General features: G+C 39.9%; 1 protein-coding gene and 2 long non-coding RNA genes across 6 annotated transcripts; 2 read left to right on the top strand and 1 right to left on the bottom strand.

Annotated features, from left to right (window-relative positions):
- Positions 1 to 19,370: 19,370 nt before the first annotated feature.
- On the bottom strand, positions 19,371 to 56,472 carry PRRC1 (proline rich coiled-coil 1). Of its 4 annotated transcripts, none has more exons than XM_049649114.1 (9): positions 56,321 to 56,471; positions 51,216 to 51,338; positions 50,188 to 50,571; positions 47,920 to 48,080; positions 45,124 to 45,226; positions 40,918 to 41,081; positions 34,762 to 34,865; positions 28,655 to 28,757; positions 19,371 to 22,472 (listed from the first exon to the last, which is right to left on the bottom strand). In XM_049649114.1, exons 2-9 carry the CDS (start codon positions 51,316 to 51,318, stop codon positions 22,263 to 22,265), a joined length of 1,332 nt encoding a protein of 443 aa, XP_049505071.1. In that variant the 5' UTR covers positions 51,319 to 51,338; positions 56,321 to 56,471; the 3' UTR covers positions 19,371 to 22,262. The 4 variants fall into 4 exon arrangements, with proteins under 4 accessions (XP_049505071.1, XP_049505072.1, XP_049505073.1 ...); XM_049649115.1 differs by lacking the exon at positions 56,321 to 56,471 and adding an exon at positions 56,114 to 56,314; XM_049649116.1 differs by lacking the exon at positions 56,321 to 56,471 and adding an exon at positions 55,681 to 56,073.
- Positions 25,329 to 41,133, top strand: LOC125935453 (uncharacterized). Its single transcript, XR_007461681.1, has 3 exons — positions 25,329 to 25,606; positions 26,629 to 26,711; positions 40,929 to 41,133. It is a non-coding gene; the product is annotated as an uncharacterized LOC125935453 (long non-coding RNA).
- LOC125935454 (uncharacterized) lies at positions 34,797 to 35,615 on the top strand. Its single transcript, XR_007461682.1, has 2 exons — positions 34,797 to 34,884; positions 35,316 to 35,615. It is a non-coding gene; the product is annotated as an uncharacterized LOC125935454 (long non-coding RNA).
- Positions 56,473 to 72,089: the final 15,617 nt, after the last annotated feature.

Below are 72,089 nucleotides of genomic sequence, written 5' to 3'. Positions count from 1 at the left end.
CCTTTATTATGTTGAGGTATATTCCCTCTGAACCCACTTTGTGGGAGCATTTGGTGGCTCAGTCAGCTAAGCAGCCAACTCTTAATTTCAGCTCAGGTCATGATCTCACATTCAGTCACTCTGTGTCTTTTGATTGGATCATTTAGTCCATTTACACTTAAAGTAATTATTGATCTGTACTTATGGCCATTCTGTTACTTGTTCTCTGGTTGTTTCTGTAGTTTGTCTCTGTTGTTTGCTTCTCCACTTGCTTTCTTCCCTTGTGGTTTTTGATGGCTTTCATTGGTGTTAAACATGGCTTTCTTTCTCTTAATTTTTTGGGTATATATTACAGGTATTTGATTTGTAGTTACTATTGGGTTTATTTATAGCATCATTGTGTATAACAATCTATCTTAATTTGAGGGTCACAGAAAGTTCAAACACATTCTAAAAGCACTACATTTTTATTCCCTCTGTGAATATGGTACATGATACCATATTTTCCTTTTTTTAATTTTGCTTATCCTTTGGCTAATTTTTGTAGAAATAATCTATTCTACTACTTTTGTATTTTAACCTCCATACTGGGTTTACAAGTGATCTACTATTTTACAAAACACTTGCTTTTACCGGTAAATTTTTTTGCTCTTCCAATTTTCTCCTAGTTGTAGCCTTTGCATTGAAAGAATTCCCTTTAACATTTTTTGTAAGGCTGGTTATTGTGGGTAAACTCTTGATCTCCTTTCTTTGATCAAGGAAATTCTTTATTTCTCATTCTATTCTGAATGATAAACTTGCTAGGCAGAGTATTCTGGGTTGTAGGTTATTTCCTTTCATGATGTATTTTTTTGAATAGATCATACTATTCCCTTCTGGATTGCAAAAAGTCTCTGCTGACAAATCAGCCCTAGCTTTATGGGGCTTGTTGTTTGTATATATATAACTATTTTCTCTTGCTGATTTTAAAGTTCTGTGATTTTTGCCATCTTAATTATTGTGTGTATTCATGTGTACCTCCTTGTATTCATCTTGCTAGGGGTTCTCTGTGATTTCTAGCCTGGGATGTCTGTTTACTTAACCAGATTAGAGAAGTTTTCACCTATTAATTTTTCAGATAAATTTTCCGTCCCCTCCCCTTCCTCCCTTCTCCCTCTGGAATCCCTGTATGCCAATATTATTATACTTGATGATGTTTCTGAGTTCCTTTAACCTATTTTCATTTTTTATTCTTTTTTTTTCTTTTTGCTATTCAGCTTGGTTGCTTTCCATTACCCTCTCTTCTAGATTGCTAATCTCTTCTTCTGAATTCTCTAATATGTTGATAACTTCTAGTATATTTTCAATTTTAGGAGCTGAATTCTTCAGCTCTGATGCAGGTTTTTGCTTTGTGGTAAACTTAAATCTTGTATAAAACAACTTCTATTAGCCTATTTTAAATTGATAATAACTTAAGTTTGAATGCATTCTAATGCTCTGCATTCTTATTCTTTCCCTGCTTCCATGTTTTATGTTTCTGATGTCACAATTAATATTGTTTTATCTTGTGTATCCATTAACTTAGTGTAGTTATAGTTACTTTTACTAAATTTATTTTCTAAGCTTATACTAACTTTATAAGTCATTAGCATACAACCTTTACGCCACTAGATTATTTTAAATTTTAATATAAATATTTATCTTTACCAATGAGATTTATAATAGGTTTTCCTGTTACTAATTATCATTCTTTTATTTCACCTTAAAGAAGTTCCTTTAACATTTCTTGTAAAGCTGGACTAGTGGTGATAAACCTTTTAAGCCTTACCTTATCTGTAAAATTCTTTCTCTTTCCTTAAATGCTGAAGGACAACTTTGCCAGGTAGAGTATTTTTGGTCACCTGTTTTTTGTTTTGTTTTGTTTTTAATTTCATTTCAGCCCTTTGAATATATTCCATTTCATTATGGCCTGCAAATCTGCTTAAAAATCTGCAGATAGTCTATGTGAATTCATTGTATGTAACAAGTTGTTTTCTCTTGCTGGTTTTAAGATTATTTCCTGGTCTTTAACTTTCAACACTTGAATTATAATGTGTCTTGCTGTGGGGTCTCCTGGGGCTCCTCTTGTTTGGGACTTGCTGGACTTCCTGGCTTTGAATATCTGTGCCTTTCGAGGTTAGGGAAATTTTCAGCCATGATTTTCTTCAATTAAGTTTTCTTCCTTTTCTCTGTGTCTTTTCCTTCTGAGTTCTCTGTAATGTGAATGGTGGTCTTCTTATGATATCCCCTAAGTCTGTTAAGCCATGTTTACTCTTTTGATTCCTTTTACTTTATGCTGCTGTGATTGAGTTCCACTGCCTTAGCCTGAGTTCATTGATCCTTTCTTCTTCATTTAGACTTCTGTGAACCTCTCGGTGTTTTTCAGTTGGCTTATTATATTCTTTATCTTTTGGACTTGTATTTTGATACTTTATTATCTTCTCTTTTAGTTGAAATTCCTACTCTTTTCATCCATTCTTCTCCTTAGTTAAGTGGGAATATTTATGACCATCATTTTGAACTCTTCATCAGGTAAGTCACGTAACTTCATGTCACTAAGGTCTTTCTCTGAAGTTTTGTCTGGTCCTTTCATTTAGAACACATTCCTCTGTTTCTTCATTTTTCTTGATTATCTGTCTTGGCTTCTTTAAATTGTTTAAAGCAGCCACCTCTCCCATTCTTGAAGGAATGGTGTTAACATTCAACCTTGTCCTAGTTCTTGGTTGTCTACCAAAGCTTTGCAATTTCCAAGCAACTAATTTCTTTCTAGTGGCTTTAGTAGTTGAGGGTGTAAGACCTGTCACTGTTCCAAAGAGGCAGATCTCAGCACCTAAATGTAGGCTGAGTAGAAGCCAGACCCTTAGGCAGCAGTTTTTATTTATTTATTTATTTATTTATTTATTTATTTATTTATTGTTTATTTTTAAAAGAGGGAGAGGGAGTACAAGCAGGGGAGGGACAGAGAGAGAGAGAGGGAGACAGATGATCCAAAGCAGGCTCTGTGCTGACAGCAGAGAGCTTGACGTTGGGCTTGAACCCGCTAGCCGTAAGATCATGACCTGAACTGAAGTTGGACAGTCAACCATCTGAGCCACCTAGAAGCCTCCAGCAGTTTTTAAAGTATGCAAAAATACTTCCTTCAGGAGAAGACTGGGAGGTTGATGTTTCTGCTTGTGTCCTCTGTGGTGAGCCCTTGAATGACCCACAATTAAGAACTGCTTATTGGGGCACTTGGGTGGCTCAGTCGTTAAGTGTCTGACTTTGGCTCAGGTCATGATCTCACGGTTCATAAGTTTGAGCTCTGCCCCTGGCTCTGGACTGACAGTTCAGAGCCTAGAGCTTGGTTCGGATTCCGTGTCTCCCTCTCTTCTCTGCCCCTCCTCGTCTCACCCTCACTCTCGCTCTGTGTGTCTCTCTCTCTCTCTCTCTCTCTCTCTCTCAAAAATAAACATTAAAAAAAAAAAAAAGGACTGCTTCTTGGTTTACTACCATCCCATTGAACCTGTCAGCACAAACCCTGCTGGCCACTAGAACCAGACTATCAAGGGATGTCCTGTGGGCCACAGACATAATGGCCTAATTGCCAGACATGTACACAAGGTCTTTTTTTGGAGACTTGAACAGCCCAGGGTGCGGCAAAAGAAGAGCATGAAGTCAGCACCTTCTGGCCTCTTTAGTCTCTGGAAATGACTATTGTCAGCCTCCTGATGTACGTTTAAGTACAAACCTGCCCCTCAGGCTGTAGCCATGAGAATAAGCTCAGGGGACTCTTTTACAGACAGACTGTGGGGACAGGTGTCATTCTGCTGTCTCTGTGCTTGCCCTGCAAGGGAGGTAGGTTGTTAAAAACTGTCCATTTGTAACAGTCCCATGGGGCCTGCTGGTGCAGATCCCTCTGGCCACCAGAGCCAGGCAATTAACAAGTGTTTACCTTGGCGGCAGCCACAGAGATCGGGGCACCAGATGACTGGTTTCCCCGCCAGGAGATTCCAGTGACCCAGAGCGAAGCAGAGGAGAGTCACAGAGATGGTGCTCACAGACCTTTGTCTGCAGACAGTGTCTTAGTAGGTTCCTAGTTGGGAGCCAGACCAGAAGCCTGCTTCTCATGCCAAAGCACCAAGGCAGGCACACAGGTCTCGTTCATACAAAGACTGGAGATGTACAGCCTGATGATTCAGTACTTATCCAGATGTTACTGGATGTTACCTGCAGATATTTTTCTGCATGTAGCCATAGTTTCAGTGCATATGTAGGAGGAGGTGAGTTTAGGAATCTCCTTCGTCACCATATTCAACCAGAACCTCATTTTTTTTTTTTCTCACTCTGGTAAGAGTTGTCTTGTTGTCCTATTGGGAATATAGCACGTTTTTTTGTTTGTTTAGTTGGTTTGGTTTTGTTTTTAATTGTGTGATATTCTGGTTGAGGTTGTCATCAAATCTCTTACTACTCTGGTTTCCAAGAGGGATGAGTTCTGAATAATCAGACCCTAACACCATCCGTTCACGTAACTTCTATTTCTTACACGCAATTATACGGAAAGCAAAGGTTTTTGGGAATACATTTATCCAATCACAATAGAAGTGTCTGTGTGGTGAAAACCATCCTTGAAAAATCAGCCCTGAAGGACTGATAGAGGAGAGCAACGTGGACGTGTCATGTTATGCCCAGCGTAGCACATGCCGCAGTGCTGGGTGGATGACTGGTTGGCTAGCACTTAGGGTTTCCATTACATGAAACATTCCCATTTTCCAACATCACAGCCATCATCATGGTGGGCAGATGTTCAGAGTAAATGGACTTAAAGGAGTTGACTATAATTATCACTTGATGTATTTCCCAAGATGGTCTTGTGCCTGTGGTATCAGCACTTGTGTATTACTCATAAAAAATGTGAGGCTCGAAGAGATGAAAAATTTGCTTGAAATTACCCAGGTCCTGAGGGCTGAGCCCGTGTTTCAAATCCAGAGTTTCTAACTTGGAGCTCTCCAATTCTGCAATGGTGGAGTTCAGTCTGCAGCTTTCAGTAGTCTGGTCGTTTCAAGTTGAACACTTCTGATGGACAGTCATCTTTAAATCAATTTAAACTCCTTCTTTCATCATTAAGTGACTGACGGTCCTTTCAAAGCCAGACTTGCATTTGATATTTTAAAAAAGTTTTCGTACTGAAAAGAAAAAGCACAACATACGCATTAAATAATCATCCTGCATGGTACAGAAAAAAAAAAAAAACAACAATTGGCCTATGGGGTCATACACACTTGAGCTCCTTTAGTCACAAGATATTTACTCATTTTTGTATTAAATTTATTAATATTTATAATTGTGTCAAGCCCTGAAGTATAATGGTAGATAGGACCTCCGTGGTGCTGGTGTTCCATGGGCTATCCTTCGAGTGGAATAACCTTTTTAAAAAATGTGTGAAATGATACTAACACTCACTTTGCAGGGATGCACTAAGAATTTGGAACTAGGCATTAAAAGTGGGCCGTATGTGGGGCGCCTTTGTGGCTCAGTCACTTGTGTCCAACTCTGGATTTCACCTCAGGTCATGATCTCACAGTCCGCGACTTGGAGCCCTGCGTCAGGCTAAACTGCTAACGTGGAGCCTGCTTGGGATTCCCTCTCTCCCTCTCTCCCTCTCTCCCTCTCTCCCTCTCTCCCTCTCTCCCTCTCTCCCTCTCTCCCTCTCTCCCTGCCCTTCCCCTGTTGGAGCTCTTTCTGTCTCTCTCAAAATAAAGAACCGTGAAAAATTTTTTTTTAAAAAAAAGAGGCCCCACTCATAGAAACCATCTGGCTATTAGTACCTATTATTGAATTGATAGGGAATAATGCTAATTACAAAGCCTTCTAAGAGGCAAGTAGATTTTAGGATGATGGGCAGGCACCGTGTTGTGGTCAGGAAGTTAAATCTGTACTCTGACGAGTGGCTGCTTCTGAGCAAAAGCCACCACCACAAACCGCGATAATCTAGGTATCTCCTACCCCTCTGACATGTGATAACCTCACTGATGTGCAGGGTGTGTGGAGATGTAATTTGAATACTCCGATAGACTCCTCTCTAGTTCTACTTGTTCTGATATATTTCAAATGAACTTGCTTGGAATTGAATGGTTTTCTGCAAAGGACTTTGGATTTGAAAATTCTATTAAACGATACATCTTTGCATTTCCCTGACTATATACTTAGAGACACAACAGCTTTTATTTAAATGACAAGGTGAGTTTTACTTTTAGCAACAGCAACCGAGATTTTTAGGTAAAACCCTCCCAGAAAGAGCAAATGAAAAGCCAGACAACATATCGTATAAAACAAACAAACAAACAAAAAAACATTCAGTTGAAATAAGGAAGCTGCGAAAGAAGTGAAAATTTGTGGAACCAATGTCCAGGAGTGAAGGGAGAACAAATTTTCCATGTATGTAGAAAGAGGCATAAGCCTGGCACCAATTTAATCACTGGGAATATTGTGAAATATGAAAGCAGTGGCTGAGGTAAGAAATGGAACACAGCTTTTGTCAGATTCACAGGACTAGGGAGAGAGAAATGGAGTGTGAGACCTGCCACGGGTTTCAGGTACATTCCAGGAGTAAGACTGAACCAAAAATAGAGCATTCTACTCCTCAGAAGGATTAAAAGAACCTTAAATTATTTTAATGTCTTATTGGGTTAAGTTGATATGCTGCTAACCTGGTTCCTTGGCATAAAGCAAAACTAGATCCTCTCTGAAGGAAAATACAGAGTCTCAAATTACCATGGCAGTTCTCATACACAATGTTTAGCCCTCAATCAAAAATGAGCAGCTGTTACAAGAAGACAGGTTTTTACCAGAAACTAAGAGAAAAGAATCAGTAATAGAAACTGACCCACAGGAGGTTCAGAAGATAACGCTACCAGGTGGGATCTTTAAAATAACCAAGATTAATATTTTGAAGGAACTAAAAGAAAAAATGGAGAATTTTATCCAAAAATGGAAATTATCAAAAATACAAAAATAGAAATTGTAGTGCTGAAGAAGAGAGTATCAAGAACTCAGTAGATGAGTTTAGTAGCAGAGTAGGCACAAGAGAGGAAGGAATTAGTAAACTGAATGCTAATTGGAAGAAAATGACCAGACTGAAGTTGAGAGTGAAAAGGACAGAATAGAGAACAGAGATCAGGGACACAGTGAAAATAGCTGTTGTATGTGTAGCTATAGTCCCAGAATAGAGGTCTATAGAATTTGGAAGCATCGGATTCTCAGCACATCATGGTACATCTGCTGAAATCCAAAGGCAAAGAGAAAATCTTGAAGGCAGTTCGAGTAAAAGCATGTATCACCTGTCTTCAAAGAAGCAACAGTAAGACTGACAACTGGCTTACAAATAGAAACAATTGAAGCCAGAGGATATAAGTATGTTGTCCTTAAAAGTGTTGAAGGAAAAACATATGTGAAACTGGAATTCTATAACCAGGGAAAGCATCCTTCAAAAATTATGAAAAAAATTATGGAATAAATTTTTTAAAAAAGAATTTCCCCAGAAGATGCACAATAAAGGACCTGTAGAAAGCAGTTTCTTCAGGTTAAAAAAGAAAATAATACCAGAAGAAAGTTCAGAAACACAAAAAGGAATAAAGAGCAATAAAAAGAGTAAATCATAGGTAAATATAAATGAATGTTGATTTTATAAACAAAACCAATAATGTATACTGAGATTTAACATTTGTAAAGGGGTGCCTGGGTGGCTTATTTGGTTAAGGCATCTCACGTTGGCTGAAGTCCTGATCTCACAGTTCATGGGTTCAGGCCCCAAACTTTGTGCCGACAGCTTGAAGCCTGGAGCCTTCTTCAGATTCTGTGTCTCCCTCTTTCTCTGCCCCTCCCCTGCTTGTATTTTGTCTCTCTCTCAAAAAGAAACATTAAAAAAATCAATAAAATACATAGAATTTCTCTTTTTAAGGAAAGAGAAGCATATATGGTAGAAGGACTTTAATCCAGTTAAAGTGCTGTAAGGTCAGTAAATCTAACATGGTCTTTTACACAAATGGTATCAGCAAAACTGTGTATTTCTATTGAGGGGAAAAACTTGTAAACTTTATGTCATGCCCTTTATACACATATAAAATGATTCCAGAAGGTCTGTCAATCTCAAATACAAAAGCAACAACAGTGAAGAATGTATAAGTCAATGTACAATGTCTTCAAGAACTTGGGGTAAAGATTTTCCTTTCTTTCTTTTTTTTTTTAATAGGTCACAAATGGCACTAACCATAAAGGAAGAGAGAAATAGCCCTCTCTGTTATAATCTAAACTTTTGTTCAGTGACGCATACCACATAGGGGGTGGAAAGACAAGTGTGTGGTATCCGTAACATGTATTACTCAGAGTATATAAAGAGTTTCTAAAAATCATTTGAGAAATAGAAAAAACTTAATGGGAAAATAGGAGACTTAGTACTTCATAAAGGAAGATAACAAAATGGCAAATATATGAAAAGTGGCTCAAATTCATTTTTTTTAAATTTTTTCTAATGTTTATTTATTCTTGAGACAGAGACAGAGCATGAACAGGCGAGGGGCAGAGAGAGGGAGACGCAGAATCTGAAACAGGCTCCAGGCTCTGAGCTGTCAGCACAGAGCCCGACGTGGGGCTCAAACCCACGAACTGTGAGATCATGACCTGAGCCGAAGTCGGACTCTCAACTGACTGAGCCACCCAGGCGCCCCTCAAATTCATTTTTTAAAATTGACTTAAGTAGGCTTCATATCCCATGTGGGGATTGAACTCATGACTGTGAGATTGAGAGTCACACGTTCTACCCAATGAGTCAGCTAAGTGCCCCTTAAGTTTATTTTTTTAACTTATTAATATTTATTTTCACTTATTTTTTAGAAAGTGTGAACAGGGCAGGGGCAGAGAGAGAGGGAGAGTGAGAGTGAGAGTCCCAAGTAGCGTCCACGTCCAGTGTGGAATTCAACGTGGGGACTCGATCTCACGACCCGGAGATGGTGACCTGAACAGAAATCAAGAACGGGTAACTTAGCTGACTGAGCCACCCAGGTGCCCCTCAGATTCAGAAAAAAGTAAATGGAAACCCTAATAAAAGGAAACATTTTAATGAATTGTAGCAAGAGTTGGCAAAGATATGGAATTATTAACTGTAGGAAAGCAGAAGAAATACGTACTAATGGTGGGAGCGCAAAGTGGTTTGATCACTCAGACCACATTGTGACAATACCTACTGGAGTTAAGCATATGCATATATTATGACCCAAAACTTCCACTCTATGTGTATATTTCTAGCAGCATTGCTCTACATGTGCATCACCATAACTGTACCAGATGTCTGTCCACAGCTGCATTACCCATTATAGTTAAAAAAAAGAAAACAACCCCAAAAACCCAACACTGGAAACAGACCCACCTGTCCAGTAACAGAAGAAAAAAATGCATAACTTACAGTATATTCAGACAACAGAGCACTACACAGAAAGGCAAATGGACAAATAATGCTGTACCAACATCACAAATGATTGACACAGACACGGTGTTGAAGAAGAGACACCACAGAAGTATTTAAAGTCCAACGACAGGCAAAAGCCTTATTTGTGTTGGAGCGCGAGATAGGGGTTGGTCACCTTTGGGGAGGAGGTAGAGGACTGATTTCAAGGAGGTCTACGGGGTGATTTGAGGGGCTCACTTATTTGTTGATCATAGCGGTGGTCGTGTGAGTGTGTCCACCTTATGGTAATTCATCAATTCATTTGTTATTTCTGTGCTTTTCCCTCTGTATATGTCGACATGGTGTGGCAAAATAGATACTCTGCTTTTTTGTCTTAAAGTGAAGAAATTCTTAATTTTCTTTTTTTTTTTTTTAATTTTACTTAACATTTACTTGTTTTTGAGAGACAGAGCATGAGTGAGGGAGGGACAGAGAGAGACACACACACAATCCGAAGCAGGTTTCAGGCTCTGAGCTGTCAGCCCAGAGCCTGACACGGGGCTCGAACCCACAAACTGTGAGATCATGACCCGAGCCAAAGTCGGGCACTCAACTGACCGAGCCACCCAGGCACCCCTTAATTTTCTTCTTTTTAAAGGCTGCAGAAGTGATTTCCACTTTGTACAGTTGAGAAAAAAATTTTGCACCAGTTAAGTACACAAATCCTATAGATTTTTTTTCAGAAAAACCTGAGGAAATTAGTATTGTAGCACTTAACATTGGTGAGGATGTCAGATCAAGTATTTAGAGTTCTGTTAATTTATAGGGAGGTGTGTTCACTTAGATTCTGTATTGCTTTCATAAAACCTTTCTCCAATAGTAGTTGATTTTTGAAGCATCCTTCTAATATTTGTGCTTGTGCCTTGTGGACTTTCTGTTTTGATGTGTATCCTTTATGTACATTTGCATTTCTTCATAGTTGTAATTTTTCCTATCTGACCCATCTGTTCATTATTTGAATATTAAATATAACTTGCCAGATTTGTTGCACTATTGGCTCATAATGATACACTGGTTACTCCAATTAATAGTTGACTGTCAGAGGCTGCCTTTTTCAGATAAATATTGCCATAGTAACAGAAACTATTTTTGTAGAAAAATCAAGTACGTAAACACGTGAATGGTATTATTAGAGAATAACTGATATACAATGTAGTATTAGTTTCTGGTGTATCGTTTCTGGTGATTCAGTATTTATATACATTAAAAAGTCACCACAATAAGTCTAATTCATCCATGTTGTTACAAATGGCAAGATTTCTTTCTTTTTTAAGTCTGAGAAATATTGTGTATTTATGTGTGTGTGTATATGTATGTATATGTATATATGTATGTGTGTGTGTATATGTGTGTGTGTGTGTATATATATATATAATATATATAAATCACATCTTTATTAGTTGATGTGGACATTAGGTCGCTTATGTATCTTTGCTATCATAAATAATGCTGTCATGAACAAAGGAGTGCATGTCTTTTTAAATTAGTGTTTTCATTTTCTTCAGGTAAATAGCTAGAAGTGGAATTGATGTGTTGTATAATATTTGTATTTTTTTAATGTTTTTTTTTTAATTTTGAGAGAGAAAGTGTGAGTGGGGAGGAGTAGAGATAGAATGAGAGAGAGAGAGAGAGAGAGAGAGAGAGAGAGAATATCCCAAGCAGACTCCGTGCTGTCAGTGCAGAGCCCGATTAAGGGGCTCAAACCCACAAACTGTGAGATCATGACCTGAGCTGAAATTGAGGGTTGGACCGACTGAGCCACCCAGGCACCCTAGTATTTGTATTTTTAATATGTTTAAAAATCTCCATGTTTTCCCGAGGGGCTGCACCCATTTACATTACCACCAATAATAGAGCATGAGGGTTCCCTTTTCTTCACATCCTCAGCAACACTTATTTCTTGTCTTTTTGATCATAGTCATTCTGACTGGTGTAAGATGATAACGTACTGGGGTTTTGATTTGCATTTCCTTGACGGTGAGTGATGTTGAGTATCTTTTCATGATAGGTATGTATCCTTTGGGAAAATATCTGTTCAGGCCTTTGCCCATTTTGTAATTGTTCTTTTGCTATGGAGTTGTAGGAGTTCTTTATATACTTGGATGTTAAACCCTTACCAGTTTCATCATTTGTGGTTATCTTCTCCCTTTTGTTGTGTGGCCTTCTTGTTTTGTTGATGGTTTCCTCTGCTGTGCAGAAAGCTTTTTAATTTGATGTCCCATTTGTTTGTTTTTGCTTTTGATGTCCTCACTTAAGGAAATAGGCCTCTCAAAATATTGCAAAGACCAGTGTCAAAGAGCTTACTGCCTATGTTGTTTTTTTTTTTCTGTGAGTTTTACAGTTTCATTTCTTATATTTAAGTCCTTCATCCATTCTGAGTTTATTTTTGCATATGAGGTAAGAAAGTAGTACTCTATTATTCTTTGCATATAAGCTGTCCAGTTTTCCCAGCACCATTTTTTGATGAGATGGTCTCTACCTCTTTGGAGATTTTTGCCTCCTTGCTGTAGATAAATTGACTGTATAAGTGTGGTTTTATTTCTGGCCTGTCTATTCTGTTCGATTGATCTGTGTATCTATTTTTGTGCCACTACCATACTGTTTTGAACTGTAACTTCGTAGTATAGTTTGAAATCCAGGAACAGGATACCCCCTATCGTGTTTTTCTTTCTGAAGACTGCTTTGGCCCTTTGGAGTCATTTGTGGTTCTATATAAATTTTAGAATTGTTTATTATAGTTCTGTTTTTGAAAATGCCACGGATATTGTGACAGGGATTGTATTGAATCTGTAGATTGTTTTGGGTGGTTTGGACATTTAAACAATATTCTTCCAATCTGTGAGTATGATAGATCTTTCACTTTGTTTTGTGTCATCCTCAGTGTCTCTCATCAATGTGTTATAGTTTCAGAGTACAAATCTTTAAGCTTCCTCCTACGTTTTTTTTTTTTTTCTTTTTGATGCAGTTATAAATGGAATTGTTTTCTTAATAACTTGTTGATCGTTGACACAGAGTTCACGTGTATAGAAATGCAACATATTTCTACATGTTCATTTGGTACCTTGAAACTTTACTGGACTCATTTCTGCCAGTAGTTTTTGGATGGTGGCTTGAGGGTTTTCTATGTATAGTATGTCATCTGTAAATGGTGATGGTTTTGCTTCTTCCTTTTTAACTTGGAAGCCTTGGTTTCTTATCTGGTTGCTGTGACTAGAACTTTCAATAATACACTGAACAAAAGTGGCAAGAGTAGGTATTCCTAATTCTGGTCTTAAAAGGAAAGTTGTCAGCTTTTTATCATTGAGATGATGTTAGCTATAGGCTTATCGCATATGGCCTTCAGTAAGTGATTGTATGTTCCCTCCTTACCCATGATATTGAGAGGTTTTATCAAAAGTGGATGTTACATTTTGTAAAATCCTTTTTCTGTATTTATGGGGATGATCATAAAATGTTTATGCTTCATTTTGTTAATGTGGTGTATCATGTTGATTTATAGATACTGAACCATCCTTGCATGCCTGGAATAAATCCAACTTATACATGGTGTATGATCCTTTTAATGTGTTATTGAATTTGGTTTGCTGATGTTTTGCTGAGGATTTTTGTATCTATAGTCATAAGGGATACTGGCCGATAATTTCTTTTGTAGTGTGTTTGTCTGATTTGGGTATCAGAGTAATGCTAGCCTTGTACAATAAGCTTGGGAGCATTACTTTCTCTTGTTTTTAGATAGAGATGGGATCTTGTAGTTTCTGGGTTGGTGAGACTCAAAAGAATCCAAAATTTTTTTTCTTGGATTTTAACAAAATGTTTTGAAGAACACACAGTTGTTGAGTTATAATTATATGTATGGAATGGCAAAATTGCCATTTAATCTAAAGAGGTCGGCAGATTTTAAAAAATTCTTCTCTTTTCCCCCAAACCTATTAGGATTATGTTTTATTGTTTTGGAAGAGTATTGTTCTTAGTTTTTTTCAAATGCCACTTTTACCCCCTTACCCCAGCACTTCCTCATAAATGTTTTTATTTTATAGCTGCAATTTATACAAAAATTAATAGACTTAATTTTCACCTCTAACTTATTCTTCATATTCTCTCCCATATTGTTTTCTATTGTATCCTCTTAATTCTTAATCTTGGATTCTACTTTACACATGTGGGCATATATGAAAAAGCCAACACAAAATTTAGTATCACCTTTCTGAATTACAATCAGTAATGGCAAGTGCCTTTCATTCCTTATATTTTCTAAGCCTAGAAAATTTTCCAAGTAGGTTTGTTTCTACAAGAATTACCAAATGAAATGTCTGAAGAAGTTACATTGTTTATTTGAGATCTTTGTTTCTTAGTGTAGGCATTATTGCTATGAATTCCCTCTTAGAACTGCTTTGGCTGCATTCTGTAAGCTTTTGCATGTTGTGTTTCCATTTTCATTGTCTGAAGATAATTTTTATTTTCCCCTTTAATTTCCCCTTTCTGCTGTTTCCTTCTTTATTCTCTGTCTGGATGATCTGTCCAGTGTTGAAACGTTGGTAGAAAAGCCCCAATTATTGTATTACTGTTGATTTGTCTTTAAGCTATTCATTTTTCCTTCATTTATTTAGGGGTTCTGATATCAAGTGCATAAATATTTACATGTGTTACATCTTCTCAGTGGATTGATCCATTTCTCATTATATAATGTCCTTTGTCTCTTATTATTGTAGTCATTCTTAAAGTCTATTTTGTCTGATAAAAGTAGAGCTTCCCTGCCTTTTTATTTGCTTGTTTTTGGTTACCATTTGCTTGGAATATCTTTTCTCATCCCTTTATTCTCAGTCTGTGTCCTTTTTAAGGCTATAGTGAGTCTCTTGTAGACAGCATATCATTGGATCTTGTTGGTTCCCGCCCCCCCCCCCCACACACACACACACAGAGCCATTCTTTGTGTTTTGGAGAACTTAACCCATTTAGGTTTAAAGTAATTATTGATAGGTAAGGACTTACTATCGCCATTTTGTCATTTGTTTTCTGGGTGTTTTGCAGATCCGTTGTTTACTGTTTCATATCCTCTCATTTTGTGTTTTGATATCTTTTGGTACAGATATCCTTTGAACTGTAATGTTGTTTGTGTAATTCTTTAGGTTTTTCCTTTATTTTTTTTTAATTAAAAAAAATTTTTTTTTAACGTTTATTTATTTTTGAGACAGAAAGAGACAGGGCATGAACGGGGGAGGGGCAGAGAGAGAGGGAGACACAGAATCGGAAGCAGGCTCCAGACTCTAAGCCATCAGCCCAGAGACCGACGCGGGGCTCGAATTCACAGACCGTGAGATCGTGACCTGAGCTGAAGTCGGACGCCCAACTGACTGAGCCACCCAGGCACCCCTAGGTTTTTCCTTTAAAGGTACCATAAAAAAATATATATATATATATATATATATATATATATATATATATATATATATATAATAATAAAAAAATAAAGGTACCATGAGGCTCACATAAAATATCTGATAATTGTAACACCCTATCTTAAACTGAAAACTTAACTTGAATAGCATTCTTAAACTTCATGCTTTCCCCACCCCCATTTTTGTTTACTGATATTATAGTTTGCATATCTTTAAATATTTGGTTTTTAGTAACAGGATAGTACAGATATGGTTATTTTTACTATGTTTTAAAACTTGAAGTATAAGTGCATTATCTACCACCCTTCCATGTTACAGAATCTAACTTTGATTATGTATTTACCATTACCTGTGAGTTTTATGCTATCTTCTTACATTTTTCTGATGTTAATTGGATTCTTTTTATTTCCAAAGAACTCCCATTAACACTTCTGGTAGGGCAGGTGTAGTGGTGATGAACTCCCTCAGCTTTTATTGATTGGTAAAGTTTTCACCTCTCTATTGCTGACGACCAGCAGCTTGGCCAAGTGTGGAATTCTTGGTTGAGTTTTTTCTTGCAATATTTTGAATATATCATCCCATTCTCTCCTGGCCTGGAACATTTCTGCTGAGAGATCAATAGTGTTTTGGGAGCTCCCTTGCATGTAACTCTGCTCTTTTTTCTTGCTAGCTTCAAAATTACTTACCTTTGACTTTTCACAGTTTAATGATAATGTGTCTCTTTGCAGCCCCTTTCAAACTCAAGCTATTTTGGGTTCTTGGGGTCAGGTTTTGGGAAGTTTTCAGCCATTTTTTATTTAAATCTAATTTGTCACGTACTGTTTTTCTTCTCCTTCTGGAATTCCCAAGGAGTGAATATTGTTTCTTCTGATGGTGTCCTGTTGGTAGTAGGCTTCTTTCATTCGTTTTTTGTTTTTTTTTTTATTTTTCCCCCTCTGCATAATTTCACCTGTTCTTTTAAGTCACTAATGACTTCTTCTGCATGATCAAATCTGTTTTTGAAGCTCTTTATTGAGTTCTTCACTTCAGTCATTATACTTTTCAGCTCTAGGAATTCTACTTGGGTTTTTGTTGTTGATTGCTCTTTATTAGTGGAACTTTTCAGTTTGTGCATGCATTGTTTTCAAATTTCATTGAGGTATCTGTGTATTCTTCAGTTCACTAAACATTTTTTAAAAGGATTATTCTGAATTTTAGTCTGATATTTGAGCGCTCTCCATTTCTTTAGGGTCAGTTACTGGAGTTTTATGTTTTCTTTGGTGCTTCTTGCTCTCTTTTTAATGATCCTGAATTCTTGATGTTGGTATTTGCACATTTAAATAAGCAGTTCCTCTTCTCTACTTTACAGATTCGATTAGGCATAAACAGCTTTTCCCCAGGAAGCTCAAAATGGTAGGAAGTATCTGCTAGGCGCATCCTTGGGCTGGTGAGGTTTGCTTTCAGGGTCTATTGTGGGTTGAGGCCACTGCCCAAGCTCTGGTCTGGGTTGGGAGGTGGGGTGTGGCTTTGCGAATGGTTGGACTGAACTCCTGGTTTGATTCCTTGCCCAAGTGAAGTGGTAGGATTCTCTGGTCAGGCATACTAGATGGTTGGGACTGGATACTAAGCAGCATAGGGAATTAGCTTCCGTGCCCTGGCAGGGCAGCAGGGCAGAACCCAGGACATGCATGGTTCATTGATTGGGCACCTGAATCACACAAGAGTATACAATGTATTTCCTGGCCAAACAAGGCCACTGGTTTTATTCTTTATAAATGGGTAAAATCGTGAGCTGTTGGATGGACTACATGTGCTCTGGCTAACTTCTCTGGGAAGGCAGGCTGAGGCTTTATTCAGCATTGAGTGAGGCTATGAATTAGTTTCTCTGTCAGAGCACATTGGGAGAACCAGCTCCAAGGTGGGTGGTAAGGCTCTTTATTTATAGTCTTGTCTTAAACCATTCTCTGCCTCAATTTCCCTACCTGACCAGGGTTACTAGCCTTGCTCCGCAGACTGTCAGCTCTGCCTTCCACATTCTCTGCTCAAGAATTGATAGGCTACTTAGCTTTGCAGGTGGTTGAGCCAGGCTTTCTGGCTTGGTGGTGGTGGTGGGAGTTTTTACTTAATGGTGAGTGGGGTAGGAATTAGCTCCTCTGACTGGGTCACCTGGCACTGACTTCATTTTGTGGATGATCAGCTCTGCCTACCATACTCCTTGCACGTGCACTGCCAGGTTAGGCAGCTTCCAGGGGTTTCTGCTAGCCTTTCTGGGTCAGATGGGGCTAATAAGAGTTACACTCCGCAGAGGGCTGGGCTCTGATTCAGTTCCCCTGCCTGGGTGGGTGCAGACCAGGATCCAGGGCTGGTGAGGCCGTTGATTATAGGACTGGAAGCAGGCTGACCTGCTCCCTGCTGAGTTCCCTCATCAGACTGTGCCACATCCTTGGTGCTGCAGATGAGCAAAACCACTTGTTGGGACCACTGCTTGGGGGCTGCAGGGAGGAAATGGGTTGGCCGAGGTGCCAGTGCTGGTTGTTGGAAGCCCCTGCTTACTTTCCCGTCATCATCAAATTCACTGTGCTCAAGTCCTGCAGATTCGCCCACAGTACCTAGGATTCAAGACTAGAGTAGGAGCTCCCAAGAAGTAACCCATAATGTTGGGGGAGCTGGATGTACAGCCTGGGTTCTGTGCCCCACGGAGGGACCAGAGGCTCAGGGAAGCTTTCTCGGTGTGGTGCTGTGCCGGCCTGGTGGTGCGGCAACAGAGTCCCATACGTCGCTGCTCCTCCTGCCCTTCTCACGCGGTCGGTCCTAGTCTCTATGGCGGAGGGGTACATCAACCTCGCTACCTTGTTCTGATCCTCTCAGTGGTATCTGTTCCATGAATAGTTGTTAATTGCTGTTCTGAGAGGAACGGGGAAGTCAGGAACGACCTATGCTGCTATCTTGGTGACCTCACCCTCTAAAATAACTTAGGACATTAAGAATGAGTCAGGAATGGTATCACAGCAGTGGTTCTCAAAGTGTGGCCCTTGGAGCAGGAGGACTCAAAATATTAAAATACATTTTGAAAGGTATGTGGTCAGTACCTTGCCTGAAGACTAGACAGTAAGAACATTTCTGGCTCTAATCCTAAAAATGATACTCAAATGTGAGCCTAGTTTCTGGATTGTTACGTTTGGGAGAATATTCAATTATCACAGATACATTCTCATACCCGTTGGGAAGCCCCAAGTAGCACTTGAAACTAAAAGGAAAAAATATGGAGTATAAAGAGTGTTTCTTTTTTTTTTTTTTTTTTTTAATTTTTTTTTTAACGTTTATTTATTTTTGAGACAGAGAGAGACAGGGCATGAACAGGGGAGGGGTAGAGAGAGAGGGAGACACAGAATCTGAAACAGGCTCCAGGCTCTGAGCCGTCAGCACAGAGCCCGACGCGGGGCTCGAACTCACGGACCGTGAGATCATGACCTGAGCCGAAGTCGGACGCTTAACCGACCGAGCCACCCAGGCGCCCCTAAAGAGTGTTTCTTAAACATAATATTGTAAAACTAAAAGTACACCAGGGCAGAGTCTCAAGGTATGAAGTTGCATTCGACAAACATTTACAACATTAGCTGTGTGCCCACTTAGTGAAGCAAATACACAGGATGCTTTGGAAGAGAAGGGTTTGGTAACACCCTCCATGTGACTCCCTTCTCTGTAACTCACTTGCTGGGATGATACTGATGGAACAGCTGATTCTCTTTCACTTCCATCACCTATAAAAATACGTTTCTACTGCACTACCTAACCAGCAGTATGCATTTATCACGTAACTGTCAGTTCCTGGTTTTCTCTCAGCTTGAAATTACTTCACGTGAGTTCACATTAAGGAGAATTTCAAAGATATCCTTCATGTGTAAGTTTTTACACCTTGATATTGGCCTTTGGTCAATTTTGTTTCTCTTGCCCAAACTTCTCCTCCAGTTAATTCTGAAACAGATTATAAATTTAACAGGACCTTTCCTAGGTTCCCAATGGGTGTTTTTCTAGTCTACTGCAAACAATATTGTTTTCCCTTGGCAAACAAACAAAACACCCACATGAACATTTCGTTGTCTTTTGTAAAGTACACCCTTGCCTACCAAATCAAAACTCTCTGCCCTGAGATCACAGGCTCAGAATAGCATATAACAAGGGTGTTTTGTTGTGTTGTGTTTTTAAAGAAAGTGTTTGTGGAGGTTAAGGGTAAATTAACCCCCTAGTCAAGAGATCTCAGGAATGCAGGCCATTAACTTCTTGCCCATCGACTCTATCTCCAGAATATCCTCTCCCCTTAATATTCTGAGTTCTCTGAACTTGAAATCAGCATTTCTAGTACATCTGAATGCTACCACTGAACTGGGAAGATGTGTTTTAAGTTGCTACCATGTAAGAATTCTTGACAGCCAGTAGCTAGTTTAGATGAAGGAATGTAGGTCCTCCTAATACAACGTTAATATGACTTAGCATTTAAAAAAAATCACTGTACACCTTAGGGCAATAAACTGAGGTATTATTTATTTATGACATATTTACATACTTACAAAATTGTTTTTATCCAATATGTCATCCTGCATAGGATCTGAAGAATGAACATCATATTCTGGGAGTAAAAAATCCAAGTTTTTAAATAATTTATACATAACCCAACATCTCTTGGGTCACAAAATACCAATTTGGCTTCAGAGAACACATATACCGGTTTCGGGTTTTTTGTAGTTGAGGAACAAAGTAAATTCAACGACATATTAAAGTAATTTATCTGACCCTGAGTATATCACGAATTTGCATAATTTTTGAATACATGCATATAATACTTTCCTTAAACTTAGAATTGCACTACCATTTGGCTGTATATTCAGTCATCTCGATTTTCTACCTCATTAATCCTTGAGATAAAAAGGAACAGAGAATGGAGAAGTAGTAAAGAGACCAGGAGGGGAAAACTACAAAGACTACCTGAAGCTTTCCAACTACACGAGTCCGTGGCAAAGCTCTGGGACCGGGGTTACGTGACAAGCTTATTAAGAGGAGGGTCTTGAACTGAACCATCTGAGAACCTTCTGTCAACTGAGGTTACATGACTCTTCCTGCATTTTTCCTGTTGTCTTGGACACTACTGAATTAAAAGTGTACAAGCTGAGAGAATTCAGTTAAGTAATTACTTGAGCACTTCAGAAGAAAAACGTATCGTGGCCGGAAGTAAAGAGCCATGTTAAAGTCTGGTTTTCCTGAGAAGCTTGAGGGACAAAAAAGCAAAGAGCCCCTGGGCTGACGGATGACCTGAGTTATCTTATGTCAGCACAAGGAAACCCTGCCTGCCTGCCGCTGCCAGGGCGTGAACAAGATCACGCGTTACTCTTCTCGCTCCGAGTACAACAAAGAAAGCTAACAATGAAAAAATAAGCCTGAGGTTGGGAATACAGCATGTGTGCAGGCAGTCACGCTCAGATGCCTTTCAATGGCCGAGAAAGGAATCCAGAGGCCAGAACCAGATCACATGTGCCCTTCCCGGATCCAGAGAACGGAAGGCTCAGCAAATTGGCAGGAGCAGGGAGATCACTTGGCTTCCTTCACCCAAGTGGCAGAAGAAATGAATAACTGGAGAACTGTGGGAAAACTGTCATCTGAGGGAGGTCCGTTGTTGTGTCCTTAAAAACATAAAATATTTGCGACTTGCTAAAATAAAACAGACATTCCTTAGGATCTATAAAATTCGCTATAACAGGAGGGAAAGCGGCAGAAATATGGTAGGGGCACCCTTCATCCCTAACAGTGTTTTCTCCTCAGGCCAATGCCGCAATAAAATACCGTTAGCTAAGAGTACCTTTTTAAAAATAAAGGAGAAAAGTACATGGTAGAGAAAAGCTCTTTTTTATTAACAAGATGGAGGAAACATAGATAGACTGTTCCACAAATAGCAATAAAAGAGGAGAGAAAAGTATTCGATCCCTATTACGCCACAGCAGCTGGTTACAAGTCTTTTCTCTCTCTCATTACTTTTAATGACAAACAAGTCTGAATTTCACCAAACCACAGTTGTGACATTAATGCTTCTCATCCTCAGGTAAAAAATAGCACAGATCAATTAAGTACTCAACAATACAAAGAAACTGGTACATGTAATGACAGTGCAGGGTAAGAGCTTTGATACCCTTTATAAGATTGTGCTAATTCTGGTCCATCTAAAGACTTGTATAGACGAGTAAATAAAAATTAAATTACATTTAGGTAAGAAACTGTCTTCAAAAAAGTTATATGAACTTGCATATATAGAGTCCAAAAGTATAAGACAAAACTATTTAAATTTTGATTTGTAGAAATTCAAAAACGGTAAAATATATTATTTGGGGGAAAAAGAAGCTTTCACTAAATACAAACACAATGAAGTAGATAAACCAGAATGAGTATTAAATAGTTTCACTGAAAATTTCCATAAAGAGTAAAGGCAGAATGGCACCAGGTTAGAAAAGCAGTGTTTAAGGCAAACTAAATATTAAGTAACCTTAATTAAAATGAGAGGCGTACAATCCCATAAATAACAAAGCAATTCCTCTGAACAATTTCTCTACAACGGCTGAGAAAACACGAGTGGAAAGAGAAATAATGGCCAACATCAGAGTTTACTTGGAAATACTGAACAGTATTATATGAAAATAACCCAAATGTTTCTGATGTAAAATACACTTGAATCATGTGCCGCTTAGTTGTCCCACAGCCACAGCAAAGAACACCCATCACGCCAATGTTTGAGAGTATAAATCTGTGAAATGCCAAAACTTCGAAAAAAATCTTTTTTTCCTTTTTTAGACTATGTATCTGTGTACATGATAACACCAACAAAACTATCAATTTCATTATTTTGGCCCATGTAAAAAATATGCACAGAAATGCAAACCATCTCCCTGCAAGGTGTCTGAGGGTCAACTATGAGCACATGGCTCAGTGTCTGACCGATCACCTGCACACACAAGAAGCATCAAAAACTAAGAAGGAAGAGATTAATCTTGAAATAGAAGAAACAATGACACGTTCTTTAATGAGTTAGGTCTTCTTAACGAAAAAAATCAAGTACATATCCTTAAGTTAAATGTAGTAGGCACATGAATTTGCACCTTATAAATTTGGTATATCAAAGTATCTTATAAAAATATTTATAGATTTTCTTTTTTAAGAACTGTGGTACACGAAATGACGCGATCAAAGAAAGGATCTGTTTCTTTTCATCTACTGGAATGACCCCGTGCCTTTCTAAAAAAGAACAACCGCAGCGCACAAACTATCAAGACAGCTGCGTTCACTGAAGCTGTCCACTTAGGGGAGGTACAAGGTCTAAATACCACCAGGCCCCAAGCGAAGGAGTCTCCGTGCCCGGGGCGAGCGTTCCCTCACACGGTCCTGGGGGGCAGGCGCTGTCTATACATGCCGGCAAGGGCTTTGGCCGCACTGTAGATCATCTGTCGCCGAGACATGCCAGTGAACGTCCTGTGCCAGTCAGTCCGGGTGACATTTACTAAGCTCTTTTCCAGAACTTCACCCACCGTCACCAAAAGGCCTGACCACCTCAGATGGTAGTCTTGGGGAGTGAGACTTTGAGCCTATGGAAAAAGGAAATTTGTCAGATTTATAATACATTTTAAAAATGATTGGACCTAGCTCTGACATTCCAAAGTCTCTGAGATTACTTTTACTACAGATGAGGACAAACCCGGAGAAGCTATGGGAGCAGCTACAGGAAGTGACCAGGCTACAGAAGAACCTAGAACAATGCTGCACACACCTCCTGTGTTGACTGTCCACAGTAAGCTCATTCTCTTGCTCACATGTCATGCCAGCCTTAATCGAACGACTCCAACAGAGCTCAGTGTCCAAGGGTTGAGGTCTCAGTGCCGGTCAGTGTGTTGTTCCAGGTTAACAAGCTGAGTGGTGAGAGAGCGCACCTTCCCGTCCTTTTCCACAGTCCCTCGCTCATCAGTGTGCTCTTCGGAACCTTTCCACCATGTCAAATTTTCATTTACACGTTTCACTTATAAAGTGTCTAGTCTGGGGCATGTCTGAGGTTCTAACATTTTATCGGCAGGTCTGATTTTTGCTTTGTCAGTACACACATACCCTTCTCATCCCGATTTGCTAACAAGTTATCCCTGTGGTTATTTGTAGCAAATACGTGTCAGTTCTGTGGAAATACTTTTTTCTTCTTCAATAGGTTTTGAACTGTGTGAGTTGATGAGCTATTGCTTGAACCATCAGGCCGTTTCTGGCATAAACCTATCGTGGCTAGGCTAGAATATGGGTGATACCGGGACTTACAATAAAAAATATACTTACACGTGACCACTGAACAATGCAGGGGTCAGGGACAGTGACCACCTGGTATAGTTGAAAAACCCACATATAACTTGTGATTCCCCAAAAACTTCACTACTAAATAGCCTACTGTTGAGCAGAAGCCTTTGTAATAACAGCCAATTAAGACCCACTTTGTACCTTATGTATATACCATATGCTTACAATAAGGTAAGCTACAGAAAAAAATGTTAAGAAAATCATAGAGAAAATAAGTACTGTACTGTAGAAAGTCTGCGTGTAAGTGGACCTGTGCAGTTCAAACCCATGGTGTTCACGGGTCAACTGTGCTTGGTCATCCCATCCCCTCCCAACTCAGGGGAGGGAGGGAGGCTGCAAGGTGACCATGTAACCACGGGCCAGATGTACCAATCATGCCTATCGAATGAACTCCATAAAAACCCAGAAGGATGGGGCTGGGAGAGCTTCCAGACTGGCGAACATGTGGAGATCAAGGGAGAGGGGCGGGCTGGGAGAGGGCATGGAAGCGCTGCACCCTCTCCCAGTACCTTGTCCTCTGCCTCTCATCCATCTGGCTGTTTCTGACTTGTATCCTTTCGTAACAGGCAAGCCATCTAGTGAGTCACCAGGCTTCCTGAGAAGGAAGGTGTTATGAGAACCAACGTGCGGCAGTGGGGCCAGAAGCAGAGGTGATAACCTGGACTTGGCCCTGGTGTGTGAGGTTGGGGAGGGGCTGTCTTGTAGGACCGAGTCCTTACCCTATAGGATCTGACACTATCTCCAGGAAGATGGTGTCGGAATGGAGCTGCAATGTATGATACCAGCTGGTATCCTAGAATTGCTGGGTGGTGTGGAAAAACCCCTCCCACACACTAGAAATGGGTAGGAGACCTAGATAGTAGGTGTCAGAAGGGGTAGCTGGCTTGCACAGCCGTGGCTCATGGAAACACATAGCTTGCCAAGAACAAAGATGAAAAATGAGGGAGGAAGACCGTCTGGTTGCGGGGCGGCCACCACTTGCATGGAACAGCATCTGGGATGTACTCGGTTACTAAAAGGTCAAGTTACCAGTGAAAATTAGAGATGGGTCCAACTCCTGGGAAGCTGATTTCTTGGAAACCCAAAGAAATGCAAACTATTAACAAAAAGGCACAATAGTCCCTTGGTGGTTGTTGTCTACCACAGCTACACTCTAAAAGAAAATGGTGAGTCCAGCCTTGATGCTGGGCCCAACTTGACTTGTCTGACTTCGCTTATGCCACTAGCCTCAAGGCCACCCTCTCCAAGGTACAAGTTATGCACGGACAACACAAAGAACCTCTCAGAACTCTGGTCACTAAGAAGGTGGTCAACGGAGAGGGAAGACCTATCCCTTGTCCCTCTTGCTGGAAACACAAAGACCTGTGTACACAAGCAGAGACAATGGCCAAGAGTGGAGAAGAGAGGTTTCAAGTCCCTCGAGCTGCACTACCAGGCCTACTGGTGAAGCCGTGATGAGAGCTACAATTAGAAAGTGAAAATGGAAGGGTTGATTGGGTTATGGAAGCTGAATCGTTTCAGCAGGTTTTATGTGAAGGTGTCTCCTTGACTTGGATTTTACGTGCAAATGGTGATCATGTCTGTTTGGGGAATAGGTGCCCTGCCTATTATTGTAAAACCATATCCTGTCGATGAGCTCCAAATAGAGTCTAGCGTTAGGGGGATGAAAGTACAGATCGAAGTACCAATGTGTAAGGAAACTGTTAGGTTTGAACAGGCTTTATGTGAAGTGTTTTTTTTTTTTTTTTAATCTGATTGCATTTTGGGCATGGACACTGTAATCACTGTGGAAAGCTTCCCCAGCCTAGTGAAGGGCTGTCAATTCACCCTTCAAGTATCATTTATTGGCCATGCTATACAGTAACCAGTAGGACTGGCTGAGCCCACACTGTGTGAGGCAGAAGCTGTGAGCTGGCAGTGACAAACTCTCTATGCCACAGTCCGATGTGGAGCTTAGACTGAGGCTTATGGCAGAAATCTGAGTGCCATCCAGCGACATTTCCTGGGACTCCGGAGTAGCATGTTTCCATCTGAGGGGCATTTACTACCTTGCTACCAGACTATTAGTTAAAGCTACCCCGTTCACTGAAGGACATAAAATGATTTTGAAATGTAAAATACGCATAACGTCTAGGATGATATCGCAGAATCTCTTAATAGGACGGCAGTGCCCAGGAAAAGTTCCTAATATGGAAATGGTTTACATACAGGATCATGATGCCTAGGGAGACAGTCATGACCAGGGCCCCTCTTTTCCTCTAGGACTCACTTTGGAGCCATGGGAAAAGCTCTGAGAACCAACTGCCATGTAGACCGTGCCCTATGAACAACTCTCAACTGAAGAGCAAAGAGCTAGCTGCTTGGTCCGTGGATGGCAGTTCCACAGGTGAGGGGACAGTCTATCTGGAAGGCCATCACTTGGACAGAAGAAGGTAAAAATGAATCAGCTCCATGGGCTAAAATGCACACTATTTTCTCAGCATGATTGGGGGTTTTACCAGTGTTTTTTTTTTTTTTTTTCCTGTTTCAGTTTTTACTGACTCAGGGCAGTGGCCAATGGTCTGACCATATGGTCGGGCAAGAAGGCACACTGGATATGTTACCTATTAAAAGGTTGCCCATGTGGGGCACAGCCCTGTGGAAATGAATCTGAGGGGTGCAATGAAGCAGGACAGGATCCCATCAGAACTTCTTCCAGGTTTGGAAGGTGAGTGGAATGGACAAACATCTAAAGATACCCCTGCTTTAGATGGCTACCTGGGTCTACAAAATGAGTGGATAAATACAGAGGTAGGCTGAATCTAGACAGAGTCCTCTTGCATTCTCTGAGACAAAAAAATGCCAATATGAACTGTCTCCCAACCGGAGACAGAAAGCATGCAAATGGTTATGCAGCACGTTCCCTGCTGGGAAGACCATAAACACAGACGACAAAGGAGACTGATGGTAACAGCTCTGGGGGCTACAGATGGGCCGTGGCAGGAACAGACGTTGACTTTGGATGGAGCTTTCCTTACTAAGGGGTAGGTGCAGATGTTCAGACACCCTAACAGAACCTGAATAGAAGATACTGTACCAATTTGGATGGCTGAGCGTTTCTCCAAAGCAAGGAACACACCTGACAGCCCGTGTCCAGCAATGGACACGATGGACAGAGATATCCTCCTTCGAGAACGAGTTTGGTCCAGAACAGAAATGGGCAACAGAAACACAGGTTGTCTGAAAAGCTGCAGGTGTAGGCATTTAGGTGCCGGCTCACATGAGTGTGGCACTGAGCGTGAGTAGGATGAAAAGATGAAAAGCTCTCTTTTCCTGTGGACGTGGGGCAGGGGGCAGACGAGGATGATGGTCTCAATTCTGGCCAAGGGAGGGTGACCCTGGTATAGTGACTTGTTCTTTCTTCCTTAGATCACTTCAACTTTTCATTCCCCTGTTCGATGTTGCAAACACAGACGTGGAAACAGGGATGACTCCTAAGCAAGAAACTCTAGGTATGGTTTCAAACGTGACGTTACAAAGTTCCTAAGGGCCTACGGGGCAGGATGTGCCCTCACTCTCTGTGGCAAAACGGGGTGACAGGGAGTGTGGCTACACGTACCAGTGGTGGAGACAGCCCACCATAGGGAGGCATCATTTTGTTGCACCTCGCTTTACCGCGCTTTGCTGGTACTGCACTTTTTACAAATGGAAGGTGTGTCGCAACAGTAAGCAAGTGTATTGGTGCCACTTTTCCAATAACTTTTGTCACTCTGTCTCCTAAATACGTAATTCTCACCAGGTTTCCAACTTTTTCATTATTTGTTAGTGATCTGTGATCGATAATTACAACTTGCTCGATGCCCAAATGAATTTTTTTAGCAGTCATGTATTTTTTAATTGAGGTATAAACGTCATGTTGTTTTTTTAAATATAATGCTAATTTGGGATAGGGGCAAATAAGACCGGAAGCAGTGGGAGGAATAATTCCAGAAAAAAAATCGCTAAGTAGAGAATTAAACTTGCCAGTTTTACGAGAGCTGAGAGAATAAATACTATTTTATCAACATGGGGAAAAATAAATATAATGCTATTGTACGTTTAACAATATAGTGTAAACATAACCATCGTCTGCACTGAGAAACCAAGAAACACATTTCAGATGCGTTACTGTGACACCAGCTTTATCTCAGGTCTGGAAGCAAACCTGCAAGATCTCTGTACCTGTGTAACCTCACGTTGTCTGAATACAAGTGGACTGAGTGGGGATGTACTTGCTAGACTACTACGGCCGCCTCCAAAGCATGCCAGCAGACGCTAGGGAAAAAGTTTGAGTATGAAAAGGAAAAGAGGGTAAATAGTAGCTATGGGTAAAGGAACGAATTAATGGGTTATACAATGAGGGAAACCAAACATTATGCTAACACCTCAAAAGGCCAGGGCAAGAGCTAACGCTGGCTCTGAGCTCCATTATACTGCAGGCCTGGAAGGGTAAGGCCACCACACCCTGTTTAGGAAGCCAACAGAAGACTGCAAACCTGAGTGGCCTCTCCCTGTGGACATTTTGACAGGACGTGATGACAGACTAGATAGTTAATTATTACTGAATGGGATTCTAGTAATGTGCAAGTTGTCTTAAACCTTCGTGGTGGTTTTGCTATAAGGAATTTGTGTTTGAAGATCAGGCGGTGGACATGTAATACTGTGGTTTATAGTAAGACATACATATTGGATCTTGGACCCCAGTTTTTGGCACAGTGCTCCTACCATCCTTGTAATTTCTTAAGGACTGAGAACCACAAAGATATCTTTTGTTAATCAGGTTGAAAGCCCGAACCTATGGGCTTGGTAACATGCCTCCATAACATACTCGCCATAAAAACCCCCAAGGATGGGGTTGGGAGAGCTTCTGAGTCAACATGACAAATCTGGAAAAGTGGAGGGTCCAGCCAGCATGGAACCTCTGTCCCCCTGCCCCATGCAGTTCTTCCATCTAGTCATTCTGGAGTTAGATCCTTTTATAATAAATCCATAATGGGGAAAAAGTGGGTTTCCTGAGTTCCAGGAACTTGTTAGAAAAGATGAACTAAAAAGGAAGATCAAGACAAAAGATAGGAATAATTAAGGGAACCAAAATGGTATCCACTAACGAAAAGTAGATATAAAACCAGAACTGGTAAATCGTTTTTCTGTTGTCAGTAGCACAGCACAATCATAAAAACAAAAGAGGAAAATAATGATTAAGGTTGTCAAGTATTATCTTTTCAAAGACAGCTGGAAAACAAGGAAGGTACTCAACCTGAAAGAAATTGGAAAGCAAAAAGAAAAAGCTGAAAGGGGAAAGAATTAAGAAGCAAAATCAAAAACGTATATCCAGTGAAAAATCTAACAAAAGCTTTTATTGTTAAAACAGTATTTCAAGTTTCTGTGGAGTATAATGAAAAAGGAGAAAACCAACCTGTTGTACAAATTCCAAAGGCACTGGCGTGGCCTGGGTAAACGTTTCAAGGTGAATGCCATGGGCAGGATCTTCAACTATCAAACAGCCAATGTCAAACCACCTACAACGGGATGGATGAGGATTAAGTTGTTGATGTGCCATAAAAAAAAAAAAGTTACAGTGAATAGAAAAAACTAACCCAAAAACTATTATCGTTCAAACAGGAAATGTTTTTCTAATCAATTTTCAAGAAAACAATCCATAAGAATAATATATAAAATTACCTATTAGCTTAATTCCAAGAGGAGGGAGGACACTTGGTAAAATATGAGAAATTTTACATTACCATCTCCATTGTTAATACGTGGCTGATTTGCAAAGTTAATAGCAAATTAAGCTCATTCAGAGGAAATAAATCTCATTTTTGATAATCAGTCTTTAAAAACACTTCAAGAAAACTTTCTTCTATTTAAAGTTACTCATAAATTATAAAAATACATTTTATAATTGCCTTAAGTCATCTGTAACACTACCAGCATTTTAGATAACTAGAATTATGCAACCACCAGATGCCATGAAATCATAAGCCTGAATAACAAGAGGATATATAGAGCAAAAAAAGTTCACTATTTTTAAAAATATGTAGATCTAATAAAGTGTGATGGAAGAGAAAATGAATTAGGTAACTTCTATTTACATATTTAAAGAAACAGCAAAGTAAAATATAGAATAAGTTTTGCTGAGGATTAAAATGATCAGACATTACATTCTTAGTATTCATATCCTAAAATCTGGTTTCAAAATAACCACATTAAATCACACTATTTATTTGGCATACTCATCAGTAACTTGTGTATAACTGTAGTGACTGTTAGGCAAGCACTTGCTGAAAATGAGACTCACTGAAGGTAAAAGTCCCTTGGCGATGCTGGTGAAGATGCATTAGAAGAACTACAAGGTCCTCTTTGTTATGTAAAATTCCATCAGGCTCTTGAGCATGTCGACAGGGATGTGGCTAAAACTGCAACCAAGATCATGCCCTTGGAAACCTCCTGCATTTCTGTCAAGAGTGCTATTGGCCAGGGAAACTTTGGGTCCTCCTCCTCTCCCAAATACTATCCTTCAAGAACTCCAAGGGCACTCCCCACCCCACATTCACGGACAATCACTGAGGATCCCTCTCCAGGTAGCTGCTAAAATAACCAATCTCATGTGGCTGCCATTTTGACTAAAAAAGAACTTAAGAATTGTGATTCCAAGATACTTGAATACCTTTTACCAGAAAAAATCTCAAAACAGAATGTGGGAACCACCACTCTATTTTACAAAGACCACCTACCACCACCAGTCAATTCACACACAAAAAAGACATTTTAATACATTTAACACAAAACCTAAGATTTCTGAACTTGACAGGTTAACCTCTGAATAAGGACAGTCCATGCTTACACAGGCTTTTGTCCAGGTATGGTACAGACCATGTTAGTTTTCCTCCCATAACATGAACTGATATAAAATTCATCAGAGAAGTATGTCTGTACTGGCTCTACTCTTGGTTATTAGGCGTCAACACATTTTTTCGACTGACTGGCTCTTCCTGGATGGGTATCTTCTTAATTGTAACCGTGTTTTTGACTTTATCTTCCCGGCATTTATTTCCTACAGGACCAGGACCACAGCAGAGAGAAAGCAGGAACTGTCAAGTGGTTTGATCCTAGGTTTGCTATCTGCTCTGTATGTTCTCCCTCTCGGCTCGTCTGCACTTTCCTATCACAGCCTTTCCGTCCCCTCCTCTTTAATCCACACTAGAAACCAACAGATTTCCTAATACTACAGTATCCCCTTGAACAACGTGGACATTTGGGTGGCCATGACCCCCTAGCGCAGTCAAAAATCTAACTTCTGACTTTCCAAACACATATAAAAGCCTACTATTGACCAAAAGCCTTACCAATAACAGTCTATTAAAACATGTTTTGCATGTTTTATAGGTATCATCTACCATATTCTTGCAATAAAGTGAGCTAGAAAAAAGTAAGAAAATCGTTAAGAAGAGGGGCACCGGGGTGGCTCAGTTACGTGTCTGACTTCGGCTCAGGTCATGACATCACAGTGCACAAGTCTGAGCCTCATACAGGGCTCTGTGCTGTCAGCACAAGCCTCCTATTCCAATCCTTTGTCTCCCTCTCTATGCCCCTCCCCTGCTTGTGCTCTCTCTCTCAAAACTAAACACTTAAAAAATCATTAGGAAGAAAAAAAGGCATTTATAGTACTGCATTCTATCAGAGAAAAGCTGTGTAAGTGGATCTGTGCAGTTCCAATCTATGCTTTTCACGAGTCAACTGTTTTTCTATCCCTAATCTTCCTAAACGCCACTGTATTGGTTAAAAGGTAATTGGTAGGAAAAATGCCACAGCTAGCTACAGTGGGGCAGTTTATGGCAGACCATTGCTCCCAATGAAAAGGTGGATGAGGTATGTAAGTCCTATATGTAACCAAATTAAAGAGCTGTAAAAGCCAGGAGGGCAAAATGGAGTAACGCTCTGGATGGGGAAAAGCTTTCAGAGTGAGGTGAAGACTTTCACTTGGACCTAAGTACCACCTAACCTTAATTCAGCAACTCGACTAGAAGTGAAGGAAGCTCATTCATTAAGTCCACAGCATCTCCCAAGCAGTGGGGAAATTGTTAGACTTTTCCCTGGGGTGGGAGGTGCTCAGGACCTGTGACAATGCAGACAAACTGGCATGCCACCTCAGTGAGCCCTGGCCCCTAGGACACACACACCAGCTCAAGCCATCTTGTGAAGGTGATGCCAGCATGGTATGCCCTGGGACCTCCCAAGACTCCAAACACACATCTACACAAAGCCACGCCTTCAAGACTGAGAAAGGTAGGTGTTTTTGCCTAAATCACAAACTCCTATGCTTCAAACAAGAAAAAACTTAGAGCTACACAATCTAACGGATAAAGAGTTCAAAGTAATGGTCACAAAAATGCTCACTGGACTGGAGTGCGTAAACTCAAAACATAAAAAAGAACTAATCAGAGTTAAATACAATAACTGAAATGTCAGACTAGAAAGAAGAACAGATCTGTGATCTGGAAGAGAGGGTATCATAAAGCAAAGAGGCTGAAAAGCAGAAAGAAAAAAAATGAAGATACATAAAAGTGATCTCTGGAATAATATTAAACATACTAACACTCGCAGGGTAGGGGTCCCAGAAGAGAGAGAAAGGAGCAAAACCTTCCCTGACCTGGGGAAAGAAAGAAATATCCAGGTCAAAGAATCACAGCCCAAAGTAAGATGAACCCAAGGAGGTCCACATAAAAAACATAAATAAAATGTCAAAAAATAAGACAGAAAATCCTGAAGACATCAAGAGGTAAACAACCAGTTATATACAAGGGAAACCTCATAAAGCTCTTGGATTTCTCCACACAAACTTTGCAGAAAAGAAGGAAGTGGCATTATAATCACAGTGGAGGAAAAAAAAAAAGCCTACAGTCATGACTATTCTACCTGGCAAGGGTAATAGTCACCACTAAAACAGATAAGTAGTTCATTACCACTAACCCAGGCGTGTAAGAAATGTCAGAGACTTTTCTAAGAAGCAAAGGCCACGGCGATAACACTATAAAGGAAAAAAAATTACGGGTCAAAGCAAACACACAGCAAAGGGAGTAGATCAATCCCTTATACAACTACTGCAAAGGTTAAAAGGCAAAAGTAGTAAAACCATATTTACATTAATGAAGGGATTCACGGTAAGATGTAAAATACGACATACAGAAAGGGTGGAGGGATGAGTAAAAATGGAGTTTTTGATTGGTGTAAGTTAAGAGACCGTTAACAGACTGCTATATAGGTAAGGTGTTATATAGAAACCTTATGGTAACTACACACCCAAAACCTCTAATAGATAAAAAAATAAGGCTACGTATAACACAAGAGAAAGTCATCGGTCATAATGAAAGAACAACACAACTACAAAACGTCTAAATGCTCCAATCAAAAGACATAGGGTGACTACATAAAAAAACAAGATGCATTTATATGTGGCCTAAAGGAGACTCATGTCATACCTAAAGACACATACAGACTTTTAAGTCTATATGTCTTTTTTAAATAAAAAAATATTCCACACAAATGGACATGAAAGAAACCAAAAAAAACTGGGGGAACAATACTTAGACCAGACAGACTTTAAAACAGACGGTAATGAGAGACAAAGAAGGGCATTACAAAATAATAAAGGGATCAATCCAACAAGAGATTATAACAATGGCAAATATAGATGAACCCAATAATGGAAGATATATAAGGCAAAATTAGCAGATACAAAGAAGAAATTGACAGTAAAACAGTAACAGTAAAGAACTTTCCCACCCCATTTGTATCAATGGATAGATCACCCAGACAGAAGATGAGTAAGGAAATGGTGGCTTTCAACAACACATCACACCAGATGGGCTTTATCCGATCTATATAGAACATTCCTTCCAAAACCAGATGAAAACATACTCTTTCCAAGAGCACATGGAATGTTCTCTAGGATCACTTAACAACCAAGAAGGTGAAAGATCTCTACTCTGAAAACTGTAACACAGCCAAAAAAACCTGAAAACTCAAAATATATAGAAAGATATTCCATGCTCCTGGACTGGAAGAATTACAATTGTTAAAATGTTCATACCATCCAAGCAATCTAAGATTCAATGCAATCTCTATCAAAATTCCCATGACATTTTTCACAGAAAGAGAACAAGACCCTGGATAGACAAAGCAATCCTGAGAAAGAAGCAGCATCACACTCCCCGATTTCAAACTGTATTTCAAACAATATATATTACCAAGCTATACTCATCAAAACAGTATGGTATTGGCATAAAAACAGACACACATCAATGCAACAAAATAGCTGACAAATAAACCTACACACATGGTCAATTAAAATTAATTTACGACAAAAGACCCAAGAATATACAATGGGGAAAGGAGAGTCTATAGGATAAATGGTCCTGGGGAAACTAGACTACTGACACCATACACAAAAACTCAAATGCATTTAAGACTCGAACTTAAAACCGAAAGCCATAAAACTCCTAGAAAACAAGAGGGAGTAAAGTGCTTGCTATCAGTCTTGGTGGTGATTTTTTAGATTGGACACCAAAAGCAATGGCAACAAAACCAAAAATGATTCAGTGGGACTATATCAAACTAAAAAGGTTCTACAGAGCAAAGGAAACCATCAACGAAATGAAAAGGCAACCTACTGAATGGGAAAAATCATTTACAAATCCTTTATCTTGGAAGGTATTAACATACAAATATATTAAAAACTTCAAGAGCACAAAAACCAAATGATTAAAAAATGGGCAGAGGCTCTAAATAGTTTTCCAAAGACATACAGATGGCCAACACGTACATGAAAAGGTGCTCAAAACCACAATGAGATCTCACCTTACATGTATCGGTATGTCTATTACCACAAGTCAAAAAAATAACAAGTGTTGGCAGAGATGTGGAGAAAAATCCCTTGATGAGAATGTAAACTGGTACAGCAGTATGAAAACAATATAGAGGTTCCTCAAAAAATTAAAGCATATGATCTATCAATTCCCCTTCTGAGTATTTATCTGATGGAAATGAAAACTAACTTGAAGAGATATATGCACCCCTCACCAATGTTCACTGCAACAGCATTTACAATTACCAAAACACGGAAGCAACCTAAGCACGTCAGTGGAAGAATGAAGAAATTGTGGTATATGCACACAAACACACACACTATTCAGCCATGAACAAAGAAGGAGAGTCTAAAAGGAAATAAGTCAGAGAAAACAAATATTGCATGATCTCACTTATATGGAATAAAAAACAAAAAAACTCACAGATACAAAGAATAGACTGACGGTTAGCGGGGGGGGGGTGGTTAAAATGGGTGAAGGAGGTTAACAGGTATCAACTTTCAGACATGAAATAAGTCGGGATAAAATATATAGCACAGTGAGTATAGTTAATACTGTACTGTGTATCTGAAAAATGCTGAGAGTAGATTGCGAAACGTTCTCATTACAAGAAAAAAAATTTTTTAATTATGTTAAAAGAAAAAAAGCCTCTTACTTGTCAGGTAGCAATTCTGCGATGAAGTTTTCTACTGACACAGCAATCTGTTTTTCATGGATCACTCCAGTTCGACGCAAACTATCTATCCGTTCCTGGGCGCCCTGAATGACAACGGCACAGGTTAGAAGCCATTTCAAGTTACTCAGTATTCTATATACTAATTCATGGTTACATAAGTAATATATACATCTACACCAAACACACCTATATACCCACTGCATATATCCAAAGAATACAGAAGTATAAACAGTACAAGAGTCCAATCATGTTCTCCTCCATATAAACGTTTACAGAGCACTTTCCATATACACTATTACTTTGGTTGTTACTATAAAATGGATTATTTTTACATTAATGTTCTAATTGGTACTAGTTGTACTAATATGAAACTGTGTGCTACTTCTTAATGTTGATCTGTCAAGAGGATATCTTACTGATAAATCTTTTTTTAGTCCTAGTAGTTTTTATTCAATTTACTCTTGAGTTATCTAGGTAGGCAATCGTATCAACAGTAAATGTTTTTCCCTCTTTCTTATTTCCTTTAAATATAGCCTTAAAATAAGCACCAAAATGACGGCTGATGTATTTTTAACTGCAAATGGATATACTGCACCAAGATTTATTCAGGAAAATACCATTTATGCAACAAAACTGAGGGGCTGACAACGCTACATAACTCAATATCATCAATACATATCTTACGATACAAAACTACAAGTTAACAATAAGACTGCTGTTTACCTACTTTCATCTGAATTACTTCATAAACAGTGATAAGGGAAGTGACAGGAAATGTCTAAAAAGTTAGACAAATGTGTTCTAATTTTTAATAAAACTTGCCATGGAGAATACATTAACCTATTTTTACTATGGGTAACAGAGCTAAGTAGTGATTAAGAAAAAGTGGTCAATTCTTATCAAATGAAAATTTAAAAGCAAGAGCACTTCTAGAGACAACTGAACTGATTTTAGAGACAACAGAAATAAAGAAACTGATAACTACAAGAAAATGGATAAATCAATTTAAGACGTTAGCTTATAAAGATGGATGAAAGAATGTATGAACAAAACTGTAATAGTATCAAGACTGTATTTTTGCTTACTCTTATCTCTCCAGTACCTCACATAGTGTCGAACTACATGAAAAAATAAAGAAATAAAGGGTTTCTTAAAAATTTTTATCACTCATGTTAATCTTAATAGTGTAAATTTTCTAGTAACAGTGAATGAGGAGGCACCTATTGGATTTGAAAGAAAATCTAAGAGATGTTATCCTGGAAAATGTAACTTTGCCCCAATTATTCCCTCCAAGAGGAAGTTAGTTATGGTTAAATTCTGATTATGAATAAGTTTAAATAAATGTTATTTTACTGTTAACTCAGTAAAAACTATTAGGAGATTCAGCCCTCTTTGAAGAAGGTATCTCAGCTATGCACAACAAAATATTCCTAGATTTAATGCTTTCACAAAATAAACTTGTTCATTTTTTACTATCCTACCAAATAGGGGTTTATATTTCACAAGGAACACAAAGAGAGGGTTATATCTGCCTCTCTTCTCCCCTGACGTTAAGTATGGCATCTTCTGGAGTCACAAATAAAGACACTTTAAGCAGAGCCCCCATCCATGTTTTAAGAACACATTTTAACTTCATTTTCAGAAGTGTAAGGAATCAAGAATTAGGTACTTTTGAGGCCACAATGAAGTAATGATCTCAAATGGAAGCAATCCACAAAAAGGCCACCAGAGCTTACTGTGTACTCTTAAGAGCTTATACTAAGCAATGTGGTTTAATCAAAATTCCATACTTCTAAAATGCATGTGGATTTTTATCTGTATCTGTTGAATAGAAGTTATAAAACAGTGGTCATAACTATCATTGGCCTTTCCATACAATTAATGGTTGGCATACATGCTTCAGAAGCTTCCTAATTTTATTTAAAAAAAAAAAAAATTTTTTTTTAACGTTTTATTTTTGAGACAGAGAGAGAGCATGAACGGGGGAGGGTCAGAGAGAGAGGGAGACACAGAATCGGAAGCAGGCTCCAGGCTCTGAGCCGTCAGCCCAGAGCCCGACGCGGGGCTCGAACTCACGGACCGCGAGATCGTGACCTGAGCTGAAGTCGGCCGCTTAACCGACTGAGCCACCCAGGCGCCCCAAAAGCTTCCTAATTTTAATTACGGCAGGTTTATTTCCTGAAACACTCTCGTGTGCTTAAAGGAAAAGCTGGGTTTAGTTGAGAAAAGTCATTTAATTAAAATCTGATGGAGAGTAAAAAATCTGTGTTGAAATTTTAAATTCTAGGATTCTACATTACTTTTCTTCTCATTAGCTCCCTCTACTGTTTGTGGGGAAAAAACAGTTGATAAATTTATGAAGGAGTATCAGTTTCTGTGAATTTTGATTTTAAGCTGCTTATTAAATATTATGGAAAAGAAATCTGTATGTCTGAAGGGAAAAAACCAATAATAAAAATGAATCTGTCAAACACACAGAAAAATCACAACACACTGAGCTATTAATATTATCTATTAATATTATCTAAAAGATGAAGCTTTTCTTGCAGAAAAAAATTTCCATAAGCCTTTCAAAAACAGCACCTAATGATTTTAAGTATCTTCTTTTGAGACAGAGGGAGCACGAACAGGGGAGGGGCAGAGAGAGAATCCCACGCAGCTCTGCACTGTTAGCACAGAGCCCGATGCAGGGCTTGAACTCACGTGAGAGAACCATGAAATCGTGACCTGAGCCAAAAACAAAAGTTGGCTGCTTAACTGATGAAACCACCCAGGCACCCCAATTTTAAACCTCTTCTGTGTAATAATATTTGACATAACAAAATATTTCAGACCCATGTTTTAAAAACCATGAAATTTTGAGTTATAGTCCAAATATCACATGGTGATTTATCTTCAAAAATTATTAATGACCTATCGAGCTGACAACTGTTGTCAGTCCTTTTTCAGTATTGATGAGAACAAACAAGATTTTACTTCATCATTATGTCATTTGTATTCCCAACACTGAACACAGTAATTTGAACTGTCCCTTCAAATGACACTCCAGAGCATTTTATGTTCTGGGGCAATGTACTATATGAACATTTAGTGGGGAGGAGGTAGGTCTCATTTCCCAAGGGGCAAGAACAGAGCCTCTCAAAGGCTGAAGCTGAATTCCTTAAAGCTCTTGGGCTCTCCTGAGACCCTGCAAAATGTTTGTGTCTCCACAGAGGTACTTCTAGACCAGTCTTAAGACCACTGTGTGGCTGTGGAGGTACAATCAAGGGATAGTGATGGGTGGGGGGCAGCTAGAGTGCTCGTATGAGCTTAAAAAAATCTCTAAGCTTCTCATGAAACCGATAGGACGTTAAACCAAAACTGAAAGCAGATCCCACAATGAAAATGTCTTGTGTATCAGACTGCTTACTTGAGAAAATTAATAATTTTAAAAACATACCCTAGAATTTTTAGTTCTGATGTTTGCAGTTCAGACATCTTGATAAAACTGTTAGATACTCACTTTGAAAAGCACCAAGCACTTCACATCTCTGAACCAAACCAAAATTCCTACTCCTGAGGAACTTAATTCTTGTGGGGACACATTCCGAAACACGAATACAAAACAAAATGACACAGTGTATCAGAAGGTGCTGAGAACCACAGAAATAAAATGCAAAATGCAGGACAAAACAAGGCAGTCAGGACAGGCCTTGCCGTGCAGGCAAGATGTGCGTGAAGACTTAAAGGTTTAAAGAGCCTGCCAAGCACATATTGGAGGGAAGAACGTCCCAGACAGAGGAAAGACCTAGTGAAAAGGCCCTACAAAGACAAGCAGGCCAGGCAAGTATGAAGAGCAGCAAGGAAGCCACTGTGACTGGCATGAGTGAGTGAGGGGACGACCAGGAGTTGTAGCACCGAGAGAAGAAACAAAAGGCCACGTCAGCCAAACTGTGAGGGGCCGTGGAAGCCACTTAAGGAACGTGGGCTTACGATGAGTGAAATATAAAGTGTTGAAAAAGAGAGTGATATGCTCTGATGTATGATATGAAAGGATTATCTGGCCACTCTGCTGAGAATGACCTAGAGGGCTACAAGGTCATTACCCTGTCAGGGTAACCATAACAGCTGGATGGCCTACTCAGAGAGGATGGCAAGATTCCAGCAAGGCACTGCAGTGGCGGTAGAGACGCGAGAAGTCAAATGCTGGCTGGACACACCATGAAGGCAAGACGAACAAGATTTCTTCATAAACTGAACATGGGGAAAGAGAGAAGGGTGACTCCAACATTTCTCACTGGGGAAGATGGAAGGATAGCGCTGCCATCAATCAACAGAGATGGAGAAGGCTAGGGGCAGACTGGGAGGAAAGAAAAGCAGGTGGATGTTTGAGGCACTCAAGATGTTGAGAAGGCAACTTTTACATAAATCTAGTTTACATGAGAGGTCTGTGCTAGAGACAGAAATCTGAAACTGTCAGCACACAGATGGCATTTAAAGCCATAGGACTCCATGAGCTCACCAAAGGAGGGAATGTAGATAAAGACAAAATCATCAGAGGGAACCAACAAAGGAAGCACAGGGGAATGAACAAATAGTGAGGCAGGGGAAAAACATGTGGAACCCCAGAAGTGAAAAAAACATTAAAGCCTAAGTGTCTCAAAAGCTACAGACGGGTAAAACCAGATGGAGACCACTGGTGACCTGTACAGCATTCTCTGTGGGGTCAGGCTGATAGCCTGGCTGGGCTGAGTTTCAGAGACTATGAAGGCAAAAATTAGAGATACAGGATTAGCAACTCTTTGGAGAAGTTTTGCTGCAAAAAGAAGCACAAAATAATAAAAAATTAAGGTGATAGATGATGAGTTAAATGAGGTAAAAAATTTTGTTAAAATTTCTTTGGTTTATTTAAGGTGAGAAAAATATTTGCATGCTAATGACCTGTTCAGTATTCATTTGCTCTTGCACGTCTATATGCTGGTGGTAAAAAATGTATGAGAGAAAGGAAAGGATTCTTGGAATTTTAATGTTTGAGCGAGAGACAGACAGAGCATGAGTAGGGGAGGGGCAGAGAGAGAGAGGGAGACAGATTCCGAAGCAGGTTCCAGGCTCCGAGCTGTCAGCACAGAGCCCGACGTGGAGCTCGAACCCACAAATCATGAGATCATGACCTGAGCCGAAGCCGGACGCTCAACCGGCTGAGCCACCCAGGCGCCCCCGGATTCTTGGAACTTGAATCCTCGCTAGCTTAAGAAAACCAGCTCTAGTTCACTGGGAACTGGACAGGTTTTACACAGACATAGGACAAGGTTTTGAACTGTAACAGGCCAGAAGACAAACTATAAAATTTAAATGGTGGTGTGAGTATGCAGTGGTGTGAAATTTCTCTTTAAAACAAGTCAATTCTATCATCTGCCCCTGCTACAAACTTGATCACAAGATCCTCTTCCTTCATTATGGAAAAAATAAGACCGCGTCTTCCTTTTGATATTAGTGCTAATAAGATTTTAAAAGTTTCTATACACTGAGGAGACCCTGAAAAACTCTGGTTATACACAGGTATTGTACCTATAAGGTAGGTGCCAGGCAGTCAGATCTTTAAGACAAAGGAATTAAAAGGATGGAGAAGAGGAAGAATCAAGGCAAGGAAGCTAAGAAAAGCTTTCCAGATGACTGCTAAGTCCCTTCACCAAGTACAAGGCAAAAGGGACATCTGTAGGGTCAATCGAGATAGCACCTGCCTACTGGCACCCCATTAATAGTCGGGAAACTTTCAAATATATTAGACTTCCCCAAACCATGAAGAAATACATAAGTATAAAGTATTATTTACAGTGAAGTAATAAAAAGCTTAAAGAATTCAAGAGATACTATAATTTCAGTATAAAATGATAAATTACATGCTAACACTGGGTTAAGATCTCTCAGCACTAACTATTCTTTGTGTTCTCCACGTGTTTCCTCCCGTCCCATCATCGAAACCTACCCTTTCTTTAAAGTAAAACTACACAACGGTTGTCTAATTAAAAACCAAGATGATCAATATTTCAGAATGTAAAAAGCCATTAGCTCCATAAAGACCAAAGGATTACTATCAGAATTCTGAAAAAATTAGCTTCCAGTTTCTATATACTGAAAAAGTTTTCTATTACTCACTTTTAACCCAGCTGCATACCCGACCGGCTGTGGGGCAATATTGGACTGTCCAGCTTCCCCTATCACCACAGCTAAGCCAAAGACCTCCTGGAAGGCATCTCGGACGGCGGCAACTTTCACTTCTTTATTCGAGGTCACTACGATATCCAGTTCACCTCCAGATTCTACCAAGAAAAAAATTTCAACCCCAGATTAATGAAATTGTCCTAATCATTGTCATATGGTAACATTACATAATTATTACTAAGCTCACAAAATAATGCAAGACACAGATTATAAACTTCTTTATAGGCTGAGGAAGCAAACTAAGACTGATAAGACCTTGCCAACAGTAACATAACAATTTTGCAATGATGTCAGGATGCAAACCTAGGTCTCTCACACTCCGAAATCCTCTTTCACTACACCATCTGCTCTATCAGACACACTTTCACCCTCTAATCTAACAGCATCTTATTCCAAGTGCTTGGACGAAAACTACCAGCTTTTCCTGACTTTTAAAAATGAGCATTTAATGCATTACCTGAGACAGTCTAATCTGCAGGCGGGAGATACTGCATACCTTCTCAATGTTCTGAACATCTCATCTGCCACAAATAGAGCACAACAGTTGTTTTCCTATGAAATGCTGTTCCAGGGTATATTAGATCCCCTTAAAACAGCCATTTTGTGATCAAACAAGCTTGAGAGATGCTCTACACATTTCTCTCCTAGAAATCCACAGGGAGGGGCGCCTGGGTGGCTCCGTCGGTTGAGCGACCGACTTCGGCTCAGGTCATGATCTCACGGTTTGTGAGTTCAAGCCCCGCGTCGGCCTCTGTGCTGCCAGTTCAGTGCCTGAAGCCTGCTTCTGATGCTGTGTCTCCCTCTCTCTTTGACCCTCCCCCACTCATGCTCTGTGTCTCTCTGCCTCAGAAATAAACATTAAAAAGAAAATTTTTTTTAAAAGAAATCCACAGGGAACATTAAGAGTCTCAGAAAACCAACAGTTAAAATTCATGGCTTTAACCCAGTACTTTCCATACTTTCCATCTGTTCATGGACTACTTATTTAGCATCTAATGACAGCTCCTACAAAGTCTTCCACAGATGTCAATTTGGGAAATAATGTTTTACCAGCTATGAAAAAAGTTTAATTTTCTATTATGTTGCTCTATTGATTTCACAAGATTTCATTTTCTGGTAAGTTTACACTTTGTATAAAACACATTGCCATTTTTAAGGCTGCAAATCACAATGGTTTTCCTGCTTTAACAAAGACACACACCTGTTATGCATAAACTTGTGATACCATGAGGATGCTGGAGTTCCAAGTCCTTCAACTAACTGAGCGATCACAGAAATTAAATACGTGGCTTGTGGAACCCAAGTTACACATTTAGGGTATGTTACAGAAAATGAAAATGAAGGCTGTTATTGACAATAAGGAATGTGTCAGAGTTGTAAAAAAGTTCTGCACTCAACAAGGGCTGCCATGAAACGTACTTTTTATCTAGAAAATAGTTTACATGGTGAGTCAACCTTTTTATCCTACGTCTCCATCATTAGAAGAAGAAAACAGCATATGCCATAAATAAATGGGTTATCTAGCTATAAATTGTACATCTATTATTTCCTAATATGCAAGCATATAAGGAAATGGAAGTACCAACGCATATAAAACTTGAAATCTAAAAAGGCAAAGAGCAATATGAAATAAAAATTCTGAAACATTTTTAATATATCACTTCTAAAAAGGGTGTACCATTTACACAGGGTAATTTGATAAATACACCTAATTTTTTTTTTTTTTTTTAATGTTTATTTATTTTTGAGACAGAGAGAGACAGAGCATGAACAGGGGAGGGGCAGAGAGGGAGGGAGACACAGAATTGGAAACAGGCTCCAGGCTCTGAGCTGTCAGCACAGAGCCCGACGCGGGGCGAGGGGCAGAGAGAGAGGGAGACACAGAATTGGAAACAGGCTCCAGGCTCTGAGCTGTCAGCACAGAGCCTGACGCGGGGCTCGAACTCACGGACCATGAGATCATGACCTGAGCTGAAGTCAGACGCTTAACCGACCAAGCCACCCAGGCGCCCCACTTTTTTAAAACCTTAATCTAACATTTTGTGACATACTGAGTTCAAAGACCTATTTCTAAGCACTGCATACTTTGCCACCTGGCGTTAATGGCTATCACGAACCAAATACAAAGATCAAGAAAGCGGTTTGTATTGTAAAATATTTTGCCCCAGAGACAATGTTATGGTATGCCCTAATAAACATCTTGTGAAACAGCTGAAAATATTTTCAAAACATCTGGGCTTTTTATCATGAATCTTTCTTCCTATTTGATAGGATGATCCACAGATCCCATCTGTACTAGAGTTTCTTAAGTTACTAAAACCTAAAAGCATTGAGTCTCATAGGAGAGAACAAATACACTTTTTTTTCTAACTTTTTCTCCATGTGGCACCTATCTCTTGACTCTAGCTGAGTACTTTTCGATTAAACTTCAGCTCAAAAGGCTTCTCAGCCTTTTTTTGATGAGCAGTGCCACCTTTAATGACGACGAGGAAAGTAATTTTAAGAATTCAGGAAGCTAAATTGTGTTAAAATCCATTTCTAATATTCTTGTGCCTTCTTGATACAAATGAAACTGTAATGATTTCTAGAATATTTCCGTAAAAATTTTTTTTGAATTTTGTTAGAATGGTCTTGCTTTCACTGTCACTAAAGAGTTGGCTTTTTCACATCAGTTTTACTGCTTTTTATAGTTAACTGATTAAGACTATATATTACGTTACGATATTTGCTGGGAGACAATTTATTTGATATTTTCCCCTGCAACCCGACCCCTTTCGTTTTCTGCCTTTTTCATGATGCCACGCAGACCACTGGCCTGAAGAAAAGCCCAGGATGTGAGTGCTGACTTGATTAGCTTTGTCACCTCAGGGCAGTCAATGAGCTTGTTTTTTCACGGAAAAACATTTGCCACCTCAGGGGGCTTGTTGTTACGGTAAAATAACTGCTTTCACAGTCTAACACAGTACCTGTTAAAATAGCAAGAGCTTCAAAGATACTAATTGCTTTCCTTCCCTCATTCAAAACATGAGCTTGCGAAGAATATATATGATGCATTAATTATGTCAAACTTGATTATTATGAATATGTGAAATCAGTATCTATGACAGGGTCCAATTTCTAAATCCTCTGGCAGTTACAAACACAAAGAACAATTCAGCTGATTTAATACTTGATTCAATTTTCTATTTCCAGAGAAGCAAAGTGGCTAAGTGTAAAAACAAATTGAACATGGGTTCAATCTAGCTCCACCAAATTGTATATGACCTACGATAATAATCTCTCCTAACCGAGATTCTTCATCTCCAACTTGAAGAAAATACTTACCCTGCAGAGGTCTTATGACAAGTACTGCCTGGCAGAGCAACCACTTAATAAAGGATACTTATTACAATTAGGTCCTGTCCTTTGACATTTACTAGCCAACCACCAAATATCAAGACTCCTGAAAGCTACTAACTTTTTCTTGCTACTCAAAATCTCTGTTCAAGTACCTGGGGCATGGCTCTGGCTTTTAAGTTGTTATCTTTAATAGAATTACTAATAATTGGTCACTGATCCTGCTAACGATTATGCTTGTTCACATTATTAGAACATGTACCTTCAAAATTAAACAGCATAGAACATGTATGTCTATGTCACCTGTCTGGAGAATTCTTGGTAATGGGGATTCAAAGGTGGTTAAAATAACTTCCCCAACAGACCTGGTAATCAGACATTATTAGTAAATAGATCAACTCCCTCTAAAAATATTCCCAGGGTAAGCACAATCACTTAATTAAAATAGATGAAGTGGAGAATTATCAAAACCAAATATAAACAAAGCATCATTTCAAACGTCAACAGTGAATAAAATACAATTCACACAAAACAATACCAACCACATTTACAATTAAAATACACTAACTGCAATTAAACTATACTATACCAATTCATATGGGTTTTACTCCTCCCAAAGCTGATTCTGTGGAGTTTTCAAAATGTATCTGTGACTAAGAAAAAGTTAAGATTGCCAACGCTAAGACTTATAATCAAGAACATAAGATCTCCAATGATTACAAGACTATGGGTCACAGTGAGTGGCTGACAAAGGCATATACTTTAAAACCATACAGCAGACGCAGCTCTATCTTAAGTACATACTGATATACGGAGCCATGCCAGGGTCCAACGTTGTAATCATACTTTCTACCGAATGTTTTGTTTTGTCAAGCACAGATTTCACCATGGGATTTCCGGCCACACCCTGCACAAGACAAATTAATATATAAATGCCCATTCTAAGTACAGAACACCTGACGGTGGAAGAAAACTTTTTTGAAGTTTCTGAAACATGGTAGACCTGTGATTTTGTAAAATGTAAGAAAAACATGGTTATAGCAATGTCAAATTGCCGTTAAGATTTCAAAATGCTTACCCTCACTTTCTCTTCTTATCGCAGACCCACAGCAGTCTACAGACCACACTGGCCTGTATATCCACATGTGTATGTATTCATTCATTTTGTGGATGTATATATTCATACGTATTCATTTTAGACACACACACACACACACACACACACACACGATCATTTCTCTGTATGTACATATTCTTATTGCATTTCATTTCCACTTATTTATATGAAAGACTATGCAAAACTTATCCATTAAGGTCCCAAATTTTACTGTAATGAGATGTCTCCATAAACTCATACTTGATTCCCTAACCAAAAAATAAAAATAGTAATGTTTCTCACCCTTATTCCCCACAAGTTACCTATTAATATGTATTACTCTGCTATGTTCTACTAACGTTTCTTTTTTCCTGCTTCTTGTTTGTTGCGTTCATCCCCAAATTCTCTCTTTTAACCCAGACCCATTCCTCTGAATTCTTACAACCACACTATTAAGCAGAAGGAACTAGGTCTGAGTATTCCCTTCTTATGCTATACCTCTCCCGTGGTAAGAGACTTCTAGGGAGAAGTGCCTTCTGAGATGGCATCTGACTAGCAGGCTTTTCCAATCTACCACTGAACTAACTGGAATCAGAAAAAAGTTGAGTTCATAACACATGCTATTAACAAAGGAAACTAGTAGTAATCCCTATATAAGGAAAAACCTTTAAAAAGTACAGAAGGATTTAAAAAAAAAAAAAAAGGAAGCTTAGAAAAATACCATCCCTGTGTAACATAAAGCTCAAATGTAGTAAATAAGTTAGCTACTTACCAATTTAAAAATATGTTTAATATATAATTAAATTGTAGCCAAACTCTCCACAGAATACTGGGAGAAACTCTGTCAGAGTGATTCCAAAATTCATTAAGAGAAATAAATGCAGAAGACTAGTAAAAAAAAATTCTTAAGAGAAACGTGCAAACTTATAAAATTAAATACTGATATATCACTGCAAAAGCAGGCACTTGGAAATGACCTTTCTATCTTACTCATCAATGAATATTCCTAATCTCCAAGAGCACAGAATCAACTTTCAATAAATAATAGTATAATAATAAACAGAGTCAATAATAATCGAAATAGCGAGGTACTATTGCAGGGGCAGGCCAAACAGTGGAAGAGAAACAAGTCCAAAAAATGACATTAACACACAGTTGCGTAATTAAAATAAAGATGACATATCAAAACACTGGGATACGATGTTGCCAGAGTCGAGTAAGTGGTCAGAAAAAAATTAAGTTTGACTTCTACTTCATGTAATAAAGTATCAGCAACAATAAACTGGTGGGTATAAAAAAAATGAAACCATAAAAGAATTAGAAGAAATCACAGAAAAACATTCATGATATAATGTGGTGGTAAAAGGTCATTTTTAACATTAAAAAAATAAAAAAAACATAACACTGATATGAAGAACTTCTGCAAATTTAGATTTTGTGTCAAAAAAGGGTAATATAATTTAAATGTATATAAAAATAGAGAAAACTGCAACATATGATGGCATATAATAAAACATTCTTACTACATTAGGAGCTCTTATGAATTTTTGTTCAGAGACGAAAAATCACACCAATTCAAAAATGGGCAAAGAAAAGGACTAGAGACTTAAGAAAAAAAAAACGATGGCAAAAAAAAAATCACATGAAAAAAATGTTCAAATCTGGTAACGAAGAAATGCAAATTAAAACAAGGTATGTTTTTTGTTTATCAAATCAGAAAAAGTTGTATTTCAAATTCATAATCAGTGCTGACAAACGAAAAATGCTGGGACAGTCAGACATTCACTCTGTTCACTCTGACATTCATCAGAAATTAACCTCAACAAAACAGAGATGAGCACTAAGATCTGCCTACAAGCACGCTCATCACAGCTGTATTATAAGAATTACAATTGAGAATACTAAAGTCCATTAGCAAAATATGGGAAATAGGGGCGCCTGGGTGGCTCGGTCGGTTAAGCGTCCGACTTTGGCTCAGGTCATGATCTCGCGGTCCGTGAATTCGAGCCCCGTGTCGGGCTCTGTGCTGACAGCTCAGAGCCCGGAGCCCGTTTCAGATTCTGTGTCTCCCTCTCTCTCTGACCCTCCCCTGTTCATGCTCTGTCTCTGTCTCAAAAATAAATAAATGTTAAAAAAAAAATTTTTTTTAATAAAAATATGGGAAATAAATGCCACGGCATGAAGGGCAAAGCAGCCATAAAGAAAATTTCTGAAGAATATTTATGGCTTGGAAGATGTTCCTGATATGTGCTACATAAGGACAAACGAGACACAAAATAGTGTCCACGTGTCACTACCCCATTTTGACTTTAATTTTAGAAAAGATCTACGCAGATAAGCACATAAAAAGGATTGAGAGAAACTATAAACAATTGGTCACAAGACTAAAAAGAATTTTTACTTTTCCTTATATCATTTTGTTCTTTAAAAATTATTTTAACGGCCATCTAATAATTTTAGAATGAAAAAGCTCAGCCTAGTTTTTCAACTAAATGCCCCTTTACCTTAATAAAACCCCAGAGTCCGCCAGCAGATGCTTCATCCTGACCTCTACCAACTCTGGGATCTTCTTGTTCCTCTGGAAAAGTAATGGCTGATGTGGTTCCAGGTCCCTGTGCCAGAGATGACAAACTGGCTTGCTGAGTAATGGGAGTCGGCAAAATACCTAGTAAATGGCAAAAATTTCTAATATGTGTAATTTATTTCATAAACTATTTCCTGTAAAAAGATGTATGAGATGAGTAGCTCAAAACAGCTTCAATAACGTGAATATATACTCAGGCATTTCTTTTTTTTTTTTTTTTAATTTTTATTTATTTTTGAGAGAGACAGAATGAACCAGGGAGGGGCAGAGACAGAAGGGGGGCAGGGGACAGAGGATGGGAAGCAGGTTCTGCAGTCAGCATGGAGACTCAGGTGGGGCTTGAACTCACAAACCACGAGATCATAACCTGAGCCAAAGTCCGACACTTAACGAATTGAGCCACCAAGGCACCCCTATACTCAGGCATTTCAGGACTGAGTTATATACTCCAAGAATCACCTAAATCTTTATAAAATACAAATGGAACAAGATTCCAAAGAACAAATTTCTTTCCCTTTCTGTAGACATTTTTATGAAGTGTCCCGAAAATGGACCAAATGTATATCAAAAAGTACTTCCTATTGGCCCTATTTAGCACTTGGATGTGGGCAGCTATAATTCCAGTCCCTTTAATGCATAAAATTAATTGATGTGAGCACCCAAGCCTATCATATAAAAGAGTAGGACAATGAGTACATATTCCATGTGCTCTACTTGAACTCAAAACAGAAAATTCACACATTCATGGACATAAGTATCATACTGTACTAAAAATTCTGTTTGTAAAGGTAGATAAGCAGAAACCTTGGTAATAAAAATCACAAAAAAGAAGCTTCTTTTTGTAAAAGGAGAAGCAACAGGCAGAAGATGACAAGGCTGAAGTTTGGATACTGGCTTTCAAAAACCATTCGGGGAAGACAAAAAAGTAGGTATAACCAACTTAGAAAAGGAAAATGGCCCAACACCACAAACTTCAGGTATACATGAGCTTTTATTTGGTTCTCAATTTTTACCTGGCTAAATAAAACTATTTCCTGAACCATTCTGCCCATATAACCTTTCAAGTAAAGCTTTAAGAAACTCTCGAATTTCACCCTGGTATTTCTCTGTAAGAGAAACTGCACTTCATATACTAAACATGTACATTTTACAACATATTAACTTTAGCATTTACTAAGTTAACAACAGCTTTATTTCGATAGTTTAAATGTCATTGGGGCACCTGGGTGGCTCAGTTAGTTGGGCATCCGACTTCAGCTCAGGTCATGATCTCACGGTTCGTGGGTTAGAGCCCCGCGTCCAGCTCTGTGCTGGTGGCTAGGAGCCTGGAGCCTGCTTCAGATTCTGTGTCTCCCTCTCACTCTGTCCCTCCCTGCTCATGCTCTGTGTCTCTCTCAAAGATAAATAAACATTAAAAAAAATTTTTTAAAGAAAAAAAAAGTCAAAACATGAGAACATTCCAGAGCTTAAAGAAAGGAGCTAAAAATAATGCAGCAAGAAACAACAAAGTTAAAAAAAAAAAGTAATACAGAGACAGTGCTGAGGAGAAAGTGAAATGGTACAACTGCTTTGGAAAAGTCTAGCATCTTCTCAAAGCCAGCAATCCCGTGCCTGGGTATATACCCAAGAGACATGAAAACATGTCCTCATGAAAACCTGTACACCAATGTTCATAAAAGCAGTATGCGTAACACCAAAAAGTAGAAACAAAACAAAGTTCATCAACTGATGAAATAAAATGTGGAAGGAATATCCATACGACAAACAACAGAGTACAGAAACATGCTACATATGCTAAGTGAAAGAATCCTGTCACAAAAGCCACACACTGCATGATTCTATTTATATGAAATGTCCAAAATAGGCAAATTCGTAGAGACAGAAGGCAGATGAATGCTTCCTTCGGGCTGTGAACGTTGGGAGCAAGTCAGGAGTGACTGCTAATAGCAATGGGGCTTCTTTTCAGGGGGGGAGGGGGCGGTGTGATTAAAAGGTTCTAAAACTGATGATGGCGATGGTTGCAGGACTCAGTAAAAACTCTGACAACCACTGAATTGTATATTTTAAAGGGGTGAATTATATGGTATGTAAGTTATTTCTCAATAGAACAGTTATTAAAACACAACAACCACACACTTAAACATTACCTACAGCCATTTAATTCAAAGTATCAGTAAGAGAGGATTACCTGTGACGGGAGGTGCAGAGAACGACGGCATCAGGGGTGTCTGGGGAGCTCTTCCCGCATGTCCCCTTGTAATGTCATAAGCCGCCCCAACAGAAAACCCCGATGTGGGAGGACCAGAAGAGGGTGCAGATAAGAGCGTGTTTGGGGCAGAAGATGGAGGAGGGAAGTGGGACAGAGGAGGGCTAGTGAAGGCGGCAGCAGGTGCTGGCGAACCCGGAGGTGGCACGGAGGCAGCAAGCGCTGGGACAGAAGGGACGGGTGAAGGCGGCACCAAGGGTGCAGAGGGCCTCACGGGAGGGACGGGCGGCTGGGGGGTGGCATACACGTGCGGCGGCAAGGGTTGTATGGAGGACACATTTGGAGAAGAAAAAGAACCGGTTGCAGCTAAAAAAACAGGTGGGGAGGGGAAAAAAAACAGAAGACTGAAAATGCTTTCGCTTGATTTTCAAAGTATCTTATCACATTTTTCTTGCAAAATCTAACACATTAACAAGCCATAACTGAGTATTTAAAATGTACAATTTGAATTACACAACAAATATGACTGAGTGCAAATGACTTTCAGCTCCCTTACGTAAAAGAGGCAGCCGCATATAATTAAGTTACAGTCCCATTCATAAGCAGATCTTTGTGTTTTCATTCATTTTGGATGTATTTTTAATAAAATAGAGCTGTTTTTCACCACTGCTAACTTCAGCATAAAAACCTACATACTGGCTCAAAAATTTTGGCCAGAAAGTTAATCATCAAACCCACAGAACATGAGACAAAACCAATACGTGCTTCTTAGGATATTTTTATCATAAGAAGATGATTTAATATAGTCAGTATAAATACAAAGAACAAAACTTGACCCAAAGCAAAACATAACGTTTTCTACCTGCGGGCTTAAATAAGAAAGTCTCCTTCCTTTCATCCTGGCAAAGATCACAAGAGTTGTAAACATGTAGTCTTCTAATTGACTCTGAGAAAAGTTAAGTGTCTTCACCGCCCTCCAGACACACTAGACACTCGACAGCTTCATGTACCTGAAGGAAGGGGGGTTGAAGACACAGCAGCCGCAACTGGTCCTGCAGGATGTGGAGGAGGAGTCCCAGGCGGGGTGGTCTCTATTCCGCTCTCTTCCATCATTTTTCTTCAGTTATGGTTTACTGTAAAGATATAAAATTGTAGTAAATATTACACGGTAATCAAGTGTACTTCTAGAGAATAATTTTAGAAAATAATCATCAAGAGACAGAGATCTGTCTTTGCTATTTATAATGCCATTTATTTCTACATAAAGGATCTGTCAAAATTCCCAGGAAAACAGTCTGTGCTTATGTTTAACACTCACATAATATGGGACATTTTCATATACTATACTTTGTAATTAGGAAATAATTTGATGTTAACTACCCAAAAACTTCAAACAGTAAATTACTAATTTTCTATCACATGAATGTATGTAAGTCTTATATCTAGATTCCAGTCACTGTTACATTTAAATTAAAAATGAATTTTTTAAGCATTAAGTATTACTCAGTATTTTTTGAGGGGGAGGGGACAGAATCTTAAGCAGGCTCACACCTAGCCTGGAGCCTGACACAGGGCTCATTCCCACTACCCTGAGATCATGACCTGAGCTGAAATCGAGAGTTGGACACTTAACCGACTGAGCCACCCAGGTGCTCCTATTATTAAATATTCTTAACATTACTTCTCTCCCCATAATGTATTATGTGGGCTATTTCTGTTAACATGAAAATAAAACTGAAATGTGCTCCATTCCCAGTATCTCTAGTTCACATCTTAAGTCATCTTTAGTAACTGTGAAATGATATGTTTCACGTACTGGAAACATTAACTTCAGCAAAAATGTTATACAGTAACTAAAGAGCAGGTCTGGGGCACCTGGGTGGCTCAGGCAGTTAGGCTGTCCGGCTTCGGCTCAGGTCATGATCTCATGGCTTGTGAGTTTGAGCCCCGCGTCGGGTTCTGTGCTGACATCTCAGAGCCTGGAGCCTCTTCAGGTTCTGTGTCTTTCTCTCTCTCTCTGCCCCTCCCCTGCTCACACTCTGTCTCTCTCTGTCTCTCAAAAATAAATAAACATTTTTTTTTTTTTTAAAAAGCAGGTCCTAAGATAATAATGAAGTACAAAATATGGGAAAACTTCCTTAAAAATGACAAATTTCCAAGCTTGTCTCAAATATAAAATCAAAACTTCCAAATAAAACTTCAGAATTTGCTTTTGATGTTTCTATTCATTTAACAAATACTCAGTGAAAGTCAACTGTTTGCCAAGCACTGTACTGGTGCCTGTGGACATACAATGTATGCAGAAACAAACAGGATACATACAGTCCAGTAGGAGAGACAATAAAATAATACCACCCATGTGCAATGAACTGAATTATGTGCTCCATGGGTAAAAACACAGTCTTGAGAGGAATATGATTCTGAGTTGAAAGGGAGGAAAGACAATCACATATAAGCAGAGATCTGAAAGATATATAGAATTAAGCAAGGGAAAAGAACTAAGGAGAGCAGATTCCAGACAAAGTGAAAATACAGGAGGTAAACAAGCCCTGTAAGGGAGGGGGACAAGACAAGTTCAAGAAAATCCATGTGCACCGAACAGAAAAGAAGAATGAAGACTGGAGACACAGGCAACAGCCCACACCGGGGTGAACCTTATACACCAGGTCAAGGAGTTGGGGTTTTTAAGAACAGAAAATCATCGTACAGCATTCAAGCTGGAGATGAAATCTCTGTCTTCTGTTTTAACTTTTTAAAAGAAGTTTTAGAGGCACCTGGGTGGCTCCAGAGGTTAATCGGCAACTTCGGCTCAGGTCATGACCACAAGGCTTGTGGGTTCGAGCCCCACACTGGGCTCTGTGGTCACAGCTCAGAGCCTGGATCTGCTTTGAATTCTGTGTCTCCCTCTCTCTCTCTCAAAAATAAATAAGCCTTAAAAAATTTTTTTTAATTAGATTCAAAGAAAGATGCAAAATAGACCAGAGTTCTTAGACTACCCTACACTCAGCTTCTCCAGCAACAGCATCCTAACTGTGGTACAGTGATTAAACCCAGAAAATTAACATTGGTTCAATACTAGTAACTATAGATTTTATTTGCATTTTCACCTGTGTGTATGTTTGTGTGTGTAGTTCTATGAAGTTTCATCATCTGCAAAGACTCATGTAACCAACACCACAATCAGGTTACAGAACTGTTCTATTACCCTAAAGAAACTCCCTCAGAGTGTTCCTTTGTCGCATCCACCCACTAACCATAAGCCGTGGCAACCGACTGTTCTCTATCATTTTCTCATTTCATGAAATGTTACCTAAATAGAATCATACAGCATACATTTTGAGATCAGCCCTTTTTTTTTTTTTTACTCAGCATAATGCTCTGGAGATCTATCCAAGTTGTTGGCTCTATCACTAGGTAGGTTTTTTTAACTGCTGAACAGTATTCCATTTTATAGATGTGCCACAGTTTAGCTACTGGTCTGCTGAAGGATGTATTTAAAGCTAATTCCAGCTTTTGCCGATTCATATTTGTGTCCTAAGTATGAAAACATTCCTTTGACCACAGTATGCAGACAGGGACAGGGGACAGTCAGAGTAAATGCAGAGAGACTATTAAGAAGGATAGAAGTGGTTCATATAAAACTGGTAACACTCTAGACAAGTGGCTCTCACGTGCAGGAGGAAAAGAGGATAATCCTGCCTCTCACAGTCATTTGCCAACGTCTGAAGACCTTTGTGGTTGTCAGAACTAGAGGGACTACTATCATCTAGTAGGTCAAGGCTAGAGATACCACTAAAGATCCTACAATGCACAAGACAGCCCTCACAAGAAAGAATTATCCAGCCCCAAATTGCAAAAGTGCCAAAGGTGAGAAGCTCTGGCCTAGACACATGTGATGATACGGGAGATGGAAGAGAATGGGTCGACTGAAGAACTGGATATGGGGCAGTGGCAGGAAGAGGCATGACTTGCACAACTGCACAGATGTCTACACCATTCACGAAGACAGGGATACAGGAAGAGGTCAAGGTATTTGTATGACGTCTTCTTTCTTGGGAAGGGGGCATTGTGCAGTCTTTAATACTGGACACGTCGAGTTTCAGCTCCTTGAAACACCCAAATAGAGACATGTGACTTGCTCTGCGGTTTCAAAGTAAGTGGGGGTGGGGATGTCTTCAGTTTACTGATAGCCTCTAAAGTCATGTTCTGGAATGAGGTTACCTAAGAGAATACCATGAAAAGAGAAGATGACCCCGTCAATCCTTGAAAAATAGTCTGGCAGAAAGAAGATGAGCTTACTGAGAAGAGGGAGACGACCAAAAAGAAGAAAACCAGGAGACCATAGTGTCCAAAAGCTAAAGAAGAGTTTCAAGGTGGGAACAGGCAGCAATATCAAATGCTGCGGAAATGCCAAATACGATGACTGATGTCTGAAAAATTCAATGGCTTGCCCAAACTAAGATATGAACACAGTGACAGCGATTTCCATGCAGAGTGGGGCTAGAAGGCAATTTCAACCACAATGAGTAGAAGGTGAGGCAGAAATACACACTTTCAAAAAGTATGGTTGTGAACCTACAGGAAACATCTATGTCATTAAGAAGGAACGGGGATCAGGGAGGCAAAATCCTTTCATTCAGTACCTATACACCTAAGGACAATAAACTCGAACACAAATGGCCTTCTGGGGACTTTATGACTCCCTGCGAAAGCTACCTCTTTTCATCTCCCCATTTTCTGTTGGTCATTCAGTCTCCTCCTACAGGTGCTGCCAAATGCTTACACTGGCTGGTGGAAGTCAGGTTTAAAGATAATCTTGATCCATAAAACTAACGAATGTGTTGGCAAAATGACCTATGCAATGAAAACAATCTATAACCTGCAACAAAAGGTCAATTTTTTTCAGTCTTTAAAAGATACCCTATTTAAGAAACAGCTTAATGACAATACTGGATAAATGCTGTGTGCATAAACATGAACCCTTCTAAAGAAAAGCTATCGTGACAACAGTGAAATGTCAAAGTTGATAAAGGTTTTAGTGCAGAAGTCTCAGCGTAAGAAGTATTATTAATGTATTAACATTAAAGAAAGTGATGAAAATGGCTTAGAAAAATTGAGCCCTCAGGCTTTGGCCAGACCCTCCTCTTCCAATTTGCTTCCCATCAGAGTTTTCTGTTAAAAAGTGAATGCCTACTTATTAGAATACAATAAAAGAAATGGAATAATGCAGCTTTGATGATAAAAGCATTAAAAGCCATTACTGATGTTTTACTAGCGCAAAAGACGGTCTCCACTAACAGACAAAACAGTGCCAAAGCAGGATGTGAGTTTTGCCTTTGCATTCTCAGTTGTGAGGCCAAAATAAACTTCCATAAACGTTAAGTGAATGAAATAATGGCCGTACAGGAGAAAGGCTGGAATGCCAAAATGTGTCACTTTCGCGGGAATGTACACGGTGCCTCTCAAAGTACCTACTTTGAAATGCAGAAATGGATATATCACTCGGCCAATCTAGAAGAGGAGCTTTCCTGCAAACTTGCCTAAAGACTTGGCTCCAGGGAGAAACAAAGAGACAGCAGAAGGCAAACACCCTCTGGAAAGGGGCTCGGCCCGACTGGAGAAACCTAGGGAAAACAAGCTACTTCCCAAGGGCGGGCCCGGGGTGTGCACCCCAGAGCCGAGAGAAGGCCGAAGCTGCCGAAATCCTGTTCCTGGAGGCAGCGGCCTCCCCGCAGGCTCTGCCACGTCTCCAGGCTGGGCTGGGCCGGCCTAAGGTCAGCGGGCGCCTGCCGCCGGTCCCGCTCCCACATTCAGCGCTCTGGAAGGCGGAGCCAAACGGCCAGGGGCGCCAGTCCGGGTCGGCGCCCCGGAGCGCAGGGCCGGCACAAGACCCACAACCCGCACTCACAGGGCTGAGCGCGGCAGGGACTGCTGGCCTGGCGAAGCACGCTCGCACAGTTTACGCCCGGACTCCACGACAGCAGGGCTCCGACGCGACCCTAACCATCTCCGGGCGCCGGCCGGCCCGCCCACCCGGCAGGGACTGCGCCCGTAGGCGCCCGCATCCCATCCCGCCGCCCGCAAGCACCCGCGTCGCTACCAGGCTGACGCTCACCTGGGGGGGCCCGACAGAGCGTCTGCGTGGCAGTTGAAAAGCGCGGGACGTGGAGTTCGGGGTGCTAAGAGTAAAGCTCGGAGAAGACCACGAAGACGCCGGCAGGAGCTCAGCGCCGCGCGTCCCCGCCTCCAAGATGGCCACCGGAGGCGCACGCCCCTGCGGCTGCCACGTCGACCGCGCGTCGCCCCGCCCCGCGCGTCGCCCCGCCCCGTCCGCTGGGAGCGGGGTCTCTCCTCGCCCCGCCCCCCGCCCGCCCAGCCCGAGGACGCTAGTCAAACCAGTCTGAGTACCTCCGACCTAAGGTGCTGCTGCCGGCGGGGTCTCGGCGCATTCCCCCCAGAAACGTTCTTCCGTAGCACGGTCATGCTTTCCACTCCACATCCCCGCACCCGAGAACTGCAACCCCGTAACCAGGTGTAGCTCCCTTTATCCTGTGCCGTGGCTGCCCACGGGATGGAGATGAGCCAGCCAAGGTCGTCTAGTCCAGCCCCCACCTGCAAGCAGGACCCCGCTTCACAAATGGGGGACTTGCATATTTACAAAGATTTCCAGATAACAGCAGTGGCTTGCATCCTGAGAAAGAGACAGCGGGCGGGTAAAAGGTAGCAGCTACTGTTACATTTTCCTCAACCACAGTACGTGTACATTATTTTTTCTTTTTAATTGAAAAACCAAACACAAAGATTATCAACCTTCTTAACCTTATGTGCCTCACTTAAAACAATACTTGAAACAGTTTTGACTCCATAATGTACATTAAATAAATAAGCGAATGGCGTGCAATGGAGGAAAATAAGGGATTTGAAATCACAAGTCTGGGTTTGAGGCTGAGACTATCCTAATGCCAGTGGTGCAGCTATGTCCTTGTACAGGTCGCTCAGCCTCTTCCCGTCTCCCTATTTCCATCTGTAAGCTGAGAATAGTATCATAGCTGAGAATAGTATCATCTGTCATCTCTAAGTCAGGCAGGTAACAGTCCAAATGAGATGTATGAAACCACTTCTTAAACTGTGTCGTGTTGAACACATGAATATTTGTTTTTGCTGTTTCCAGATTCCTTTAGGAACCTAGAGATTTCACATTAATAGATCTCTTGGACTTGACAGTCATGAGCACTCTAAAATGCCTCACTAAAAAGTTAATGGTATTTAACTATGCCCAAACTTTAGATCATGCCTTGCCACTACAATGGGTTGTTCCTTTTGGTGGTGACTCTTGTCCTACCCACAGAGAATGGGTGTAGGTAGGTATCCAGGTTACTTTTCCAAAAGTGCTGTTTGGGGTGGGGCTGAAAGTAGTTACCATCTCCAACCTGTTTGGCAGAAACCCTTAACAGCTATAAGGTTTGTTGGCTTCTTCATTCATTCAACAAATATTCATTACTGGCTGCAAGGTACTGCACATGAATGCTAGAAATATAGAATGAACAAGACAGACAACGTCCTGACACTTCATTTTCACAGCAGACAGAGGCTATGAACAGGAAAATACACTGTTTGTGATGAGCACTTTGAAGAAAATCAATAAAGCAGTAAGTTACAGACAGTAATTGGTCACTTTGGATAGGGTGAATGAGCAAGGCTTCTCTGAGGAGGTTTGAACAGAGACCTGTAAGGAAGCAGGCCTGTGGTTGTCTGGATGGAAGGAAGGGCACACAAAGGCTCCAAGAGAGGGTGCTTAGCACCTTTCCAGAACAACAAGGAAACTGGGACTGGGGGATAAGAAATGAGGTCAGAGAGATAGGAGGGCTAGATCATATCTAGGCTTGCAGGCCCTGTAAAGACTTTTGGGTTCTATTATGAGAGAAATGAGGAGTGGAAGGTTTTGAGCACAGGACTCAGAAGATTTGACTTCAGGGTGAAATCACTCTCTGATTGCTGTCATTGTAGGGACACAAGGACTAACACGGGGTTGCCAATAATAGCACATGAGTTGACCTGTATCTCTAATTGGGCAGGAAGAGGTGATACTTGGTCTAGGTATATTTTGAAGGTTGACTACCGATGGATTGAATGTGAGCTGTTACCAGTTTCCTAGGACTGCCCAACAAATCACCACAACTGGTTAGATAAACAACAAACGTTTTTTCTCTTCCAGTTCTAGAGGACAGAAGTCTAAACTCAAGGGTCAGCAGGGACTCTCCAAAGTCTCCTGGCGAGAATCCTTCCATGTGTGTCTAGCTTCTGCTGGATCCAGATGCTCCTTGACTTGTACCAGTGCAACGTCCATCTCTACTTACCTTTTTATGTCCTTCTCTCTAGTGTCTCTGTGTCTCAAACCTCCCTCTGCCTTTCCTTAAGCATACCTACCATTGCACTGAGGGCCCATCCTAAATCCAGAGTGATCTCATCTCTATATCCTTAGGGGTCTACACCCAATTCCCAAATAAGCTCCCATTCACAAGTTCCCAGTAGACATATCTTTTGGGGAGGCCACTATTCAGCTCACTACATGGGCCATGACAGACAGGAATCAACCGAGTAAGATTATGACCTTGAATTGCATTTAAAACATTTTATGTTTTACTTTCTGCTTTCCAATGAAACTTCAAAAGAATGTGTGGCAGGTAAGATTACTGTTCCAATATTAGAAGACTTTGAAAATTGTGTGTAGAACTGGAATTGAAACCCAGAATTCTTTACCCCGACTGCAGGCCTGCTTTTGGGTGGTAATAAAATGTGTTCCTAGATAGAGGGCAATGAGGGGCATTGACAGAAAATTGCTGCCTAATGACAAAGCAAAGATCTGCTTAGTTTGTTTAGTTATTACTAACAGATCTCACCAAGTTTTTTCCTTCTAGGAAGTCTCTCATAAATAAAGTCCAGAGGCGCCTGGGTGGCTCAGTAGGTTAAGCGTCGGACTTCAGCTCAGGTCATGATCTCACTGTTGGTGGGTTCCAGTCCCATGTCAAGCTCTGCACTGACAGCTCAGAGCCTGGAGCCTGCTTCGGATTCTGTGTCTCCCTCTCTCTCTGCCATTCCCCAACTCACACTCTGTCTCTGTCTCTTGAAAATAAATAAATGTTAAAAAAAATTTTTTTTTAATAAGAGAGTTCATTTTTCAGCCATAATGAGAGATACCGTGTTAGAGTGGAAATTCGATTTTATCACCCCCAGGCAAACGGAACTATTTCCCACACGAGTTGAAGTTTTTTAGCTCACTTCAGAGTCTACGCTTAAATATTCTTAAAACAGCATATAAAATGTATAATATTCATATGGATGTTAAAGCATGTAGTTTGGTTTTATTTTTTTATCATTTATTATTTTTGAGAGACAGAAAGAGTGCAAGCAGGGAGGGGCAGACAGAGAGAGAGAGAGAGAAAGTCAATGCAAGCTCCAGGCTCTGAGCTGTCAGCACAGAGCCTGACATGGGGCTCAAACCCACGAACTGTGAGATCATGACCTGAGCCAAAGTCTGATGCTTACCTGACTGAGCCACCCAGGTGGTGCCTCTAAAGCCTGTATTTTGAGGTAGGAAGGAGAAGAGGCTGGAACTCTGGGCATCTGCAGCATGACCAGGAATAAAGGCAGAACTGAACCTGGTCAGAGATACCATGGGCTGGGCTGAGAAAATGCTCCACGAGGTCCACATACACAAAAGACACATTAGCAGATACATCAAGGCTACCAGCCAGCACATAGGGACCAGGGGCCCACAGCCAGGCAAACAGGATCTAGAAGTTTCCTAGGAAGGAGAAGTGTTGATCCAAACATTGCATGGGAAATGCTTGTACTGAACGATTATGCATGGTTGCTCTGGAATTCAAGTTTAGGAGTTAAGCAAGGTATGACTTAGAGTCCGCAAGGCAATGTGGTATAGATTGAGACAGAGTTCTTGGTATAGACAACCTGGATTTGAATCCTTGCTCCAGCACCTGCTATGTCAACAACTAGCCCTGGGCATGTCACTTAAGCCCTGCCTTGATTTCTTCACCCGTGAAATGAGAATATATTAATACCTACCTCATAGTTTTTTGCTTGAAGAAAAAACATGTCAAGTGTTGGTGTGAACAGCACCTGGCATAATATTGTCTAGGTAAGTGTTACCTCTTACTCTTAAACTTTGAAGTTGTCTAAATAGTCCTCTGATGATGACTTTTAAATCAAAAAGAAGTTTACTTAGATGAGCCTGAGTTGTAATTTCCAAATTTTATTTGCTTGTTTGCCATCAATGAAAAATTTCCTTTAGTTATAAATAGGGTGGCCCTGCCTCTCAATTTGCCCAAGACTCTCCCAATTTAGGACTACTGTCCTGGTATAATTATGAAAAGTTCCCACCTTTTATTCTCAAAAATGTTCCAGTTTGGACAATATGTCTTATACTCATTCTAGCTACAGAGATATTAAGAAATTACTCTTCTTTCAAAAAAAGTTATTCTTCTTACACATGAATTATAGTGTGAAAATTTCAATACCTGCCTCTCAACCACACACATATAAGAATCCATTTCCATTTGCTACAAAGAAGAACTTATCTTTTATAATATATATATGTTATATATATATTCTATATATATATATTCTAAATATATATATATATATTCTATATATATATATTTATATATATATATAAAACATTCTTGGGCACCTGGGTGGTTCAGTCAGTTAAGGGTCTGACTTGTGATTTTGGCTCAGGTCATAATGTCACAGTTGGTGAGATCCAGCCTGGGTCAGGCTTTGTGCTGGCAGCATGGAGCCTGCTTGGGATTCTCTCTCTCCCTCTCTCCCTCTGCCCCTCCGCAACTCATGTCCATCCCCTCTCTCCCTCCCTCCCTCCTTCTCTCTCTCTCAAAATAAGTAAATAAACTTAAAAAATCTATGATTCTCCACTGCCTGAATGATAAAATCTTAAAAATTAAATTTACCCTCACTTTCTAGATCCTTTCCTCTTCCCGAATCTTCCTTCATAATCCCTAGCCATCAGCTGCATAGATCAGCCCCCTCTAGAAACCATCTGCCTTTGCTTCTATCAGTCCCTCTACCTGAAATGCTTTTTTTCCTCTTTCCATCTTCTGCTAATAGGTATGCCTCATTTTTTAAGGATGTGATCAAAGTTTATTTCCATTATAAAACATTTCACATCGCATCTTTGTTGGTTGTACATGTCTACAGTCCCTGTTTGCTTATGAGCTGCTTGACAGTAATAACTTTGTTTTTAGAATCTCAATACATTCAAATTTTCACTCTATGAACATTTTATTGAATTGATTTGAATTTCTGATGAAGACAGAGGTGTAGTATACACATTGCAAGAAGTCCTCATAATCCTTTTACTCCCCTAGATATGATTTCACTAAAAATAATCTTGTAGGAAATAGAACAAATATGCCTTTCTGGCAACTTTGAAATTTTACTTTGAAAAAGAAACCATGCAACCCGAGTGAGTTCTCTGGCCAAAGAAAAACTGTTAAGATGCAATAACATATTACAAAGTATTTACATTTTTTTCTAGACTTTCATGTTTTTGCAAAGTCAAAAGTTTGCATAACTTCAACCAGCAGCTCCCAGTGCAAAGTAACTCCTAAATATTCATATCTTGTAGTAGTGTTTCTCAAAGTCTTTGAATTCAGTTTTTGCCTCTAGGCGTTTGTATCACAGTTTAGGAAAAGAGGAGGAAACATAAGACAAATGTTCTTACAAGCATCTTCATTTTCAAGGAACATTTAAAGCTCACAAATTGCATCCATTGTGTTGGCAATTCAGCATGTCTCTAAGGCTTAGAAGTGAAATTTGAGGAAGAGAGCCTAGGAGATGAATAAATCCAAACCATATAATTCACGTATAAACCCAACTGCATGTGAACAGCCACTCAGTGTCCTCCCTGCTGTGATCTCATAGAACCGCTTCTGAGCGGGTCATCTAGGTAAGATGGAACACACAGTGGATACGGAATCTAGTGCAATCACTAAGTAGCAATGCACCTCTGGGGTTATTGCCTCTGAGCTTTAATTTCCTCCCCTGACAAATGAAGGCTAGCTAAGGGATTTCTGCAGTGATGTTAATTATGGTTGGCTTCCTAATGAGACAAGAAAAGGAAATGCTAACACATTTTTACATACCAGCACAGATGGAAAATCCTAGATGAAATCTTAAAACATGGAATTGAGCACTGAGTGGGCATGAGGATGATAATACATTATGATTAAGGGGGTATTTTTTGCCCCAGGAATAGATGGGTTGTTCCGTTTCAGAAAAATGTTTCATCTGATAGAGGGCATCTACAGAATAACATGGCAAATATCATACTTAACAACAAGAGATTAGAAGCATTTCACTTAGTAGCAATGTAAAAGGAAACACAACTTTCTAACATAAAACGAAGAAAATAAAAACTCTTATTTGAAGTAAAAATTCATGTTGAAATGATCCAGCACTCAGTCCTTGGGTCTCTTTTCCCAAACTTTTGTGGACTCCCCCAGGCCATTGCTTTCAACATTTATATTCTAATGATTCCCACATTTATATAGCTAACCATAACATCACTTGTAAACTCTACACCTCTTCAATAGCATTACTTTGATGTCTAGTCAGGAGACTAATTAAAATTCTTAATGTTTAAAAAACAAAACAAAACAGGGGCACCTGGGTGGCTCAGTAGGTTGGGCATCTGACTTCAGCTCAGGTCATGATTTCATGGTTCGTGAGCTCAAGTCCTATGTCGGGCTCTGTGCTGACAGCTCAGAGCCTGGAGCCTGCTTTGGATTCTGTGTCTCCCTCTCTCTCTGCCCCTCCCCCGCTCATGCTCGGTCTCTCTCTCTCTCTCTCTCTCTCTCAAAAATAAATAAACATTAAAAAAATTAAACAAAACAAAACAAAACCCTGTTCCATTTGTGTTTCCCTGGTTAACAAATGGAATCTCTGGTTTTCCAATTGCTCTGGTAAAAAAAAAAACAAACAAAAACAAAAACAAAAACAAAAACAAAAACAAAACAAAACAAAAAACTACCTTGGATCACAGTCAATATCCACAGTGATAAGTCACGTTGATAGACTCTGCCTTCACAGGCTGTGAGGAGAAAGGCACTTTCCTCCCCCCCCCCCCCACCATAATCCTGGTTTAGTCCTGGGAACAAAGATGAATTCTACATATCTAACTAGTATTCCTCCAAACTGGCAATGCCATCCCAAGTAAGGAAAGTCTGAAAAACTGTTGCAGCCAAGAAGAGCCTAAGGAGACAAGACTACCGAACACAATGTGGTGTGAACGCAAACGCCACCCAATAAGAGCAAGAAAAGGTCCTTTATTCAGACTTTATCTTTATCTGACTTTCTCTGGCTGGTCCTAAATTGGAAGCTGTCAATTATTAATCGAACCCTGGCCACGTGGGGCTGAATGCTACAAGGTTTGCTGTCTGGCTCCCTCGACAGCTAGCTGAGGGGTCAGAAGTCTATTCTTATATATGGTCTGGACATTCAATCCCTGTACGTTCAATCTCTCAGTGGTATCCTGGTTAAGATCTCGACCTGAAAGGAACATGAGGTAAAAACTAAGGAAATCCGGATGCGAGTATGGGCTTTAGTTACTAACAGAGCAACAGTGGTTCATTCATCGTAACAAAGGTACCATACTAACGTAAGGTGTTAATAATAGAGGAAACAAGCTATGGGGTGTAAGGGAACTCTCTGTACTATCTTCTCAATCTTTCTGTGACTCTAGGCGTGCTTGAGTGGCTCAGTCGGTTAAGCATCCAGCTCCGGCTTTCTGCTCAGGTCATGATCTCATGATTTGGGAGTTCAAGCCCACATGGGGCACACTCTGACAGCAAGGAGCCTGCTTGGGATCCCCCCTCTCTCTCTTTCTCTCTCTCTCTCTCTCTGCCTATCCTTTAAATAAATAAACTTCAAAAAAAATATTAAAAAATCTGTGGCGGCGCCTGGGTGGCTGAGTTGGTTATATGTCTAACTTCGGCTCAGGTCATGATCTCACAGTTTGTGGGTTCAGGCACTGGGTCGGGCTCTGTGTTAGCAGCTCAGAGCCTGGAGCCTGCTTCGGATTCTGTCTCTCTCTCTTTGCTCCTCCCCTGCTCTCTCTGATTCTCTCACAAAAATTTAAAAAAAAAATTAAAAGTTAAAAAAAAATCTGTGAATCTAATTGGGAAATATAAAGTATATTTTTAAAAACACCACCACGTTAGAAAAATCCTGGACCCCTTGCTATTTTTCACCCTCCACATCCAGGCCTCTAACACGTCCTTAGACAGGACTTGACCACAGCTTTTCCACTCTGCTGCTGTCACGTTGGCCCCGACTTCATCAGCTCACACTTGGAAGTCTTCACTAGCACCCTGAGGGCCCCCCTGCTCCTGCTCCCGCCTCTACAGAACTTTTCCACAGACCTCTGTGTCAGACCTGCAGGATACAGCCCCCGACACCCGTCTGCCTCGCTGTTTCCACAGTGACCTCGGTGCTGTTTCTCGAGTGCATCCACCCACTCACACCTTGGGCTGTTTGCATCTGCTGCCTCTTCCTGAACACTGGTTGACTTCCTCATGTCATTTGAGACCCAGAGAGGCCTTTGCTCAACCCTCGTTTTCTTTTTCTTCCTAACACTTAGCACGTTCTGACATTACCATATAAACGGTGATATTTCTTTGCTTCCAGTAATGTCCTGCATAATAAATGTAAATATCGGGGCGCCTGGGTGGCTCAGTCAGTTAAGCATCAGACCTCAGCTCAGGTCAGGATCTCACAGTGCGTGGCTTCAAGGCCCATGTTGGGCTCCGTGCTGACAGCTCAGAGCCTGGAGCCTGCTTTGGATTCTGTGTCTCCCTCTTTCTCTGCCCCTCCCTTGCTTGTGCTCCAAATAAATAAATACATAAATAAATAAACTTAAAAAAATTTTTAAACGTATATATATATATATATATATATACATAGATATATATATATATCTATGAACTCAAGAACAACTTTCTGTTGTGTTCACTGCTGTCTCCTCAGTGCTACTCTCAAACATCTGTGAAATGAATGAATAAATAAGCGAATGTACTGAGGGCCAGGAAGCTATTGCTGCAGAATGCTCTCATCATTCTTTTCTAAAATCTCATGATTTTGATTCCATCAAATTAAGAAAACAATTTTAATTACTTTTTTCTGTTTTTTGATGTTTATTTATTTATTTTTGAGAGAGAGCAGGGTAGGGGCAGAGAGAGAGGGAGAGAGAGAATCCCAAGCAGACTCCATGCCCTCAGCACAGAGCCCAAAGCAGGGCTCAAACTCACGAAGTGTGAGATCATGACCTGAGACCCGGCTGCCTCACTGACTGAGCCACCCAGGCTCCCCAAATTAAAAATATTTTTGCAGAGATCAAGTTCTTTGTTTGCTTTATGCACATAAAATACATTTTGTTTAGTGTGGGTCCATTCAATGTGGCCTCAGAAATGTGATCCGTGAAGGCAGTTCAGTAAGATTCCTGACATAATCTGTAAGCGTAGGCCTGTGACATCGCCCACAGCTTAAATTTGTAGATGTCACAATTTCTGGAAACATTTCCAAGTATTCACTCAAGCAATGTTTACTGACTGAAACACTACACTGGAAGCCACGGGCCAGAAATAACATGAACTAATTCCCGCCCTACAAGAGATCCCAATCAGTAGGAAAGATACGCGCCCCAAACACAAAAACACAAGGAGGAAGACTGAGGGTCTTCTAACAACTACATGCACAATGCCAGGGAGAACATAAACTTTGGGACAATAACTTCACAGCGCTGGGGAAAACACCTTACCTTGTTCATACAGCTTTTGCAGCTGGCAACGAGGAGATAGATCTTGGTGGTTTTGTTCCTCAGACTTTCACACACCATTACTTTTATGGAATAGGCCATTCCTTTTTGAGACACCCTCTTCCCTTGGATCTATGATGCTGCACCAATTGTTTCTCCTACTCCCTCTGACTACTTCTGTCTTACTAAATTTATTCTTTTCTTTCAGTCCTGCTGTCTTCTCATTTGAGAAATACCTATTTCACATGGAGATCTTGCACTGGAGTCATTGAACAAAGGTTTAAACTCCGGCTCAGTCACATTTTGTTCCTGCTCTCGCCAGACACACACTCATGAGAGCCAAGAGAGGAACGGGTCTCACATTCCTTCTATTGAGACGGGCAGGAAGCAGCACACAGTTGACAAATCTTCACTCTCCAGCTCAAAAGAGTCACTGCGTACCACCCCCCCCCCAGGGCCCTCATTCCCTCATCTTCCTCTCCAGACGTTCCCCCATCAAAGCATCTCACTTTTCAAGACTGCCAGGCCCGTGTGTACATTCCCTACTTATAGACAAGGCGAAGAATCTACTCCGAGAGCTTTAACAGAAACCCTCAGTTCCACACGTCTGTCTCTAATTCGTCTCTACAACGTCGAAACACCTAGAAAGCTCACCACCTTCTCACGCTCAACCAGGTAAGAGAGAAACTCGTCATCTTATCCATGAAACTACTTAAAAATTTTGCCCTTTCAATTTCATTGAAATTGAATTGAATGATATCACTATTATCCAGTACTTAGAAATGTGGTCGCTCTCCCTCCTCCACCAACCATATTCATCAAGCCCCAGACCTGTTAAAGCTTTGCATTGCCTTGTAGACCTCGGTGAAGCTCTGTGGGTCCATAGGAATGTAGGGAGATTTCCAAGTGAGCCGTGATGATGCTGGGGCTAAGATGGTGAGCATGTGCTCAAATACTGACCCTGCCTAAGTCTGCAGTTTCCTCTTTCCGGACACTGGATCCTGCAAGCACAGGTCTTGCTTGTTTGGTGAGCACAAATCCAGATTTCTGTTTTACATGCTAAGCACTTTTTAAAAGTTTTATTTGATTTTTTTTTTTCATAGACAACATATGGACACAGCGCAAAAATAAAAGATACAGAAAGGTGTGTCATGACAAGTTGCTCTCGGAAGCCTGTTGTCCAACCTCATAGTCCCACTGCTCTGTATCTCAGAGGCACATATATATGCATATGCTTTCTCTTGTATTTTTTACACAACTGGAAATATACCAGATATGCTACATTATACCTTAGGGCTCAGGGTGTGTGTGTGTATAAAATACCACTCTATGTACACACACATACACTCGCACATACATGCATATATCCTGGAGCTCAATCTCTATCACTGTATTTACAGCTACTTCATTTAAAAGAGCTACAGATGCTTCCATTAAATGGATTACATTGTCAGTAATTTCTCTAACTTGCACCAATTCCTGAACATAGTTGATTCTAATATTTTGCTGATACCAGCAAATCTGTATTGATTCTACTTAGATGCATGTCATGTTACACACATCCAAGCATAACTGTTGAATGAATTCTCATAAGCAGAATTATTGATCAAATGGCATTTCTATGTGGATTTTGATAAATACTTCCAAATTGCTCTGCATTGAGACTGCGTTGGTTTCTACTCCCACCAGTTAAGTAGGAGCTAGCTTTTCTCCTTCTTCTCCAAATGTAGTTTTTTATCAAATGTTTGACTGCTGATTTGCAAATGGAAAATATATCCCTTTGCATTTATCTTATGAAGACTGAGGCTGAACATTGTATGTAATTAAGAGTCATTTGTATTTCTTTTGAAGAGGTCTCTATCTTCTGTTATATTGTTGATTTTTAAAAATAGTTTATAGGAGGTTTTTATGCAATAAAAAATTGTCCTATTTATGCAATACCTATTGCAAATGTTTTGCCTTCTTCGTAGTTTGGATTTTGACTTTGTGGGGTGTTTGTGTGTGTGTGTGTGTGTGTGTGTGTGTGTGTGTGTTGCCATATAGAAAGGACTGTACAAAGAGTCAGAGTTATTAACTTTTAACAACCAATTCATCTATGTTAAAATAAAACTCAGATGACATTTTCATGGGAATCCTATTATATAAATAGAGTTAGAGAAAATTGACATTTTTATAGTGCTTTGTCTTTCTATCCATCAGTCTTTTATATGTCCCAGCAGTGTTTGATTTTTTTTTTTTACAAAATACAAAATACTTTAGTATTTTAGTATTTAGTATATTTACAAAATACTAAATACTTTAGTATTTCTTAACCTTTTCTTGGGTATTTTATCATTTTTCTTGCCATTGTCAATACAGTCTTTTCTATTGCATTTTCTAATTGATTATTACTTCTGTATAGGAAGGCTATTTATTTAATAACATCAATTTTGTAACGATTCACTTTACAGAACTGGCTTACTTCCAATAGCCAATGAAGTGATTTGCTTTTATTTACTCACACTTTATCCTATTTGCACTTATTTATTTCTATCATCTAATTTTCTTAAGTGGACCACGATTTTGCTTGTGTCCTACAAGATGGTCCATTAACTCCAATATTTTATGGGTGCGTGAAAATAATGTGAAGGCATGAAAACTTCATTCCATGCAAAGCAATTATACCTATGACTTTCATTATTTATATGTTCCACCCGACAAACATTTTTTCTTCACCAGCTATGTCATGAACTGAGATGCGGGAATTGAAATCTCCTATTTCCTCTTAGGTTTCCTGTAATTTTTGCTTTAATTACGCTGCCACAAGGTTATTTGATTCATAGGTATCCATAACAGTGAGATCATCAAAGTGGATATACCCTTTATTATCTTCTTCACATTTGCCTGACAGGCCTTCAATCATGATCCTTTGCTTTTCAGTTTTTAGGAGCTATTTTATTTTAGGTATATCTCTTGACTTGGGAAATAAAATTACATTTTGCTTTATGATTAAAACTTTTATTTTTGTCTTTCAATGAGGAGTTACTCAACCTACTTTTATTTATATGACACGTATGTTTAGTTTTTGTCTGACATGTTTTGTGTTACATTTTTTCTTTTTTATAGTATTTTGTTATGTTTTCTATAACGTATGTGTACGTGTATTATCTGATCATTTAGAAAGTTCATGTTTTTGTTCTAATGTTTATCTTTGTAATTACTACTTTATGCAATAGATTTGACCCCCTCTAAAGTATCTATGGAAGATGAAACCAGGAAATGCCCATGGCCTTTCCTTACTGCTACCCACCCACTTTAGCTGATTATCTATTTTTGGTAGTATCTACCCTTATGTTTTTAAATCAAACACCTGTGTTACTGGATTTACTGGTTTAATACAATTCCCAAGAGTTTTCTTCATCTACCAGGCCGTATCTCCAACCTTAACCCTTACCTCATCTGAGGGGCAAAACCAGAGACTAGGACAAGCCAGAAACCCAGTCCCTGCAGCAGAAAACCTGACAGGGCATATGCAAACATCAGTAGCTATTGGCAATTCTGAGATCTTATAGTTTCAGAAATCTGGAGAAAGAGGAGCAAGGAGACATTAAGGAAAGCAATACTTTCAGTTAGGTTTGGAGAAGCAAATAAAAGGAACCTTGCTTTTGAGACAATTCATGAAAGCCAAGTACTTTAGAATGTTTGTAAAGTTGGAGTCTGTGAAGGGGGTCAGTGAAGTCAAGTTCATGTTCTGTACATGGGGTTTTGGCTGCTACCATCAACAGAAGAGAGGACACCTCTTGGTATAAAGCCTAATAGTGCACCTGAAGATTAACAGGTAAAATGGGTTTTGCTTCTTTGTAATGGCAAAGGGTGATCTTGCTAGATCAACTCCTACAACGACAACTAAACTTTTGATGGTGCATTTCTCCTGGCAAGTTCTTGCCCCATCCTGTCCTCTAACATGTACTATCAAGTTCTAATACACACAAAGAAAAGGACGGCTAGTGGGGGCACCTGAGTGGCTCAGTTGGTTACGCTGACTTCGGCTCAGGTGATGATCTCACAGTTTGTGGGTTTGAGCCCTGCATGGGGCTGTGAGCTGAAAGAGAAGGGCCTGCTTTGGATCCTCTGTCTCACTCTCTCTCTTTGCACCGTCCCCACTCTCTCTCTCTCAAAAATAAATAAACATTTTTAAAAAGAAGAAGAAAAAAAGAAAAGGAAAGCTAGAAAAGTTACTAAATGTGGAGTGCCTGGGGCACCCGTGTGATTCAGTCAGCAAGGCACAGTCCGACTTTGGCTCAGGTCATGATCTCACGATTTGTAGGTTCAAGCCCTGCATCTGGCTCTGTGCTGACAGCTCAGAGCCTGGAGCCTGCTTCAGACTCTGTGTCTCCCTCTCTCTCTGCCCCACCTGTGCTCGTGCACGCTCTCATTCTCTCTCTCTCTCTCTCAAAAATAAAGAAACCTTAAAAAAAAAAACCTTTTCTAATAAAAAATAAATAAAAAATAAATGTGGAGTGCCAATGGTGTACCAGGCTTTCTCTGGGGCTTTTCCTGTGTTAGCTCAATCAAACCCCAAATAATTCTACAACGTAATGATATGATGTTCATATTCTCATGAGAAAATATAAAAGCCAAAGCCCACACAAATGCCAAATGGGAGGATTAAAATCTGTGTCAGATTTCGAAACTCTCTCTTTTCCTTTTTAATTAATACTCCATATTTTAGAGCAGTTTTAAGTTTACAGTAAAATTGAGTGAAAAGTACAGTTCCCATATACTGCTCCCTAACCAAAGTTTCTCACATATTAACTAACATCCTGCATTAATGTAGTATATCCATTACAGTGATGAATCAATATTGATGATACAGTTTCACTGCCCTGAAGTTTCCCAATATTCCACCCATTCACCCATCACCCTGAACCCCTGGCACCACTCGTCTTTTTTTTTTTTTAAGTTTTTAATGTTTATTTTTGAGAGAGACAGAGAGACAGAGCACGAGCAGGGGAGAGAGAGAGAAAGACAAAGAATCCAAACAAGGCTCCAGGCTCTGAGCTATCAGCACAGAGCCTGATGCGGGGCTTGAACTCTCGAACTGTGAGATCATGACCTGAGCCAAAGTAAGACATTTAACCGACTGACCCACTCAGGCACGCCACTTCTCGTCTTTTTAATGTCTCCATAGTTTTGCCTTTTCCAAAATTTCATATAGTCATGCAGTATTTAGCCTTTTCAGATTGGTTTCTTTTACTTAGTAGTGTGCATTTCAATTCTTCCTTGTCTTTTCCTGGCTCGATGGCTCATTTCTTTTTATCACTGAACAATATCCCATTGTATGAATGTACCACAGTTTGCTTATATATTCACCTATTTTTTTTAAGTTTATTTAAGTTTATTGACAGAGAGACAGACAGAGCAAGCAAGGGAGGGGCAGAGAAAGAGAGACAGAGAGAATCCCAAGCAGGCTTCTTGCTGCTAGCATGGCTTGAACTCACAAACTGTGAGATCATGACCTGAACCAAATGAACCACCCAGGCACCTCCAATTTATATTGTTTTCATTTTCATTTAGTTCAAAATATTTTAAGTATATCTTAAGATTTCTTTGATCCTTGTGTTAGCTAGAAGAGTGCTGCTTAATCTCAAGCACTGTGAGATTTTACAGCTTTCTTTCTGTTATTGATTTCTAGTTTAATTTCACTGTGGGCCAAGAGCATACATTTTATGATTTCTAATCTTTTAAATCTGTTTAAGGTGAGTTTTGTGGCCCAGAATGTGGTCAGTCTTGGTAAATGTTCCATGTGAACTTGAGAAAAATGTCTATTCCACTGTTGAAGTAGTCTATCAGTGTTAATTCAATTCAGTTGATTGATGGTGTTTTTTTTTTTTTAACGTTTATTTATTTTTGAGACAGAGAGAGACAGAGCATGAACGGGGGAGGGTCAGAGAGAGGGAGACACAGAATCTGAAACAGGCTCCAGGCTCTGAGCTGTCAGCACAGAGCCCGACGCGGGGCTCGAACTCACTGACCGCGAGATCATGACCTGAGCTGA

The sequence above is a fragment of the Panthera uncia genome, assembly GCF_023721935.1.
Source record: "Panthera uncia isolate 11264 chromosome A1 unlocalized genomic scaffold, Puncia_PCG_1.0 HiC_scaffold_17, whole genome shotgun sequence".
Taxonomy (NCBI): Eukaryota; Metazoa; Chordata; class Mammalia; order Carnivora; family Felidae; genus Panthera; species Panthera uncia.
Note: the sequence above shows the minus strand (reverse complement) of the source record. Positions and strands in the feature narration are given on the sequence as shown.

What these genes read in the sequence shown, in the direction of transcription:
- PRRC1 (XM_049649114.1), bottom strand. Translation starts at nt 51,318, where the DNA reads ATGATGGAAGAGAGCGGAATAGAGACCACCCCGCCTGGGACTCCTCCT. An exon ending in TGGCATGGCTCCGTATATCA is followed by an intron (nt 41,082 to 45,123) that starts GTATGTACTTAA and finishes TTTTCTTGGTAG; the next exon opens with AATCTGGAGGTGAACTGGAT. An exon ending in CTTTGGAATTTGTACAACAG is followed by an intron (nt 22,473 to 28,654) that starts GTTGGTTTTCTC and finishes CTTTTTCCATAG; the next exon opens with GCTCAAAGTCTCACTCCCCA.